At 61.8% G+C, this 54,006-nt stretch overlaps 4 protein-coding genes across 13 annotated transcripts; 1 reads left to right on the forward strand and 3 right to left on the reverse strand.

The window, feature by feature from the left end:
* Positions 1-642: 642 nt before the first annotated feature.
* TUBGCP6 (tubulin gamma complex component 6) lies at positions 643-32,860 on the forward strand. Of its 6 annotated transcripts, none has more exons than XM_058740915.1 (26): positions 646-1,806; positions 3,075-3,238; positions 7,237-7,447; positions 10,807-10,980; positions 11,985-12,106; positions 12,888-12,945; positions 13,062-13,171; positions 13,327-13,418; positions 13,516-13,655; positions 14,540-14,689; positions 15,338-15,419; positions 15,517-15,605; positions 15,688-15,803; positions 16,723-16,861; positions 17,183-17,251; positions 17,460-18,813; positions 18,985-19,043; positions 19,247-19,388; positions 19,476-19,644; positions 19,804-19,945; positions 20,046-20,240; positions 20,335-20,467; positions 20,560-20,773; positions 22,166-22,365; positions 22,478-22,582; positions 32,660-32,860. In XM_058740915.1, exons 1-25 carry the CDS (start codon positions 1,066-1,068, stop codon positions 22,567-22,569), a joined length of 5,157 nt encoding a protein of 1,718 aa, XP_058596898.1. In that variant the 5' UTR covers positions 646-1,065; the 3' UTR covers positions 22,570-22,582; positions 32,660-32,860. The 6 variants fall into 6 exon arrangements, 5 of the variants coding, with proteins under 5 accessions (XP_058596898.1, XP_058596896.1, XP_058596897.1 ...); XM_058740913.1 differs by lacking the exon at positions 32,660-32,860 and adding an exon at positions 23,432-23,573; XM_058740914.1 differs by lacking the exon at positions 32,660-32,860 and adding an exon at positions 23,435-23,551.
* SELENOO (selenoprotein O) lies at positions 22,662-37,462 on the reverse strand. Its single transcript, XM_058740917.1, has 9 exons — positions 36,853-37,462; positions 31,630-31,833; positions 30,114-30,294; positions 28,749-28,879; positions 28,090-28,370; positions 24,683-24,833; positions 23,574-23,759; positions 23,245-23,401; positions 22,662-23,142 (listed from the first exon to the last, which is right to left on the reverse strand). Exons 1-9 carry the CDS (start codon positions 37,431-37,433, stop codon positions 22,978-22,980), a joined length of 2,037 nt encoding a protein of 678 aa, XP_058596900.1. The 5' UTR covers positions 37,434-37,462; the 3' UTR covers positions 22,662-22,977.
* Positions 37,463-39,277: 1,815 nt separating this feature from the next.
* LOC131518659 (angiopoietin-related protein 5-like) lies at positions 39,278-42,329 on the reverse strand. Its single transcript, XM_058740934.1, has 6 exons — positions 41,876-42,329; positions 41,771-41,798; positions 41,150-41,241; positions 40,273-40,399; positions 39,940-40,125; positions 39,278-39,620 (listed from the first exon to the last, which is right to left on the reverse strand). Exons 1-6 carry the CDS (start codon positions 41,960-41,962, stop codon positions 39,319-39,321), a joined length of 822 nt encoding a protein of 273 aa, XP_058596917.1. The 5' UTR covers positions 41,963-42,329; the 3' UTR covers positions 39,278-39,318.
* Positions 42,330-42,473: 144 nt separating this feature from the next.
* On the reverse strand, positions 42,474-52,401 carry TRABD (TraB domain containing). Of its 5 annotated transcripts, none has more exons than XM_058740931.1 (10): positions 52,284-52,401; positions 46,801-46,869; positions 46,323-46,401; positions 45,727-45,893; positions 45,260-45,400; positions 44,749-44,859; positions 44,516-44,655; positions 44,098-44,363; positions 43,902-44,013; positions 42,474-43,771 (listed from the first exon to the last, which is right to left on the reverse strand). In XM_058740931.1, exons 2-10 carry the CDS (start codon positions 46,831-46,833, stop codon positions 43,594-43,596), a joined length of 1,227 nt encoding a protein of 408 aa, XP_058596914.1. In that variant the 5' UTR covers positions 46,834-46,869; positions 52,284-52,401; the 3' UTR covers positions 42,474-43,593. The 5 variants fall into 5 exon arrangements, with proteins under 5 accessions (XP_058596914.1, XP_058596916.1, XP_058596915.1 ...); XM_058740933.1 differs by lacking the exon at positions 52,284-52,401 and adding an exon at positions 48,422-48,477; XM_058740932.1 differs by lacking the exon at positions 52,284-52,401 and adding an exon at positions 47,982-48,415.
* Between the last annotated feature and the right edge of the window lie 1,605 nt (positions 52,402-54,006).

A 54,006-nucleotide genomic window follows, 5' to 3' on the forward strand; every position in this document is an offset into this window, starting at 1 on the left:
GCGCTCTGGCAGCTGCGAACCGGACAGGTTCTCGCCTGTCCGCTCGCCGGCTCCGAGCTAGTTGCCGGGTTTCCCGTCGGGACTCCAGGTCACCGAGCAACGTTAACCTTAAAAACGAAAGTTATTTTGCCAGCAAAAATGGGTTTCTTCGGGAAGAGTGGAGAGCGCAGTCCGGACCAAGCGGGCTACGGCAAACCCCAGGCGAGCCCACAGAGGAACGGGGCTTCGCGGGGGGCGGGGGCTGGGAAGCTGGGCGGGTCTGAGCCAAAGCGCACTGGAGGGAAGCGGGGCGCAGAGGCGTCTCGTCGGCCGGGCCGCAGGGCGGGGGGGGGGGGGGGTGTGTCCAACCAGACGCAAACCTCGCGGCGGGCCAGAGTCCCTCCCACGCGGAGCCCCCAGCGGGGTTCGGGGGACGCTCCCGTCCCAGCCTCCCCTCCGGCAGGGCCGAGCCCTCCCCCTGGCTCATTTTCACCTTCCCAACCTGACTCCGCCTCCTTTATCTAGCCCGCGGTGGGCCTCAGTTTCCCCACCTGGGCCGCCGGGCTCCCGGCCGGAAGTGCCCTGCCCGCCGCGACCTCCGGGTCTGCCCCGCCCCTCCCGGTGACGCAATTCCGGCGCGCCGGCTCCAGCGCGCTTGCGGGGTCGCGGGGCAGTGACGCCGCGCGGGGGGCGGCGGTGGCGGGAGCTGGAACCGCGGTCGGGTAGCGGGGTGAGCCCCGTGCGGGGACGCTGCCCGCCGCCAGCCCCACGCCCGCTCCGCCCCTCTGGGACGCCGGTAGGGCGTGCGAAGCCGGCCGCGTGCCCTGTGCCCGGCCCTGGCGCAGGCTCTTGGGCTTTGTCACGCTTCCGTGACCCCCCAAAGGTTGAAGGCTGCTGGACGGGAGCGCTGCCGAGCTGCGGGCGGCGGGGGGGCGGCGGGCCCGCGGAGCGCAGGAGCCTGGGAGTGCAAGTTGTGAGCCTCTGGGTGTGGGTTTAGGGGGCCGCCTGGCGTTCAGCCCCGTCTGAGCCTCTCCCGCGGCTGGGAGGCTTTCCCGCCCCAGGGCCTGGAGCTGCGACCCCGGGGCCATGGCCAGCGTCCCCCAGCTGTTCGACGACCTGTGCGAGGCCCTCCTGCCCGCGGCGAAGGCCCGTCTGGGCCAGCGCGGCGTGAGCCGCAAGAGGGCCAAGCAGGGCCTCAAGAGGGTGGCCTACAACGCTCTTTTCACAAATCTGTTTCAAGAGGAGACTCACAAGTTGCAGGCCGACCTCTCGAAACTCCCGGTGAAGAACAAGGTCCTCCTGCTGTCCTTCGACCTGAGAGCAGGCGGTCTCGGCCCCGAGGCTGACCGTTTGGAGGAGCTTGTGGAGGAGCTCCAAGCAGCCCCCGGCTGTCCGCTGACGGAGGTGGCGTCTGTTTTGGACCTCCTGGTCCGGCTGGCGGGCAGCGGGCCCCCTCAGGTTCTGCAGCGCAAGCGGGACTACTTCTTTAACAACAAGCATGTTGGGAGAAACGTGCCCTACAGCGGCTACGACTGCTACGACCTGAGTGTGTTTGAGATGGACGTTCAGTCTTTGATCTCCAGAGAGGAGTACTTATGTCAGGACATGGTCCGGAAAGCGCTTCAGGTGATGGAGGCGGCACCAGGCACTGGCCTGCCCACCGTTGGGCTCTTCTCATACGGTGACCCTTGCAGCGACAGGTTTGAGAGAGACACCCGGGTCTCGCTTTTCGGTGCCCTCGTGCACAGCCGCACACACGACATGGATGTCCGGCTGGACCTGCCCCCGATGCCTGACAGCGCAGACCTCTCTGGACTAGCCATTAAGGTAGAGTGTTTGCTGTCCTGCCTCCAGCTCCCAGGGCATTTGGAAATGCCTCTTTTGACCTTCCCTGGGTCATGGTAAAGGTAGGAGAGTTCTCCCGTCCCGGTCACTTGGTGGCTGAGCCGTGGTGAGGCGGGGCTGCTGGAGTGGGCTTCCGCTTTGCGCGCAAGGACACCTCTGCTCACCTGCGGACCTGAGCAGCAGGCTGTGAGTCCTCTGTTAGGAGGTGAGGCGGGAGGTCGCTTCCTCTGTTGTCCAGAGTTGCTAGTTACACTTAGGTTAATTACAAGAAAGTAACCAGGTCAGTCCCTCCTTGTGCCAGCCACATGGAGCACTCGGCAGCCACGTGGAACAAAATACTGGTTTGTACTACACGTGCAGCATTTTTCACCTACAATGTGGGATGTTTCCTACGTTATTAAATAAATCATTGTTGGCCTTTATGTTTTGTGGTTTTCGGTTGCTAGTGGATGTGCTGTCATTACTGTTATTCCCCTGATACAAGAAACTCTCACTATCATGAACATCTTGGCGTGCATACGTTCTCTTGTGTCCACTGTGATTTTTTTTTCCCTGGGTTCCCCAAAATGGAATTTCCAGATCAGAAGCATTTCATGAAAAATTCTATCGTAACTTATGTTGACACTTATATGTCTTATTAAATTGGAAATTGATACTGTTTTTTAAATGTTTACTTATTTTGGGGGCACCTGGGTGGCTCAGTCAGTTAAGCGTCCGACTTCAGCTCAGGTCATGATCTCACGGTTCGTGGGTTCGAGCCCCGCGTTGGGTTCTGTGCTGACAGCTCGGAGCCTGGAGCCTGCTTCGGATTCTGTCTCCCTCTCTCTTTGCCCCTCCCCTGCTCATGCTCTGTCTCTCTCCAACGTTTATTTATTTTTGAGAGAGCGCGAATAGGGGAGGAACAGAGGATCCAAAGTGGGCTCCACGCTGTCAGCACAGAGCCTGACGCGGGGCTCAAACTCCAGAACCATGAGACCATGACCTGAGCTAAAGTCAGATTCTTAACCGAATGAGCCACCCAGGCATCCCTGGAAATTGATAATCTGTTTAATTCCTTAAATGGTTCAGTGGTAGTGAAAATGTTGTGTAGTACCTACGTGCTTGGGAGAAATAGAGGAGATATTCCGCTAGGTATTTCTTGTAATTAGTAACTGGAAGTGTATGGAAAAGTCCTGGAATTCTGATCACACTTGGCTGAAATTTAGACCCAAAGGCATACGTGGTGTTTCCTTCTTCCCTGTGGTCTCCAGGTTCCTCAGAGTGTGGATCAGTCGGAAGATGAAGGGTTCCAGTCAGCATCTAACTTGACTCCTGACTCCCAGTCTGAACCAGGCATGACCCCGGACATCGACCTGTGGGATGCTGTGCTCACCTACGAGGCCAGCAAGCGGAGGTGCTGGGAACAAGTTGGATGGTACGTGTGCTTTTAACCGGGAAATGCACCCTCCCCGCAATGTGTGAGCATGGCTTTGTAGCCTGGCTCCAATGGGATTAGGAGCCTGGCAGTTTCAGTCAGGCTACTTTATAGAATTGCCCGAGTCACGGGAGGTGAGAAAGATGCCGAGGGGAAGGACCTGCCGGCCCCACAGAGGTTGCCCTGTGCCAGTGACTTCTCCAATTCAGACAGTCCGTTGGCAGCTGAGTTACATCCTTACCGTGAGGGCTCCCGGTCAGAGGTGTCAAGGGCAGCCTGGCGGGCTATGTGGTCAGGGTCAGGAAGAGGTGCTCCCTAGGCACAGGGTGCCGGTGAGGGGGCGTTCTTCGTGTGCACGGGTCTTCACATCTGGGGCTGACAGTGCTGCTGTCTGGCTGATAAGTTCCGGTCACACAGTGCTGCCTTGACTGGGGCCAGCATCTCCGTCCCTGGGTTCGACTGGTCCAGAGGCCTCTGCACTCAGGACCTCTCCCGAGTCCTCCCAGGATGGGGACAGAGGACACACATTTCCCAGTAGTTACTCTGGAACCTTGTTTTCCCATGTCATCTGCTGGCAGTTCTGTAGTCTGCCAGTTTGGGGAGCAGTGAGGGGAAGAGTCAGGGCTAGCAGGGCATCAAGTGCCTTCTGATGCGGCCCTGGGCTCTGGCGGGGTCTCCCGAGCATGGCCGCAGGCTTGCGTGCGGATGGGCACTTATGTGCTGGTTGTGCTCAGGCGTGGCTCCTGCTGGGCAGCCATCTGTCCCTCCGCAGGCAATTCCTCCAGGGATGGCCAGCTCCCTGCTTCCCTCAGCGCCACTGGTGTTAGTGGTCGTGTGGTCTTTCCTGTCCCGTAACCTCCTGTTAGGGCTTCAGGCCTGTCTTGTGCGCGCACAGCGAGTCTAAATGTTGCTGCTAACCCTTCACGTGTGTCAAGACTGGGCCGAGAAGCTAGCACTTTCTTTTGTAAACATTTGCTTGGTGGTATCTCATTTATCCTACTTTTCTAGGTCACCGTTTAGTAGGAGATCACTCTGTCGACGCCCCTGTTCTGAATGCACTTAATCTCCTTGGTGTCCCCCAAAGGCCGCTGACCACAGTGGTCTTCCCTGTGAGGATGACTGGCCGAGCCCCCAGGACAAGAGTCTGTCCTCTCAGCGCACCATGGGTGGCTTCTCCAGGGAGACCTTTAGGCCACGCTTCAGCTAGTTGTGGGCCCCACATTCACCTGTTCTGGTGGGAACCTGACCCCCCGACCTTCTGACCCTGGAGGTCTTCTGCTCAAACTCATTTGGTAAATCTCTGGTGCTTGTTTCAGTTTGGTTCCTGGGCACCAGCTAGTTTCCTACCCTGAGTTCAGACTAGTGGGCACTAGGGAAGGTGCTATCCCTCCAGAGGCAGAGCCGCCAGTCCCCCGACGGCCCTAGGACCGTGACCTCTGTCCCCCGACAGCCTTAGGACCGTGGCCTCTATCCCCTCCACAGCCCTAGGACCATGACGTCTGTCCCCCCACAGCCCTAGGACCGTAACGTCTGTCCCCCCACAACCCTAGGACTGTGACCTCTGTCCCCCCACAGCCCTAGGACTGTGACAGCTGTACCCCCACAGCCCTAGCCGTGGCCCCTATGCCCCCCACAGCCCTAGGACCGTGACCTCTGTCCCCCCACAGCCTTAGGACTGTGACCTCTGTCCCCCCACAGCCCTAGGACCGTGACCTCTGTCCCCCCACAGACTTAGGACTGTGACCTCTGTCCCCCCACAGCCCTAGGACCGTGACCTCTGTCCCCCCACAGCCTTAGGACTGTGACCTCTGTCCCCCCACAGCCTTAGGATGGTGCTCTCTGTCCCCTCCAAAGCCCTAGGACCGTGACCTCTGTCCCCCCACAGCCCTAGGACGGTGCTCTCTGTCCCCCGACAGCCCTAGGGCCGTGACCTGTCCACTGAGACCCCGGAGGACCTCTCCTCTGTGCCTCACCCTGCCACCAGCTCCGGCACCGGGCCGCCTTCCCTGCTGCTGGGCTTCTCTGCCATTCCTCTGTGGCCACCACCCGTTCTGGGCGCAACGGTTTCTTTATGTTAAGGGCTGAGTTCCCTGTGGGGATAGGTTTTCCTTCACGCGCTTTTCTCCCTCGGCTCTGAATCCCCAAAGGGGGCGCATGTGGCCACGGTGGTGCTGGGGTCGGCCCTGGAAGGGCGGGGGCAGAAGCAGCCGGGGGTGTGGGAGACGTGCACACACCTGCCCGGAGGGACTCCCTGGAGGAGCGTTTGGAAGGACTTCGAAACTTGAGAGGTTTTTCCTTTCTTCGGGCTTTTCTTTCCCCTGGGAGGTGAGGGCTGATGTCCTTGGTCTGGCCACACCCCACCTGCCCATCTGGACGCCTCAGGACTGGCCTCTCTGCTTCTTCCTGCCCCTCCCTCTCGCCTCCACGCAGCTCGTGCTACTGCCGGCACCTCGTTGCCCCGTCTGCCACGCCGGATGGCTGCCCCTGGTGTGGAGCGAGGGCCAGCCCTCCCGTGGAGTCCTCCCGGCCCCCGGCCCCACTCACGCTTTCCCCTTTTCTCTTCTCGCCGCTCCCAGGGCCTCTTGTTCCCTCCCTGGCCCTGGGTTCCGAGTCGGTGCTTCCTTGTTTCTTTTGCAGCACCGGCCCCTGAGGGCTTGTCCACCTGGCTCCTCCCCGATACTTGCTGAACGAGGGGAAAATCCGTTTATGGTGCGTTGTCGATTAAAAAGCATTTGTATTTTAACAGCTTCTAAGATGTGTTGTTCCTGACCTTGTATATCCCTCCTGACGGGATCAAAACGTGCTGGTGGTCAAACACGTGGCTGATGTGGGAATGTCCCGTAGCTTGGAGCTCTTCCCCCACAGGAAATGATTTTTGTCTTTGAAGAATAAATGATCCTCTTTCTGATATGTTTTTGATATGCTAGACCTAAAATTACTTTTTTTTTTTTTTTTTTTTTTTTTTTTGCAGAGGAGGAGAAAAGAGCTGGTTAGGTATTAAAAATGAGAAGAGTTTTAAAAGGGTCTGTATTCCCTGAGCTCCCTTTATTAAGAAATGCCTCTTTCGGTGGATCTTAAAAACCAGGCTTTCATGCTTTTCAGTAAGGGTTGAGAGTTTTCCAAGGAATATTTAAAAAGCAATACTGGGGTTTTTTTGGCTGCTTCTGAACGATATGGCTGTGCTGTGTAGACACCGTTTGTGAGTTCCTGGCGAAGGACCCTGTGGAGGCAGAGCTGCTGGTGCCCAGAGGCGCCCTCTGCGAGGCCCAACGTACCTGTTATGTCCTGAAAGTTTGTGAGACTTGCTCTGAGGAACAGAATAAAGGAAACCTCGATGACACGTTCTGGGGGCCGGCAGGGGGCTCTCGCTGTCTCCAGCTGCTCTGGGCTCTGCACCCTCCCAGGAGGAAGCCTGTGGGAAGCCTGGCCACACCTCCTGCCGGGGAGATGCTGCCCGGAGTCCCTGACCCGGAGTGGTGGGGACCATGAGCTCCCCCTGCCGGCCGCCTGGCGCGTTCAGCAAGCTCTCTTTCACTCCTTCCCCAGGGGGGGCAAAGTGTACATGACGTGAAATTTGCCATCTTAAGCATTTTAAGGATACAGTTTTGTACCTGGATCAGGCAACTTAACGGGGTGTCTTCAGGGTTCCTCCATGCTGTAGTGTCTGTCACAGTGTCCTTTCCAAGTCCGGATGGTCCCCATTTTATGGACAGGCCATGTTTTGTTAATCCATTCATCTGTCCGTGGACACTTGGGGTGTGAATAATGCTGCCGTGAACATTGTGCTTATTCTTAACATGCAGATACCTTGTGACTGTCACCCTGAGGGCCTCCGGGTGCCCCTTGGGCACTGGGCGGGTGGGGGCGTTTGCTGCTGCTTCGGTTTCACACCTGGTCTTACTGTTGGGAGTCCCCCTCTCTCCTGCCTTCTGTTCGTGCAGCTAAGGTGCGCGTGTCGCCTCGCCTGCTCAGTGCCCCCTCCTCCGTCTCCCCCACAGCCCCCCCGGCCACAAGGAGGAGCCCTACCTCACCGAGGCGGGAAGGGACACCTTCGACAGGTTCTGCAGGCTCCGCCAAGGGGAGCTACAGGTGCTGGGCGGGGGCCTCCTGCAGGCCCCGCAGCCCGTCCTGGTGAAGGAGTGCGAACTGGTGAAAGACGCACTGAATGTCCTGATCGGGGTCGTGTCTACCACATTCTCCCTCTGCCAGGTAAGGGCGCGCCGGCACGCCGCGACCGCACCAACATGGTGTCGACGGCCTGCCGTCCGCCTGGCACTCTACGGGGTAGAAGGGGGCCCCTGCAGGAAGCAGGCGGCCTCATGTGCGAACCTTTGGGTGCTGGGGGTGGCTGGAAGCCGGCTCCGTGGCCTGCCCGGAGATCATGGAGACCGTCTTCTCTTTTCAGTCCTAAACAGTGTTTCTTTATTAACATCCTTGTAAAACTGAACAAAAGTGAGACGTTTATTGCTAGTGGTGAAACAGTAGAAGTGTGCCCCCCATTTCCCTGCCTAGCCTTAAGAAGTGTCAAGGGGCCCTCTGAGCCTTCCCTGGGCTCAGACAGGTGCAGACTCAGCCTCCAGGAGCACCTGCCCGGCAGGAGGGGGCCATGCCGTTCGGAGACCTTGTCGCTGGCTTTACCCAGGGCTCTTGGCAGCTCCTTGCTGGTGGGCGGGGCCTAGGGCATCCTTTTTGCCTCTTGCCGAGCACTTGTAGAGTAAACAAACGTATTTACAAACATCAAGCCTTTTGTACACGTTATTCTGCAGACTTACGGTATCCAGCCTTTCTGTATCTTTTTTTTTTTTTTAATGTGTATTTATTTACTTACAGCAGGAGAGCAGGGGTGGGACAGAGAGAGAGGGAGAGAGAATCCCAAGCAGGCTCCATGCTGGCAGCACAGAGCCTGACACAGGGCTCAAACTCACCGCGAGGTCATGACCTGAGCCGAAATCAAGAGTCAGACGTTTAACCGACTGAGCCACCCAGACACCCCAGATGTTTCATTGCTAGTATATAGAAGTAACTGGTTTTGTAGACTGCCACTTTGCTGAATACGTTCATTAGTTCTGATGTGTTTTGCGTGTCAGGGTTGGAGTTCTTTAGGGTTCCCCGTATATGAGATCCCATCATTGGGGTGCCTGGGTGGCTCAGTTGGCTAAGTGTCTGACTTCAGCTCAGGTCATGATCTCACAGTTTGTGGGTTCAAGCCCCGCGACGGGCTCTGTGCCGACAGCTCAGACCCTGGAGCCTGCTTCGGGTTCTGTGTCTCCCTCTCTGTCTGGCCTGCCCCCACTTGCACTCTGTCTCTCTCCCTCTCAAAAAGAAACAAACATTAAAAAAGAATTTTTTTTTTTTAATTAAAAGAGTTTTTTTTAAAGGTCCTATTCTGTGCAAATAGATAACTTCTTCCTTTCCAGCTTGGATACCTTTTATTTCTTTCTCTTGCCTCATTGCTCTGGCTAGGACTTCCAGTGCTATTTTAAACAGAAGTGGCGAAAGCAGGCATCCTTGCCACTTGCCTTGTCCTGGGGGAAAAGACTTGCCATCGTTGAGTGTGCTGTCAGCTGTGGGTTTCTGTACGTGGGCTTTATTGTGTTGAGGAAGTTCCCTATATTTCCTAATTTACTGAGTGTGTTCATCATGAGAGTGTGTTGGATTTTGTCAAACACTTTTTTTTTTTTTTTTTTTTTTTTCAACGTTTTTTATTTATTTTTGGGACAGAGAGAGACAGAGCATGAACGGGGGAGGGGCAGAGAGAGAGGGAGACACAGAATCAGAAACAGGCTCCAGGCTCCGAGCCATCAGCCCAGAGCCCGACGCGGGGCTCGAACTCACGGACCGCGAGATCGTGACCTGGCTGAAGTCGGACGCTTAACCGACTGCGCCACCCAGGCGCCCCAATCAAACACTTTTTTTATATCAATTGAGATAATCGTATTTTTTTTTTTTCTTTTAATGCAGCCTATTGTATTGTTTTTGTTTTTTTTTTTCTTTTTCCACTTCACTTCTTTAACGAGTATCTGTTGTTACTTAAGCCATGATTCAGGATCCCAGGGTGGGAGTCACCACGTACACAGGTGCCCCTTCACCACCCTGGGAGGTAGATGGAGGAGAGGTGGGTGGTGCCAGTTCCAATCTTCCCAGGAAACATGCCTTCTGCCCAGTGATCGTCCTGGGCTGACACCCGGGACAGGGACAGAGAGACTTGTCACCATCTGACCACAGACATCACTTCCGCCAGCAGTCATGAAATCCAGATAGTTCTGCCCACGGTTCCTGGTCTGGTTCTGGTTGGGGAAAGCAGCTGTCAAAAAGGGCAGTCGGGAATGGGGGGGCACCTGGGTGGCTCAGTCGGTTAAGTGTCTGACTCCTGGTTTCAGCTCAGGTCATGATCTCACGGTTCTTGGGTGTGATCCCTGTATCGGGCTCTGTGCTGACAGCACGGAGCCTGCTTGAGATTCTGTCTCCCTCCATTCCCCCGCCCCCCGCCCCCCCCCCCCCCCCGCCCCCAATAAATAAACTTAAAAAGGTAGGGGCAGACTGGTAGTTCTTGATCTTGGGTCTTGATGTTTTCTGCCACGGGGCTGACTTCTAAAGATAGCTCTGAAGCAGCTCACAGCTCAGTGTGACCCTCAGCAAAGACCAAATTGATGTATTTTTATAGGTTGAACCACGTATTAATATGGTGCTGGATTTGATTTGTTAGTATTTTATCCAAGATGTTGGCATTTCTGCTCACAAGGGATGTTGGCCTGTAGTTTCCCTCCTTGTACTGTCTTTATCTTTCTTTGGAAGCAGGGTAGTACTGGCTGCCTAGAATTAGGAAGCATTCCCCTCTCTTCAGTTTTTGGAAGAGTTTGAGAATAGTTAGTGTCAGTTCTTTGTTTGGTAGAATCATCTGGTCCTGGGCTTTTCTGTAGTTGGGAGGGTGGTTTGTTGTCATTGTTTTCTTTAAACTGTGATAAGATACACAAAACATTTACCACCTTAACCTGCTGGGAGGTCCTGGGTTGGTGGGAATGATGCCTTCACTCGGGTGTGGGCCGCCGGCTTGCTTGTTGCCCTTCCGCTGCCTGCCAGGTGCCAGTGCTGAGGGGGGCTGGCCTCTGTGGCTCTCACTGTCATTGCAGGGCATAGCTCAGCAGCAACCATCCATCATTTCCTTGGGACACGTCCCTCGGAGTCAGTCATTAGATCGAACGGCAAGCACTGTTTTAAAGCTTCTGCCCCCGAGGACATTGTTGTGTGGGCCTCTCGGGGAGTGTGGGAGGTCACTCGTGTCCCCACACCCTTGTCCACGGTTGGCTTGACCTCCCGGACACGTCGTCTTTCTCAGTGTGGTTGGTGAGGAAGGATGCTGTTGTGTTTCTGCGTGTGTTCAGTACTCGGGGTGGGACAGAGGGCTGTGCTTTCTGACCGTCTGCTCTTGGCTTTCGGCTCTTACTTTTGGTGTGTTGGTTTGGGGCACCCGGTCCGGGGACGCCTGGCAGCGCTGTGGCTGGGTGCGTGGGTGCAAGGGGACGTGGTGCCCGACCTCAGTAGCCTCTCCTCTGCTCTGTCCTGTCCAGCCAGCTCAGACCTTCATGGTGAGGCGGGGTGTCCACGTGTCGGGAGCGTCCCCCGAGAGCATCAGCAGCCTGCTGTCAGAGGTGGCCGAGTGTGGGACACACTACGCACGCCTGAGCCAGTTCTCCCTGCAGCCTCTACTGGACTCTTCATGCAGCAAGGGCCTCGTGCTCCAGGTACAGGCCTGAGTCTCATGGCTGTCAGACCGTCCTGACAGCTATGACAAATTCTGGGAGAGAGCCTCACAAATTCTGCCCCGGGAGCACTGAGACCAAACCTCGTGCCTCCCTTGGTAATGCCTGAAACCCGGTAGTGACTCTTGAGGAACGGGGTCCCCAGTGACTATGTTTCAGCTCATCTGTCACTTAACTGTGGGCCACGGGCTAGAGGTATGGCCAGCATTTGGGGGGCCTGAGCTGTTTAGGGTGGGTACATGCTGCCTGGTCCCCACCGGTCCTCAAGGAGTCGCCCAATGACTGACACAGGGTCCTCCCTTGAGGCGAAGTTCCAGGAGCCGGGGCCGACCGGGCCGCCTCCAGGCTGGGCAGAGCTCCCCCCTGCCCGGGGACAGCAGGCATCCAGACGGAGCAGGGGAGCAGGGCGTCTGGGGAGAGCTGAGTGAAGAGCAACGGGGAGGCTGAGCCAAGGAGGCAGAGCGCTGGGGCCCACGGGGGCCGGGCCGCATGGGTTCCTTCACGTGGGGCCCTGCAGCAGTGTTATTGGGTGATGCGATGAGGCTCGGGTTTTAGACGGCGCAGGCTGGGCCCGTGGCAGTAAGAAGGAAACTGACGAAGACAGGAGGGACTGCATGGGGGTTGTGGGACGTGACGGGTGGGTGGACTGACTCTTGTTCCAGAGCGTTCCATGCAGACCTCCTGTGAAGACGGCTGCTGAGCTAGGGCCAGGGCCCAGGGCCCAGGACGCGTGTGCTGCCACCACCCTAGTGGTTTGAGCAGCCGGAAACCCTCTCGAGTTGGCACCTGCGTCCCCGTGGGGTTTCCTGGCGCGGCTGGGGTGTCTGGGCATGACCCATAGGTGCCTGTTCCTTGGAACATGGAGCTGCAGGCTTGGGGGATGGAAGGCAAGCCTTTCCCAGCCCCAGTGCGTCCTTTCACGTTCTGAGCTTGGCGGCCACGTCCAGGGGCCTGGCCACCCTCCTCCCAGCCTCCTTGCCCAACAGGCCTTCACCAGCGGCCTGAGGAGGTACCTACAGTATTACCGGGCTTGCGTTCTCTCCACTCCACCCACCCTGAGCCTCCTCACCATTGGCTTTCTCTTCAAGAAACTGGGCCGGCAGCTCAGGTGAGCCTCAGCACGGCGGCTGAGCGTGGGGGCAGGTGGGGGACTGGCTTTGCGAACAGCCCTCCCGGTCCGTGTCTGGACGGCCCTCGCCCAGATGAATGCACTGGGCACTGTGTCACCGGGTGCCACGTGCTGTGTATCTGTTGGTGGCTCGCCACGGCAGGCCCTGTCTAGGGCTGGGGGCTCCTGCCTGAAGGGCACACGGGGTTCCTGCAGACCTGGCTCCTGGCACTCGGGGGCCAGCTAGCAAGCACCAGGCAGTGTCAGTGGCAGGTGCCATCTGGAGAAGGGAACATAAGGGCCTAGGGGTGCTGAGGGGGAGGTTCGGTGGGAGAGGAAGCCTTCCAGGAAGCAGGGTTGGAGGTGGGGTGCAGTGAGGGAGGCAGGAGTCTGCGGACACCTGGAGGGTGTCATGTGGAGCACAGACTGCTGCAGGGCAGAGAGGGTGAGGGACCTGGGAGGGGTCCCGCCAGTCATCCAGGCTAGAGAGGTGGCCGCCTGGGCGAGGCAGTGGGGGTGCTGCAAGTGTAGGGGAGGAGTCGTGGAGCCCGGGCAGCTCTGAGTCTCCCCTGGGCCTGGCGAGGAGGTGGAGATGCACGGGGCGTCCAGGGAGGGGTCAGGCAGGAACCCTGAACCTGGGTCCTCGAAGTACAGGTGCTCTTCCAGCTGGAGCATGGAGGCCAGCGTAAGTGGGCCTGGGACACGTTTGCTGAGGTGTCACGGGCCTAGGGGCCTTGTGTGTCTCTTGCCTGGCCTCACTCGGGCCCGTCCGTGTGTCCAGGTACCTGGCCGAGCTCTGTGGTGTGGGCGGCGGGGGACCGAGGGCCGAGTTCCCGACCGTGAGTTGTGCACTCTTAACTGAGTGGTGGCCCTGTGGGATCCGGGACTGGGGAGGCGGCCGAAGGCAGGCCCCTTGGTGGGGCGTGCGCTGAGCCCCCTCCCCTGCTGTCCCCAGGGGGTGAGGCTGCTGTCCTACCTGTACCAGGAGGCCCTGGACAACTGCAGTAACGAACATTACCCGGTGCTGCTGTCCCTGCTGCAGACCAGCTGTGAGCCCTACACGAGGTGCGGCCCCGCTCTGTCCACGCACCTGTGTGACCGTGGCCTCTCGTCGGGCAGCTGCTCGGGGCGGGGGGGGGGGGGGGGGGGGGGGGGCGGTGTGAGGAGGGGATCGCAGCTCGCCGGGCAGACCGCCGCCTCACCGCCCCCCACCCCGGCAGGTTCATTCACGACTGGGTCTACAGCGGGCTCTTCCGCGATACTTATGGCGAGTTCATGATCCAGGTGAACCACGAGTACCTGGGCTTCAGAGGTAGGCGGCTGCAGGTTGCTGGGCTGGGCCTCTGCCGTCAGGTGGCTCAGGGCCGGTGCCTGACAGTGGCCAGCCGTGTGTCCTGTCCCACATCCAGATAAGTTTTACTGGACCCACGGCTACGTGCTCATTTCCAAAGAGGTGGAGGACTGTGTCCCCGTGTTCCTGAAGCACATCGCACACGACGTGTATGTCTGCGGGAAGACCATCAACCTGCTGAAGCTCTGCTGCCCCCGGGTGAGCCCCCCCACCCCCTCTTGTGCTCTTGCTCCCCGTCCCCTGAGACCTAGCCGTCTGTCCTTAGTTTGTGGTGACCGCTCCCTCAGTTTCCCCCGAGTGTCACCAGCAGCTCTGTTCAAAGGCAGGAGGGAAAGTCGAGGCATTCAGAGGCTCAGGGGCAGGGGGCTCCTCCCTCTCTGTGCACGGGGGTGGGGGGGTGCCGCCCCGGTGGGCAAGGGTTCCCTCTGTCCCTCTGCACAGGGAGCTGCCCCGGGCGGGCCAGGGCTGGGCCACATCCGCAGGGAGTCGTGTCCTGGCTGGGAGGGTGGGGAGGAAGGGGTTGCCAGGGTTGCCTCCTCCAAAGGGGAGGCCTGGACAGCAGCTTCCCCGTCGTCCGTGGGGCTGAGGCCCTGCGCCAGGGCTGCTGCTGCTGTCTGAGCAGGGAGGCAAGCGAGCTGCCTGTATGGGGCTGGGGAGGGGCCAGGCTCAGCCTGTGGCTAACGGGGCCCCTCCTGCGCTGGGCCAAGAGAAAATGGAACTGCCCGGACGTGGGGAGGGCCGGGCCTCGGGGGCGGCCAGCAGTGGCGTCTGGGCCGACCGCGGTGTGTGAGTGCCGTGTCCACGGCCCACGCTCCTCCCAGTGAGGGAGGCTGAGGGGATTGCAGTCTTCACAGCTTCCAGAGGGTGGTTCCTGGGAGGCAGGATGGCCTGTGCCGCAGGGCAGCCTTGGCCCGGGCAGAGACCCCCCCACAGCCCGTCTGTGATGGCCCTGGAGCTGTGCCCCTTGGTCGAGAGAGGGGTTTCTGAGAAAGCGAGCTGTCCCCACCAGTCACCGGAAACAGGAGGAGCCGGCTGTGGGTCTGTGTGTCGCTGGGCTCACCTCAGGTTCTCCCTCTTGGTAGCACTACCTCTGCTGGTCCGACGTCCCTGTCCCTCGGATCTCGGTGATTTTCTCCCCGGAGGAGCTGAAGGAGGTGGAGAGGGACTGTGCCATCTACGTGGGGCGCATGGAGAGGGTGGCGCGCCACAGCTCCATCAGCAAGGAGGAGAAGGTGCCGGCCTTTCCTTGCCCCTCCTTCCCTCTAAGGGCCTTGGGCTGATGGGGAGGGGCGTGGGACATGGTGAGGCTGGCCCTCGTGTTCTCTGTCCGGGTAGGGTACCTGGGTGGGGGGTGCACGGGGCAGGGGCTCTGTCCTGGCTGAGCAGTGACTGCAGGACAGCAGGACCCGAGGCTCCTGTACTCGGTGGCCTCTGTGAGCTCCTCCCCTGCTTGGAAGGGGTGGTGTACTGACCCGAACTTTTGAGTATTTTGTGTACCCGGGGAGGGGTCTGATGGAGAGCCCTTTCTGGCCTGGCGTCTGGTGGCCACAGGGAGATATGGGAGGGTGGTGGGGTGGGCAGACCCGAGAGAGCAAGGAGAGGTGGAGGGGGTAGAGCTGGAGGAGGGGAGGGGCCTGGGCCTCCTTCCCTGTCGGGGAGCCCCCCAGGGTGGGCACACACAGGCCTGGGGTCTCGGCCCCGGGTCTCGGCCCTGGATTGCTCTGAGGGTGCGTAGACTACCTCGCCTTGTTGCTGTGCAGGATGGGGCGCCTTCATAGCTGGAGGGGCCGGCCTGGGTGTGCGCAGCCCCCACCCCCAGGCCGGCCTGGAGGGAGGAGGTGGGGAGTTAGGATGTGGTGTTTACAGATGGCTCTTTTCAGGAATTACGAATGGAAATCGCCAAACAAGAATTGATCGTCCAGGCCCGGGAGGCAGCATCCAGGGTCCTGCGAGCGCTCAGTGGTGCGTGGGGTTCGGGGCCTCCCCCTGCGGTTCTGTCATCCCCCCCCCCCCCCTCCCTCCCCGCTGCAGGTAACACCGCCTCTCCCATCTCCACTAGACCGACAGACGTCTGAACGCATGGCCTTGGATGCCCGGAAGCGAGAGCGGTTCCAGCGGCTGAAGGAGCAGTTTGTGAGGGACCAGGAGGTAGGCCGGGGGGCCCAGCGTGGGTGTGGGCCCACAGAGTCTGGCTGTGACCAGCAAGACCGCGTGTGGGTCCTGTGTGCAGAGGCGCCGGGCGGCCAGGCAGGAGGACCCGGACGGCGACTTCGGCTATGCCCGAGAGCTCCGTGACAGGGAGAGGAGGCTGAGGGCCCTGGAGGAGCAGCTGGAGAGGAAGGCGAGGTAGGTGGCCGCCACGGGCTGATCCTCCCGGGGTGGTCTTGTGATGGTCTTCTCTTTCCTTCGAAGATCTCCCAGGTAGGGAGAGTAGGAGTCTGAACGCAGAATGTCCCCCTGAACTGACTGCTTATCTTGCTTTGGTGCCATTAACTTGTCCTGCCCTCCCCTGTGTCCCTGGTGTCTCCCGGTGGCACCTCTGTGGGGCACTGTCACTTGTTGCTTGTCGTCTGTCTCGGGTCCTGACCTGGGATACTGGTGATGGAGCACGCGTCTGTGTGTGTGCCTGGATCCTGGTGTGTGTGGGTGGGTGGATATTGTTGTCCTGTTTGTAGCAGAAAGGCTGTGCCCCTGGTCTGGGGCCGCCAGGTGGGAATGAGCCAGCCCAGGTCTGAACCCGGGTGCTTGTGGTGAGAGGGCCCAGATCACCAGGAGCGACGTGGGAGCTTTGGGCTTTGCTGCTGTGTACCTCTCGATTTGTCCCGAGTTCTCTGCATTTGGCACCGGCAGATTGGGAAGGCACCTTTTGTGCAGCTCAGGAAGAGAGGCCTGGCAGCCCAGGCCCCCTGCCTGTCCTTTCGCTTCGGGCCTCGTAGGGCTCATTTCCACCCCCCGGGCCCCCTGCCGGCCTTTTGCTTCCGGCTGCGGCTGCAAAGGGCTCATTCTGGCATTTGTTCAGCGGTCATCTGCTGAGCCCTGGCGGGGGCCTGCCCACCCAGGCTCCCAGTCTTCTGGGCAGAAAGACCTGCCCGGCGAGGCCCCCACGGGGGCCGTGGGGGTGCCGGAGGGAGCAGCTGCTGGCCCGGGAGGGTGCCAGCAGTGCAGACTGCCCGCCAAGGGCCTCTGCCGTGAGCCATCCTAGCCTCCCGGGCACCAGCTGGACAGCACCGGGTGACTGTGGCAACATCTCTGGGCGTGGCTTCAGGCAGGCGCTGGTGGACCATTACAGCAAGTTGTCTGCAGAAGCGGCTCGTCGAGAGCAGAAGGCGCTGTGGAAGATCCAGAGGCACAGACTGGCAGGCGCGCGGCTGCGTTTCCTCGTAGAAGATGAGAAGCGCACTCGGGTATCCCTGTGGTTTCCGATGGAGCCCCTCCCCCGGGCTTTGGGGGGCTCGGAGCCCCTGAGGTGGCACACGGGCCTGTGTTCTGGGGGAGGGGCGGTAACTCGCATCCTTTGCTCAGAGGTGCCAAGAGTGGAACGTGAGCGTCCTGCCCTCAGACGACACAGACGGGGCCGTGGCTCCCTTAGGCCCAGGCTGCGAGAGAGTGCGGCACGAGCCTCTTCTCGTCTCCGCGCCACGCGGGTGGTGGGCGGTGGGTGAGGGCGCTGAGGCTCAGGGTTAGCTTGAGTGGGCTGGGTGCCCACCCTGGTGGTTGAATTTCAGGAGATGCTGAAGGACGTGTCCGAGAAGTCCTTGCAGGCCCCAGCCGTCCTCCCTGGTGCACACTCCCAGGTGAGGGGCTGGGGGCAGGCGTCGGGGGTGCAGCAGGGGGCTCCGTGAGCTGGATGCCCTGGTGTGCGCTGCCCTGGGGGCACAGTGGGTGCTGGGCCTGGCTCGTCCCGACACCTCCCCACCTGGTGAGCTGTGGTGCTGCTTGCAGAACTGAGCTCGGGGGACGGAGCCGGATGGCTGGAGGGACCAACACCCACTTCTGTTTCAGGCTTCGTCTCCAGGCCCCGAGCACTTAGCCGGAGGCAGCACCTGTGACTCTGGGTGTGCAGGGCGGCACGTGGCTGCTTATGATTGCGCGAGCACCCAGACACCGCAGCTCCCCCGGCCTCTGGTGGCGGCGGTCTGTGGCCCGCAGCCAGAGCGGGTGGACAGGCCGGGGCCATTTTCCGAGGGCCTCGGTATCCAAGACTTCCTGCCCACAGCCCGGGAGGCTGGAGAGGCTGAGCACGTTGGTGTGGCCCCCATCCTGGAGGAGGTGCTGCAGACCATCGGCTCAGACCTGCCTCCCTCTGCTGTGTCTGAAGTGGCGGGCACAGAGCCCTCTGGGCCACAGGAGTATGATTTCAGAACTATCCTGAGGCCAGCTGTGGTCACCTTGGCTTCCCCAGCGTCTCTCCAGACTGTAGGAGGTGGCTCGAGTAATGAGGGGCAGCAGTTGTGGGAGGACAGTCTCACGCAGCTGGAGAACACATGTGTCCCAGATGGGCCAATGGCTGTGCCTCACTCACACACCCCTAGACTCAGATCCTCCCAGGAAGGGAGTAGCCAGGCCATGGGGCAGCTCCTTGGGCATGTGCCAGGGGGCAGCATTCCCGCAGGGGGTTATGCTTCTGGGATGGCTCCCTCGCGACCACAGTGGAACGTCCACGGACACGTGTCTGACGCCAGCATCAAGGTGGGAGAGAATGTGTGCGACGTGGCCCCCTCCCGACCACGATGGAACGTCCACGGACACGTGTCTGACGCCAGCATCAAGGTGGGAGAGAATGTGTGCGACGTGGCCCCCTCCCGACCACGATGGAACGTCCACGGACACGTGTCTGACGCCAGCATCAAGGTGGGAGAGAATGTGTGCGACGTGGCCCCCTCCCGACCACGATGGAACGTCCACGGACACGTGTCTGACGCCAGCATCAAGGTGGGAGAGAATGTGTGCGACGTGGCCCCCTCCCGACCACGATGGAACGTCCACGGACACGTGTCTGACGCCAGCATCAAGGTGGGAGAGAATGTGTGCGACGTGGCCCCCTCCCGACCACGATGGAATGTCCACGGACATGTGTCTCAGTCCCGTGTGGTGCTGGGTGCACTCTCTGGGGAAGACCAGCCCGATACACCCACGCCCTACCAGAGCCCCACTGACCATGAGTCCCAGTCAGGCCCCAGCCTGGGAGCACAGAGCCCTGTCGGGGGGCATGAGCCACGGCGGCCTGCAGACAGGGCCTCAGATGGTTCCTGTAGTCACGTGGTCAGCTCTGGCAGTGGGGAGGCGAGTGACCAGGCTTCGCTGTCTGCAGTGGCTGCATCTGGGGCTCTGGGAGACGGTATCCCTGAGGAGCCAGGTCAGTGGGGCCCCCACAGCTGTCCTATCATGGGTGGCACCTGTGGGCCCAAGAGGGGTTTGGGGCAAGGAGGAAGGGCAAGAAGTCTGCGGCCCTGGGGACTCGGGGGGAGCCACCTTGTAGGATGCACTTGACCCTGATATTCTCTCCTGCCCAACTTGTGTTGCTCAGGACCAGGGAGAAGTGGGGACACTGAGGACCTCTCTCCAAGCCACCCTTCAAGCTCACAGGTCAGGGCGGACATGGTTGGGGGTCAAGGGTCAGGGGAGTAAGCCGGGCCGCCTCTACCCGCCCCCACTCCCCCCATCCTGGCATGGGCAGTGAGGGCTTTGGCCTTCCAGGATGGGGCAGCATGTTGGGGGAAACCCCCTCCCCCTTTCTTTCCTCTTCCGTACAAGGAAGGGGCGGGTTCCTTGAGGCCTGGTCGTTCTAGGAAGGCGTGGCTACCGGGAGCAGCCCTGGCCTTGGTGAGGAGGAGGCTGCGGCCCAGCGCTGGGGCCGGGAGCAGGCCTACCTGACAGGCCTGGCGGAGCAGTACCGCCTGGAGCAATACCCGGACAGCTACGAGGCCATGTGTGAGTGGCCAACCACGTGGGCAGGTGGGTAGGCGGAAGCCCGGCCGGACTGGCCTCGCGGCTTGACAGCGGCGTGCCGTCCTGCAGCAGAGCCTCCTGTCGCCCACCTGCTACACCACGGGCTTCCGCGGGCCTTCTCCCTCCCCGAGGAACCCCGGGTCCGGTCCGATGCAGACGAGACAGCGGTGGAGCTCAGTGAGCTGCTGCCGCTGCCCGTGCTCATGAAGCACTCCATCACGGCCCCGCTGGCCGCGCAGTGAGTGCCCTCCCTGCGGAAGGCCTCGCCCCGCCCCTGAGCCGCGGCCCCGCCCCCGGCTGGCCCTGCCCCTAGGTACCCTGTCCCCAGATGGCCCCGCCCCCGGGTGGCCCCGCCCTGTACCTGACTCTAGGCCCCGCCCTCCCGCCCGCCCGCCAGCGTCTCCTTGGTGAACAAGGCCGCCGTGGACTACTACTTCGTGGAGCTCGGCCTGGAGGCGCACTTTGAGGCCCTGCGGCACTTCCTGCTCATGGAGGATGGAGAGTTTGCCCAGTCCCTCAGCGACCTGCTGTTTGAGAAGGTGACCCCTGGGCTAGGGGTGGGGGGGAGGGCGGTGGTGCCGGGACTCCCTCCGGACGGACGGACGGACGGACGGACGTGTGTGCCCTCTCTTGCCTCAGCTGGGGGCGGGGCAGACGCCCGGGGAGCTCCTCAACCCGCTGGTGCTCAACTCGGTGCTGAGCAAGGCCCTGCAGTACAGCCTGCACGGGGACACCCCGTATGCCGCCAACCTCTCCTTTGCCCTCAAGTTCCTGCCCGAGGCGTTTGCCCCCAACGCCCCGGACGTGCTGAACTGCCTGGAGCTCAGGTACAAGGTCAGCAAGGCGCCACCCGGCCGGCGGAGGGGGGGGGGGGGGGGGGCCGGGCCGCAGGCGCACCCTGAGCCACCCCCACCCCCCTCGCCCGCAGGTGGACTGGCCCCTCAACATCGTGGTCACCGAGAGCTGCCTGAGCAGGTACAGCGGCATCTTCTCCTTCTTGCTGCAGCTGAAGCTGATGATGTGGACGCTCAAGGACGTCTGCTTCCACCTCAAGCGTGCAGGTGAGGCCCGGCCGGGGCCCTGGCCCGCCCCTGGCCCCTGGCCCCTGGCCCCTGGCCCCGGGGCCCCGGCTGACCCCTCCGCCCTCCCGCAGCCCTGGTGAGCCGCGCGGCCGGCTCCGTGCAGTTCCGCCAGCTGCAGCTCTTCAAGCACGAGATGCAGCACTTCGTGAAGGTCACGCAGGGCTACATCGCCAACCAGATACTGCACGTCACCTGGTGTGAGTTCCGGGCCCGGCTGGCCGGGGTGGGCGACCTTGAGGAGATCCAGCGTGCGCACGCAGAGTACCTGCACAAGGCCGTCTTCAGGTGAGCTGCTCCTGGTGCCTCGAGCCGTGGTGGTGCTGCTGGTGGTAGGGTCCCCCCGCCCCCCAGCAGCCGCCTGTCTCCCCAGGGGACTGTCTCCCACTGGCTGCCCGTCTTCCCCGCCCCCCCCCCCCAGCAGCCGCCTGTCTCCCACTGGCTGCCCGTCTCCCCCCCCCCACCCCCCAGCAGGGGACTGTCTCCCACTGGCTGCCCGTCTCCCCCCACCACCCCAGCAGGGGACTGTCTCCCACTGGCTGCCCGTCTCCTCCCCCCCCACGCCAGCAGGGGACTGTCTCCCACTGGCTGCCCGTCTCCCCCCCCCCCACCCCAGCAGGGGACTGTCTCCCACTGGCTGCCCATCTTCCCCGCCCCCCCCCCCCAGCAGCCGCCTGTCTCCCACTGGCTGCCCGTCTCCCCCCCCCCCCCCCCAGCAGGGGACTGTCTCCCACTGGCTGCCCGTCTCCCCCCACCACCCCAGCAGGGGACTGTCTCCCACTGGCTGCCCGTCTCTCCCCCCCCCCCCCCACGCCAGCAGGGGACTGTCTCCCACTGGCTGCCCGTCTCCCCCCCCCGCCCCCCCACGCCAGCAGGGGACTGTCTCCCACTGGCTGCCCGTCTCCCCCCCCCGCCCCCCCACGCCAGCAGGGGACTGTCTCCCACTGGCTGCCCGTCTCCCCCCCCCCACCCCCCCCAGCAGGGGACTGTCTTCCACTGGCTGCCCGTCTCCCTCCACTCCCCCCCCCCAGCAGCTGCCTGTCTCCCCAGGGGACTGTCTCCCACTGGCTGCCCGTCTCCCCCCCCCCCACCCCAGCAGGGGACTGTCTCCCACTGGCTGCCCGTCTCCCCCCCCCCCCCCACCCCAGCAGCCGCCTGTCTCCCACTGGCTGCCCGTCTTCCCCGCCCCCCCCCCCCCAGCAGCCGCCTGTCTCCCACTGGCTGCCCGTCTCCCCCCCCCCCCCAGCAGGGGACTGTCTCCCACTGGCTGCCCGTCTCCCCCCACCACCCCAGCAGGGGACTGTCTCCCACTGGCTGCCCGTCTCCTCCCCCCCCACGCCAGCAGGGGACTGTCTCCCACTGGCTGCCCTTCTCCCCCCCCCCCCCCCCCACGCCAGCAGGGGACTGTCTCCCACTGGCTGCCCGTCTCCCCCCCCGCCCCCCCACGCCAGCAGGGGACTGTCTCCCACTGGCTGCCCGTCTCCCCCCCCCCGCCCCCCCACGCCAGCAGGGGACTGTCTCCCACTGGCTGCCCGTCTCCCCCCCCCACCCCCCCCAGCAGGGGACTGTCTTCCACTGGCTGCCCGTCTCCCTCCACTCCCCCCCCCCAGCAGCTGCCTGTCTCCCCAGGGGACTGTCTCCCACTGGCTGCCCACCCCCAAAAGCCACCTGTCTCCCCAGGGGCCTGCTGACCGAGAAGGCTGCGCCTGTCATGAATGTCATCCATAGCATCTTTAGCCTGGTCCTCAAGTTCCGCAGCCAGCTCATCTCCCAGCCCTGGGTCCCGGCTGGCGGCCCATGGGGTGCTGAGCACCCCAACTTTGCCCTCATGCAGCAGTCCTACAGCACCTTCAAGTACTACTCCCATTTCCTCTTCAAAGGTGACTGTCCCCTAGGGCCAGGTGGGCTTGGGGGCCGCAGGGCAGGAGCTACCGGGGGGGGGGGGGGGGGGGGGCCTGGCTGAGCCGTTTCCCCTGCTCCCTCCACCACCAGTGGTGACCAAGCTGGTGAACCGCGGCTACCAGCCCCACCTGGAGGACTTCCTGCTGCGCATCAACTTCAATAGCTACTACCAGGATGCCTGAGGCCACGACACAGGTGCCTCCCCCCCCCCCCCCCCCTCAGTACCTGGCCTTCCTGGGAGGGCGGGTCAGGGCGCAGTGACCACACAGAGACGGGCCAGGGAAGCTGCTGGTTTATTTGGGGACCGTGTCTGCCCGGTAGGTAGGGGGCCGGGGCCACTCTGCCCACCTGGGCCTGCTCCCCACTGCTGAGCTCCTGTCCTTGCACCAAGCGGCTTTTGTGGGGAGCGCACGGAGCGTGGGGCGGGGCTGCTGAGTCTGTGTCAGACAGAGACGGGTCAGGTCCTGACTGGACGTCTCAGCCGTCATGGAGAGACGGGGCGTGGGGTTGCCCGCTGGGTGCCCGCCGCCTCAAGGACTCAGTGGGGCTCGAGGCCTCGGGGGCTCCACGTGTGGAGGCCTCCAAGGCAGTTACGAGGATCACGTGACACACAGTTCTGCTGCCCACAGCGGGGGCTTGCTGCCGTAGGAGTGCCCCCCGCTGTGTGCCCCGCCGGCCCCCTCGGCCTCCAGGACCTCGGCGGCCTCCCCCTCCCTGTGGTAGGGGGTCTCCAGGAGCTTCAGCACCCGCCGCACCTGGAGAAGAGCAAGAAGAGGGGTTTTAGGGCCTGCCCGTCCCTCCTCACCCAGCCCCTGCTGCCGGACCCAGGGACGGAGGAGGGGCAGGTGTCTGCTCGCCTCTGAGAAGTCTCCGTTCTCGGCAGCCTCGATGGCATTCTGTGCGATGTAGTTCCGCAGGACGTACTTGGGGTTGTTAGCACGCATGACGCGCAGGCGCTCGGCCTGCCAGGTGTCACTGTCGCCGGCGCCCTCCCTATCCTTCTCCAGCCGGGCTCTGGAATCACATCCAAGTTCGTCTTTCCAGCAGATACCCCCTCCCACATCTCCCGGGCTTGGTTCCCTGCGTGGGGAGTCGTCCGCAGCCACGTCACGGGGAGATGGTGACGCGGGCGGTCAGCGCCCCGACCTGGAGCCTCACCGACCCCGGATGGCGGGGCCGGCCTCACCTGTACTCCTGGAGCCAGTCGGCCCAGTGGCTCCTGTTCCTGCTCAGAAGCTCAGCCGAGCTCAGCTGCTCTAGCCGCGACTGCTGCTCCACGCGCTCCAGCTCCTTGGTGACGTTGGCTCGGGTGCCGATGAGCGCGAAGAGCTGAGGGTTCGACTGCGCCAGCATCAGCATCATGGAGAGCTGCCTGTGCAGAGGGGCAGCGTGAGGCGCGTCCCGACCACCGGGCACCCGGAAGATGGCTGTCTGGGCACGGAGGAGGTGGCAATGGCTTCAGCGGCTCTGCTGTGCCACCGCCGACAGCCCCGGTGTGTGTGTGTGTGTGGGGGGGGGGGGGGGGGTGACCCGGGCCCGACAGGCGAGGCGGCCGTCCACCCCTGCTCTGCGGCAGCCCTTCCGTGTCGTGGAACGAGTGCACCCCGAGGGGCGGGTGCTGCAGGCTGACTTCTCCCTGCTGCTTGGCCCCTGCCTGTGTCCCGACCCCACAGTGACTTCCCCCAGGGGAAGGTCACTGCTGGCTGCTTCTCCACAGTGACCACAAGGCTGGGTCCTCCAGGGCCCGGCGAGCAGGGACAGCACTGACACCCCCTTCCCCAGTCACGCTGGCTTTGTGTTCCATAGGCCCTGCTAGCCGGTCCTCCCTGTGCGTCCTGGCAGCCGGCAGCCACTCACCGCAGCGCTGTACTAAATTCTCTCGAACCACAGTCTGTTGGCTTCTTTATCAAAACCCGGAAACCATGCTTCCCACGCCTTACTTGGAGCATGGGCTGCACCCTCAGGACACCGTGTGCTCCTCCAGGGGAGACGGTGCAGGAAAGCGTGGCCTGGCTGGTGATACCCGAGGGCCCGCGGAGTCCTTCCTGGGCAGACGAGAGCCATTCCGGGAAGCTGCCCCCCCCCCTCCCCCAGCCTGTGCCACTGGCCTCCCTGTGCGGTGGCAGCATTGCCGCCCTTCCCTCTGACCAGTGGGCCTCAGCGCCACAGATGTGGGGGCCCATCCACTTCCCCAGGTGCCCTAGCTAGCTCTCCCCAACATCCCAACATGCTCTGTTCTGAATGGTCCTCTCCTTCTGGAAGCCCATTCCAAGGAAGGGAGACCTGGGTACCCACCGGGGATCCATCTGGGGTCGGAAGGCGAGCTTCAGCTCCTCCAGGGAGGCACACTGTGCGGTCAGCGCATCCAGGAACTCGGGCATGCCCTGGGGCTCTGGCCCAACTGGGAAGGAGCTCAGCAAGTGGAAGGTGTTTGTGAAGTCGGCACCTGCAACACGCCAGCGCTCAGGGTGCAGGCGGAGGCCTGGCCCTCGCCTCCTGCACCAGCGCCCACGACGCCAGGCAGCCTCATCAGGGTCGGGTCCGAGGGCTCCCGACCCCCGCTCTCCAGACTCCTCCTCATCCCCACACACCTGCCACCCGGCTTGGCCACCACTCTGAGGTCAGTACGGCAAAGGCACCAAGGTCATCCCCTGGCCACTGTTGCTGTGCTCACAAGCCCCCCAGCCTACTAAAGGAGCCACGGGGCGTCAAGGAGAAGCCCCTGAAACACTTCAGAACAAACAGGGCTCAACACACAACAGATACTGAGAGTCCTCGGGCCGAGTTGTTGAAACACTAGGAAAACATCCTAAAAACACATACAGAAGGAAATGAGAAGGGAACCAGGACAATAAACGAAACACAGAAGCAGAAATGGAGGAAATGGACAGAAAACGATAAAGCGGCAGAAGTCCTCGTGGGTAATGACTTTAAAAGTAAATGGATCAGCAGACGGCCTCTCCTGTGCTGTCCTGCCCACGTCTCCACACTGGTGTCCTCCATGAACTGCTCTAGCTTAAAAAAAAAAAAAAGACTGGCAGGATGGATTTTTAAAAAGACAACTACAGGAGTGGCTGGGGGGCTCAGTGAAGTGTCTCTTGATTCGGACTCTGGTCACGATCTCACAGTTTGTGGGTGCGAGCCCCGTGTCGGGCTCTGTGCTGACGGCACTGAGCCGGCTTGGGATTCTGTCTCCCTCTCTTTGCTCCTCCCCTGCTGTCTCTCATGCAGACTCTCAAATTAAAACAAAACTACACACTGTCCATAAGATACTTTCAACTGGTTGAGTCAGACAAGTAGACTTTCAGTAGGAAATCGGTAAATGACCATGGTTTTCCTTATATACTGGTAAAACAGTTCATCAGAAAGATTTTTATAAGTGTATGTGCCAAACGAGCACCAAAACTTACAAAGCAAACCTCTGTAAAACGTAACAAGAAACAGAATGGTTCTCTAAGAGCTGGAGGCTTTAGCAGCCCACTTTGGATAATGGATGGGATGTCTGGACCGCAGACCAACAAGGACATTGGGAACTTGAATGCTTGTCACGCTACTGCATCAGACCTCAACAGAACTCCGTCCAATCTTCTCAGGTACACACGGGACAATCTCCAGGGCAGATCACATGTTCAGCCATACAACGTAAGTCTTAGTATGTTTAAAAAGACATATCTCTTCCAACCACAGTGGGATGAAAACACAAATCACTAACAGAAGGAAAGCTGGCAAATTCACAAATAATGTCAAAATTAACCAGTGGGTCCAAAAAATAAAAACAAATCACAAGGAAAATTAGGAAATACTCAGAGGCAGGAAAATAAAAACACAGCATACTGAAATTTACAGGATGCCACAAAAGCAGTGGCCAGAGGGAAATTCATGGTGCTAAATCCCTGTTAAAAGAACAGATCTCAATCGCAAGAAAAAAGTAAATTTGCAATTGTGTGGTGATGGATGTTAACTACACTTGTGGTAGTGATCATTTTGCAGTGTGTACGAAGAGTGAATCGTGTTGTACACCTGCAACTAACAGTGTTAACATGTCAGATCTCAAAAAAAAATCTCAATAACTTCATGTTTTACCCGAGGGATTAGAAGAACAACATAAGACCAAAGCTGGCAGAAAGAAAGAAAGGTTAGAGCAGAGATAAATGAAATAGAGAACAAAAACCAATGAAACCAAGAGCTGGTTCTTTGAAAGGATCAGCAAGACTGACAAACTTTTAGCTACTGACAAAAAGAGACACGTTCAGCTAAAACCAGAAATGAAAATGGGGCCAGGAGTGTTGATTACACAGAAATGAAAGACTCTGAGAAGAGTGAACAACTGCATGCTGATAAATTAGATGACGCAGAGGTAATCAGCAAATTCTCAGAAACACAATCCGCCACAACAGATTCCGAAGAAATGGAAAATCTGAGTAGTCTTGTAACAAGTAAGGAAACGGAATCAGGAATCAAAACTCTCACAACAAAGAAAACGTTAGGACGTCACTGGTAAGTTCTACCAAATATCAGGGAATTATCACCAGTCCTCCTTCAACTCTTCTGAAAAACAGGACAGGACAGAACATTTCCTAACTCATTTTATGAGAGCAGCATGCCTAGATATTGAAGCCAAAGCTACCACGGACCAACCTCCTGTACAAATGTCGACTGGGGCCCTCCTGATGGGGTCTGTGCCCTCAGGAGAAGAGCCACCAGCCCTCGCTGCCTCTCTGTTCTCTGCCCTGGAAGGAGCTCCACCCCAGCAACCTGGCCACGCTGCACCCCGATCTCCGACCTCCAGCCCCCAGAACTGTGACAGATTGAGGTCTGCTGGGTAAGCTGCCCAGTCTGTGTGGTTTATTACGGCGGTTTAACTTGACTAAGACGGGGTGTGAAGGGAGGAGCTTCCCCCATGTGTTCATCTCAACTGATGCAAAATGGTAAAAATACTCCAAACTAGGAATAGAAGGAAACCCTCAATTTCATAAAAGCCGTATGTAAAAAAGCCACAGACAGCCTCATACTTAACAGTGAAAGACAGAGAGCACTCCCCTGAGGGCAGGAACAAGGGAACACCCGCTGTACCACTTCGGGTCAACGTGGTACCAGAAGCTCCAGCCAGAGCAGTCTGGTTAGGTCCACACGGGATCCAGCAACTCTGCCTGGAGCCGCAGCCCCAGAACTGAGAACAGGGACTCACACGCCTACTGGTATGTGTGTTTCCACGGCAGCGTTTTCCTCAGCAGCCCCAGGGAGAAAACAAGTGTGCATCAGTCCATAACCGGGGAACAAAGCGTGGTCCCTGCACACCACGAGGTACCACTCAGCTTGCGAGGGAACAGAATCCCGGTACCCGCTGCCCCACCACAGATGAGCCTTGGGGACGCTGCTCGGTGGAGGAAGCCGGCACACGAGGACGGGTCCCGCGTGGACCCATTTCACATGGGGTCCCTGGAGGAGTCAGATCCACAGACAGAAGGCAGAACGGGGGCTCCAGGGGCTGGGGAGGCAGACGGGGGTGAGAGTGCAACGGGGACAGGGTGTCCGCCTCGCACACTGAAGAGTCTGGAGACACTGGCTGCGCCACAGTGAACGTGCTTGGTGCCCCGACCTGCTCACTTAATGGCTGACGCGGTACGTCTGACGCGCTGTATTATTTCACCCAAATGAAAAGGCCAGGCCCTCCCGTGGCGCACTCGCCTGGCCACACTCACCGGTCAGGTGCATGGTCTCCAGGAGCGTGGCCACCAGCACTCCATCGTCCTCCAGTTCGGCGCGCACGAGGCCCAGCTTCCTGCGCATCTTCTGCAGATAGCGCCGGCGGAACTCGGCGTCAAACTCCTCCGCCAGGATGGCCTCCCCCAGCTCGCGGGGCAGCTCGGGCTCCAGGGCCTCAGCCAGCTTCTGCAGGTTCCATTTGCACACTTCGGGCTGCTTGCTGTATGCGTAGCGCCCGGCGTTGTCCGAGGCGTTGCACACGTGGTCAGGGTCGTACCTGCCACACGGGGTGAGAGAGCCGTCAAGGGGGACGATGTGGAACCCCCGGGGGTGCCCAAAGGCCGTGCCTGTGTGGCCACCGCTCCCCTGCCCCTGCCCCGGCCGGACCCCTCTGGCCGGGTGCATCCCCCCTGCTCACCACCTGCTCCCGCCCTGGCCCCTTCAGCCCACTCCCGATCTGGGAGTGGAGGCGCCCTCTTAAAACGCTTCTCTGCTCAGAACCTTCCAGGGGACGTCTTCCTCTGGGAATGGCCAGCCAGGCATGTCCAACAACTAAATGCTGGACAGAACGTCCAGAGCAGATGCATATACCCGCAGGCCTCTCCCCAGCGGCCCCTGCACTGTCGGCGCCCGCTTGCTGCCCCGGGCCACTCACCTGTCCAGGAACCCGAAGGGACCGTAGTCGATGGTGAGCCCCACGATGCTCATGTTGTCCGTGTTGAGCACGCCGTGGCAGAAGCCCACACACTGCCACTCGGCCACCATCCGGGCCGTGCGACGGGTCACCTGCAGCACAACAGGCGCGGGTTGCCCCCTGCCCCCACCCCTTCTTTCCCACCCCAATTCCCGCGGGGCCTGTCCTCTGGCCTCCCCGCTGACACGTGCGGGGAGGACGGGACAGAATGCGTGCGGAGGAAAAGGCATCTGGGACGAGCAGGTGTGTGGAGGCTCCAACCCCACGTTCGCCTCCTCCCTCTTTCGCATACTCCCTGATCGTGGCTTTTACCCAAGAAACCAAAAATGTCAGGGAACCTCGATATCCCCGCGACTCGGGCCCAGGAGGACAATGGCGTGGACATGAGGAAGTCCGCACACGAGCAGACAAATGCTGCCCTTGGTCCAGGCTGCTGTGCCCAGGGCCCCATCTCGTCCTTCGAGCTGCCAGACAAGGAGGCCAGTGACCTACCTGCCGCGGCCCAGTGGGCTGCCAGCGGGCCATTCACGCGGCCACATCCACTGCCCATGCAGCCCCCCTGTGCCCTCGAGGGTGCCCGGCCAGCATCCGCAGGCACTGGCCCCAGACACACCTGCCCCGTCACCCATCACGGCTGCGAGCGGAACCCCGAGACACCTCCCGGCAGCCCACAGCCCAGGCGCTTGCCCACAGAAGAGGGCAAGAACCAGAGCGTGGCTAAAACAGGTCAAGAGAGTGGCCAGGGTCAGGCAGGACGAGGCCCCACAAACACCTGCTTGGCACTCCTTCTCATGGAAGCTGTGCTCAACCGTGCCCCTGCCTTCTCCTTCACCCCCTCGCTGACACTGCAGGCCCCGAGCTGAGTCAGCTGATGGAATGCCGTGGCCACACTGAGTGTCATGGGTGACCTCTGCACGGAAGCCACGCCTGATGGCCCTTGGGGGGAGGGGAGGCACAGACACAAGCCGCGGGGTCAGCACCTCCATCAAACCGAGGGACTGGGTCAGACAAGGTGTGCATGGCTGGGTACCCAGTGCATTGGGGTCATTCCCTTCACACTTGTCCTGCGGGGCTCGGTGGGGGCACATGGACACACGCCAGTGCCACTGAGACAAAATGATCCTTGGTTTGTCCCAGGACCCCTGACCTTGACGCAGGGTTTCCAAGAAGTCGGTCCTGCTCAAAGCCAACAAGTGGTGACTGGGTTTGGGACAGGGGAGTGACTGACAGGGGCAGGGACACCAAGTGAGAGCCTCTGTCTACCAGCCAAGTAGACCGGGTCGTCAGCAGCAGGTAGGGCCGGGGCCAGGGCACCGCCACACCTACCTCCCGGAAGAAGGCCGCATTCCTTTGCACGCCGTTGTCGGCGTGAGCGGCCTGGATCTCGGGATAAAACGTGCCGATCACATAGTCCAGCATCTGTACTCGAATGTCATTCCTCCCCACACTGGGGCCCTCGCGCCCTGTGTGCTCATCTGCAGACTTAAAAATCTCAAAGGATCCGAACCTGGAGGGAAGACCCAAGTTTTTAACAGGTTAAACGTGACTCTGCCCCGTCGTGGGAAGAAAAGTCTGGCTGCTAGATACCCACCTGGGAGCGTGGGAAGAACACGCTGATTAAAACAAAACCAACAAGAACAGAACTAATCTTTCAGTGACACAGAACCAGCCTGACTCTGGTCAAGTCCCACACAGCCCCGGGTGTGCATGCGGGACGCCCAGGAACACAGGGCTGACTCCGGGCACGAGTAGGGCTCTGTGCCCATCCCCCTGCGTCAAGGAGCACGTCAGTGACGGGCATCCTGTGGTGGGGTGACAAGCAGGGTCAGCAGTGGCTCTCCACTGGGTGTCACCCGGAGGGTGTGAGGCACCGTTCGGAGACATTTTTGGTTTTTAGGTCTGGCATCAGCCCCGGGAGGTGGTGGGTGGAGGCCAGGGATGCCGCCCGACCTCCTGCCAGGTACAGGGCGGCCGCGCAGCAAAGAGCAGTCTGGTGCTTCTGCAGGAAGAAGCCCTGGGTGTCCTGGGGTGAGGCCGATCACTGCCCTGGCTCCTCTGTCCCCCAGGGGATGAAAGGAAAAGCCAGGGACTCTGAGCTGTAGGCGTGGGTGGGGCCAGCAGGCACCAGGGGAATGGCCCCGTTGCCCCTGATACACACGGGGTCTGCCTGGCTCCAGGAGGGGGCCCCAAGATGCCACAGCCACTTGTGACAAGCGTGGGTTCAGGTAAGCAGAATGGAGCGTGTGACGCCAGACAGCGCGGTGACATCACGGAGAAACAGGCTTGCGTCAGGAACGGGAACCAGAGAGGGTTCCGGTTAATGAACTGAGTGGAGAATGGCCGCAGCCAACCAGAGCTCGTCAGGTGTGGAGCAGCCTGCGTTCACAGTGACACAAACGAGGCCATTTTCTTGGTGACTTTGATGCAGTTCCTTGTCACGAACTCCCAAGTAAACCGCTCTATACCGCCCCCCCCCGCCACCGCTGCCTGGGGGGGCCCGCCCACACCAGCCTCGCTCCAGCTACACAGGCTGTTGCCTGGTGGGAACGGGCCCGGTCGGGGAGTGTGGGCAGGCGGGGCACAGTGACCCGCACTCGGGACAGGGTTCCCGGCCCAGACACGCCCAGTGCCTTTTGCACCTGCGACTCCGTCCCCGCAGGTGCAGAGCATCTACCTCCTGGCCGGTGCGCTGGCGCTGTTCTAGGGACCCGCCGTGGGATGGGGTCCAAACGGCGTGTCACTGTGGGGCGCTTCATCTACCAGACTTCCCCGCTGTCTAAGCACAGACCTACAGCCTGACAACAGCAAGCGTTCAGACAGCCCGTGGGGACCCCGGCATTACCTTAGAAAAGTGGAAGCTATACGCAACACAACCGTGCACTTTTCATATTTTGGATTACCATCATAGAACACGTCGCGGACAACTGTGGACTGGGATGTGACGCAGGCCCCGGCCCGCGTGGTGGGGATGCCCAGGTGGAACATGGCCTCACTGCACAGGAACTCTCGGATGCTCGACCGCAGGACTTTGCGGCCGTCAGCCTGTCTGAAATCAAACACAGGTCATCGTGCCATCAGGCAGGCATCCACTCGACACCAAGGTTCAGGCGGCAGATAGGAGGGACTGAAAGCATTCTAAGGGCTTCCTAAAAATCACCCACCGGCAGCTCTAACGTGACTGCGCAAGAACCCCATCACACATGCTACCTGGCACTGATGAGGCCCGAACGTCGCCCCAGACCTGGCGGCCAAGGCACCGAGTGCCGGCCTGTAGCCGGAGGCCAGACCGACGTGGAGGACGGTGAGGGCCACCTCAGGCCTCCCCAGAGGGAAGCAGCCAAGCGCCACGCACTCACCCTGTCCATCTGCAACTTGGTTGTTACAAAGAATTTGTTTTACAAAAGCAGGACAGGACAGCATCGTTCGCATACGAAAGGGGGATCTCAGAGTCCCTCGGAGGACAGGACAGACAGACGGCCTTGGAGGGCTCGAACTGCTTTTTACCCCAAGCCTCTATTACGATTAAGACTTTATCAGAGCAGTTCCAGGCTCACGGCAACGACGACAGGCCCCCTGCTGCCTTCGTGGCCCTCGTGGCCTCTACCGTCAACGTCCCCACCAGGTGGGACATTTGTTGCCATTAGCAAGTGTACCTGGATGCGCCATCATCACTCAAGGTCCACGTTTAAACGGGGTCACGCCGAGCGCTACGTACCGTGGGGGTTTGGACAGATGGGTGGTGACGAGGACCCATCATTGTGGTACCACACACAGACCGCTGCCGTCCTAACCTCCTCGCGCTCCACCCGCTCACCCCTCCCCTGTAACTCATGATCTTTTCTTCCTCTCCGTACTTCCGCCTTCCTGGGAAGCTCGCAGCCAGAGTCGTAGCGCAGACTGGCTCCTTTCTCGTCGTCTTCCTCCAGGTCTTCTCACGGCCTGAGCGCTCGCTTCTCGTCTGTGCAGAGTCATAGTCCCTCGTCCGGAGGCGCCACGGTCCATTTGCCTCCTGAAGGACATGCTGCTTGCTTCCAGGTTTCGACAGGTCTGAATAAAACTGCTACAAACATCCACGTGCAGGGTTTTGTTGGACACAGGCTCTCAGTCTTTCGGGTAAACAGCAGGAGCACGACTGCTGGGCCATGAGGTAACAGCACCGCCTTGTAGCCACCGGCAAGTGGGTGGAGCACGTGCTCCCGCTGCCACACGGCCTCCCGGCGCCGGTGCTGTCGGTGCCCCGGGTCTGCCCCCCCCCCCCCCCCCGCAGGTGTGCGGCGGCATCTCGTCGCCGTGAGAATTTGCATTTCCCTGGTAACTCACGATGTGAAGCGTCTCTTCGAGGAGCTTGCTTTCCATCTGTGTCTCCTCTTTGGTGTCAGGTCTGTTCAGGTCTTTGGCCCATTTTAAGGGCCCAGGTTGTTTTGTTTTCTTATGATCGAATTTAAGAAGTTCTTTGTCTACTTCGGACAACACTCCTTTATTGGATGCATCTTTTGCAAATCTTTTCCCCCGTCTGTGGCTTTTCTTTTCACTCTCGATTTTGTCTGCTGCAGAGCACAAGGGGTGTTGTTTTGTTTGTTTTGTTTTTGCAGAGCAAAAAAGTTTTAACTTTAATGGAGTCCAGCTCATCAATGACTTCTTTCATGGATCTTGCGTTTGGTGTTAGATCTAAAAAGTCACGTCCAAACCCAAGGTCCTCCGGGCTTTCTATCTTCTAGGAGTTTTATACTTTTGCATTTAGGTTTATGATTGCTCTGAGTTTACTTTTGCGAAAGGTGGCAAGTTCGTGTCTAGATACCTTTTGTGTGTGTGTTCAGTTGTCCCAGTGCAATCTGTTGGCCTGACGATCTTTGCCCCTTTGTCAAGGATCAGCTGGCTGTACCGAGGGGGAGGTCTGTCCTTATTCCACTGAGCAATCCCTTCACCGACACTGCATTTACCTAATGCCTATGGTCTTGCAGTAAGACTCGACGTCAGTAGTGCCGGCTCTCTGGTTTTGCCATTCTTCATATCATGTCGGTCATTCTAGGTCTTTTGCCTCTCTGTGCAAACTTTCGAATCCTGTTACCAGCATCTACAGAATGACCTGAGATTCTGTTGGGATTGTACTGAAGTCAAATTGGGACCAAGTGACATCTTGACAATAGTGAGTCCTCCTGTCCGTGGACATGTAATGTCTTTCCATTTCTTTATTTTTGGCATCTTTTATCAATTTTATAATGTTCCTTATAAAGATCTTGTATATATTTTGTTAGATTAATACCTATTTCATTTTGAGGGGTGCTAGGGTAACTAGTATTGTTTTTAATTTCAAATTCAAATTGCTCATTGCTTATACGGTAAAAGGATTGACTTTTGTATAATTTCGGATCCTGCAACTTTGCTATAACTGCTTATTCATTTTGGTCACATCTTTGAGATTTTCTATGGATGTTTATCCCCAAACTGAGACAGTTTCATTTCTTCCATCTCCATCTGTATACCTTTAATTTCCTTTTCTTGTCTTACTGTGTTAGCTAGGACTTCCAGTATGATGCTGAAAGGCAATGGTGGGGGAAACAACTTTCCCTTGTTTCTGATCTTAGTGGGAGAGTTTCCAGGCCCTCACCAAGTAGATGGTAGCTCTGGTTTTCTGTAGAAATTCTTTATCAATTTGAGGAAGTTCCTCTCTTCCTAGTTTGTCGAATTTTTGTAACGAATGGGTGCTGGCTTTCGTCAAATGCTTATTCTGCATGTATTGTTACGATCGTGGTCCTCAAGCCTCCATTAGACACATCCAGGCCTCCTGCCTCACCTTGCCTATGGCTCATCCTCGTGTAAGCAACACCTCTAGAAACCAGACCTGGCAGTCACCCCAGAGCTCACTGTGTCGGCCTCTGGCCAGTGTGACCCTCGGTTCACAGCTGCACTCCACTCACCTCCTTCTAGTCTATGTGAGGACCTGTGACAAGGAAACCTGTCCTCAAATGTCATTCCACCCTTCCCTGGCCCTGGGAATTACTTCTCATCTGGTTAGATTTCACACTCAGTAGGAAGCTAGCACAGCGCAATTTAATCTTGAATCTGATAGAAATGGTCCTGAAAATATGCAGCCGTATTCTTGCTCGAGGTAGGGTTCTCAAAGCAAAAGCCAGAATTGAACGATTATACAGCAAGGGTAAAGGGCCTCGGAGAGCAGTCCTGCACCCACAGAGCCAGAGGACACATGACAACAGTCCCTTTTCCTGTACACCCATGTCAGTTCCCAGTGCAGCTGCTGGGATGCACCCAACTGAGGGAAAGCTCTTCTGTACCTGCCAGGAGAGGCATATCCTGAAATCCCAACCCCATGGCACGCAGGAGGCAGAGGCGAGAAGTCACCTGTCCACCCCCCAAAAGCCACACCTGGGTATCCAGCAGCAGCTGGCTTTAAGCCACTCGTAGCCACTTTGGACGTTAGCCTCAAGTCTTGCTGAAGTAGGGGACCACAGGACACAGGGAGGGGTGGGGTGGGGTAGGTGGGTGCCAACCTGAGTAAAGGGTAAATTATTGCTTTCTTTTAAAGAAAAAATATTCTAGGGGCACCTGAGTGACTCAGTTGGTTAAGTGTCTGACTTGATTTCAGCTCAGGTCACGATCTCACAGTTTGTGGGATCTGTCGCACAGATCATGTCAGGCTCTGTGCTGAGTGTGGAGTCTGCTTGGGATTCTGTCTCCCTGTCTCTCTCTGCCCCTCCCCCACTCGCTCGCTCTCTCTAAAAATAAACAAACGTTTAAAAAAATATGTCAGCAGACCTCAGGTCTGAAAACATGGGACTTAAAACTCAAGTCTTCAAATATAAAAAGCAACTTCCAACAGCAGATTACTCACAAAAAGGTTTGTCTTTATAACTGGCAAAAATAAATGACCAAAAAGGAATACATAAAGTTTAAAGGTGCTCAAAAGAATGAACAGGCCTTAGGGTGAGAAGCACCCATTCCAAGGAGCAGAAACTTCCGTTAGCCACTGGTGCAGACAACTCTGAGCAGGTGCGGGTTGTCTGCAGTGGGTGGCGCTAGGCTGAACTCAGACTTCACAGACAGAAAGGTCTGGAGACTGGGGGATGAGGAAAAACCAGTTATTCTGTGGGTCAGAGGTGGAGCCGCTGCGGGGAGACAGGGAGGGGCGTATTCAGTCCCTGGAGGGAGGGCAAAGGGAAGTGGCCAGAGGGGAGACATGCCCTTAGGATTTCCCTGAACCTAAAACGACGACTTGGGTATAACTTTTTCAGCCATTTAACAAACACGGACTAAATTCACGAACTGTCTGACGGAAAAGAGCAGAACAGACTGTCTGTACAGAAGAGGCAGGACGGCTACAAGGCTACAAGAGCACCCTGCTGGGTCAGGCTGCTGGGATCTGGAGCCAGGCTCTGGCCCACAAGTGCCTGGGAAGCCTGTGCTTGGGAGAATGTCCACTAGGGGAATGGGATCTGAGGAGGTCTTTCTTGCCCCTTCCAGGGCACTGGCCGCATCTGGGATGCCAGTGTTGGAGGGAAGCAGACTGCCCAAGTAGCTTTCAGACTGCTGACAAATCACCCCGCCTCCCCTGAGCACCGGTGGCCAGGCCGGGGGTGGGCGGGGAGGACGCGAGTGTCTCACACAGAACTGATTCCAAAGTCCTTGTGTCGTTTATGAGAACGGCACAAGAGCAACTGCCGGGGCTCTGCGATCAGAGGCGGCAGGATCCCCTCAGTATACCGGTCGGAGGGGACAAGGGCACTTGGAAGCAGCACTTCAGCAGGGGAGGAGGCCCAGCGGCCACTGCCCCTCCTCCTGTCCTCTCCTTTTGATCTCAGGGCCTTTGCACCAGCTGTTCCCGTCTCCAGGATGCCGGACCCCTCTCATGTCCTATGCCCCTAGGTGAAACTTCCAGTTACATCTCACCCCCAACTAGGGAGGAAAACGGTGGGGCTGCACACACCGGCCCCCGCCCCATCCCATCTGGAGAAGGGCGTGCGGGCCGCTTTCGGGGGTCAGCCCCCTCCGGGCCCCAGCCACCCGTCCCGGCCCACCTGGAGAAGGGCCCACCTGGAGAAGGGCCCACCTGGAGAAGGGCGTGGGGCCGGCGCCCTTGAGCTGCAGCTCCCAGCGCTCGCCGGCCGCCGTGCACACCTCGCCCAGGTACATGGCGGCGCCGTCGCCCAGCTGCCCCGCGAACTGGCCAAACTGGTGGCCGCAGTAGCAGTGCGCGGCGGGCTCGGCGCCCGGCAGCAGCGCGTTGCCGCTGAAGAAGAGCGCGACCTCGGCCTCGCGCGCCTCGCGGGCGGCGTCGTCGGCGGGCGGCGCGCCCAGGCCCAGCAGCGCCAGCGCGGGCTCCGACAGCGCCACGAGGCGCGGCTGGCGCAGCGGCGCGGGCCGCACGCGGCTGAAGCAGGCCCCCGGCACGGGCCGCGGCGCGGACGGGGCGCCCTCGGGGCCGGGCGGCGGCGTCTCCACGGGCAGCGCGCGCAGGGCGCGGTTGTCGAAGCGCAGCCCCGCCAGCCAACGGGGCGCCGGCTCCATGGCAGCGCCGCGTGCGGCGGCCGAGGCGGAGCAGGGCGCGCGCGGCGGGCGCTGGCCCAGGGGCGGCGACCGGACACGGGCTGCCGCGAGCAAAGCCCCGAGCGCTGCCCTGAGAGCGGCCATCCGCGGGGCCGCTGCGGCGGAAGTCTCTCTGCCCCGACAGGAAGTCCCGGCCCCGCGTGCCCCGCCACCCAATCACTGGGGGAGTAGTGTTTACTACTGCGCGTGCGCGGGCCGCGCCCGCGAAGGCCGGTCTCTGATTGGTTGCAGAGTACGCCTGTCCGCTCCTGCGGTTCCGCCCCGCGGCCGCGGAGTGGCGGGCGTGGGGATGGGCCGGGAAAAGGACTAGCGCGCCGGGGGCTGGTCCGCTAGAGCGGACGGGGGAGCGGGGGAACGGGGTCGTCTAAAATGGCTGCTCTGCGTGAGGAGCCGGCAGGTCCCTGGAGGTCCGACCCGGGAAACACCGGACAGTAGGGACTGAGTGCTCCGAGTGGGGTGACCGTGCTGAGCGACGTCCCTAGTAGACCGCCAGGGTGAAGCCAAGGTCAGCCCCGGCCCCGCTCTGTGCCGAGGGTCTGTCTCCGGATCGTCCTCTAGCTGCGCCGGGCACCGGGACAGGAGGGAAAGAGGATGTTTGTCCAGGAAGGTCGGTGGGGACCGCCCGGGAAGAGCCCCAGGGCAAAGCCAAAGCTGAGATTGGGCGAGACTCTGGCCTGGAGCCTCTCCGGTGCAGGAGCGCCTTTGCTCCCGCTCTTCCTCTGCTCGGAGCAGGATTCCTCACAGGAGTTCTGGATTCCATGCCCACCCGGCGCCACGCTGCTCCTAAGTGCCGCCTGGCACCCTGTGTTTTTCCTTGCATAGCACTTCCCTGAAACGACCTCAATCCCTTATTTTCCTGTTTCTTCTGTCTCCCTCCTCACCCGTGCCGCCGGAGGGCAGAGTCTTGATGACCTGGGTGCCAGTTCTCCCAGAACAGCGTCTATGGCTCCCAGAACAGGGGCCGTAGACGCCCGGGAGGCTAGGGAGAGCCAAGCCTGGCTTTGAAGGGTCTGCCCCCCACCCCCAAAGACCCCCCTCAGGGTCACTGTTGCTGAATAACTCAGGTGTTCAGTTCAGAGGAGCCTTGAAAAGACCCCTTGGTGCCTGCATGGAGTGGGTGGCCCTTGGAAGGGTTTGCCAGTGTCCCCCGCCCCACTCCCGGCCCCGTACTAGAACCGGAGACCAGAAGCTGGACAAACATACAAGCTCCCTCCTGGCTGGATTCTACACTTAAGTTCGAGGAGCCACCTCTGGAACTTTCTCCTGGGGCCACAATGTGGGTTTCCCAGACCTCGTGTGAACCGTCTCTGCCCCTGCCAGCTGAGTGGCATTGGGAGACCCCCTCAACCCCTCTCCAGCTGAGTCCTCATCCGTGTGGGGGACAGTGAGTTTAGGCCCTCATAGATGCTCAGTGCCCAGAGTCTCCTGCAGTCTGACACTTTCCTCCCCATCTGGGCCTGCTGGCACAGTGCCCCGTCCCCAGCCTCCTTCCTAACTGCCTAGGGAACCTGGCCCGAGCCCATCTCGTCTTCCCCAGGTCCCAGGCCCTTCTGACTCATCTCTTTGCCCCCTGACCCCACTGTCTTGCCCACGCTTTGGGATCTGGTGGGATCGGGTTCTTGACGGCTCAAGAGCACCAGGCTGTGTCCCGCTGGCTGCCCTCACAGAGGTCACAGCCAGTGGGGGTATCGGGTGGGTGCCAAGGGTTCCAGCAGGTCAGCAGGGACGGGCAGTGCCCTCCCAGACCTGGTGACCTTGCTTCTGGCCTCAAGGTTGGGCTTCGCGGCTTCGTGGATTTCCCCAGGTGCACGGACAGGTGTCCTGGGTGGGCAGCGCTGGGTCTGGGCAGCCGGTCTGGGCAGCCAGGCTGGGCAGGAGCTGAGCTCGGCCCCTCCCTCATCCCCATCCCGAGGAAGACACAGCAGACGGCAGGGCTTGAACGTTTAATGAGGCTCGGCCACCGAGGGGCCTAGGCCTTGTGGGAAGCAGTGGTGCGCACGCGCAGCACGCTGGCGCGCAGGGTGGGCCGATGGTTGCCGGTGGCCCAGCGCATGCCCGAGGCGGCCCCTCCGCGCTCCGGCCACGGCCCGTTGAGGTCAGCTTGGCCGCAGTCGCTGTACCACCAGCCGGCGCCCGAGCGATCGCGGCTGCAGCTGGTGAAGGGCTGGGTGCCGTCCGTGCAGGGTGAGCAGTGGTCGCGGTCGCGGTCCAGCGTGCTGAAGCCACAGCCCTCTTGGTCATCCGTGCGGCCCAAGCCCCGGAACGCGTCCCCTGCACAGCGTGGTGGCGTGGGTGGCGGGCCGGCTGCCCCTCTGGCCCGCGCTCCCGTCGTGGAAGCTGCTCTGGCTGCCTCGGCGTCTGAGACCCCAGGGCAGACGCTTGGGGAGCGACAGCCTCGCCCCGAGCGTTGAGGCTGACAGATGTGGGCCGGAAAGCCAGGGTCTCCAGGGACCCAACCTTCCCTACCCACCCTGGCCCCGTGGCAAGACTACCCCTCCCCCCAGCCTGGAGAGTCCAGTGGACAAAGCAGGACACTTGTGCGTGTGGGTGGGGGGCAGGCATGAGGCCCCCTTACCTCCCAAGCACTCACCTGCGTTCCCAGAGTACAGGCCAAGGGTCAATCGGTAAAACAGGTCCTCCCCGTCCACGTGGAAGTTGTCATAGTGGGCCTGAAGCGTGTGGTTGTCCGCATCCAGAAGGTCCACCGTGAGCTCTGAGCGCAGGCCCGGCTGGGAAGTCAGGTCAGAGATGTGCTGCAGCCCCAGCCAGTGGTCACCTGCAGGGGTGGGCACCCAGGCTGAGGCTGCCGCGTGACGGCCACCCCTAGCCTCCTCCTATCGTCTCTGCCCTGTGTGCCCGGTGACCCCCAAACACAAGCCTCGGGGTGCACGCCCCTGTGCCCACAGGCACACGGCCCTCCTACCTGTCAAGTCTCCGAAGCCCTGTTTGTACTCCTGCCAGCATCTCTCAAAGTCCAGACGCCTCCGCCTGCCCCAGTCCCGGCTCTGAATCACCGTCCAGCCACCGTCCTCTCGCATGTCGCACAAAGCCTGGGGAAGGACTTCACGTGGCAGGCAGCTCCTGGCTGGACCCACGTAGGCAGCCCCTGTCCTATCTGTGCCCCCCCAGACGCTTTCTGTTTGAAAACCGAAACTTTTCCTGCTTGTCCGTGTCATGTAAAATTGCATCGTAACGAATCCACATTCTCAGAAGCAGGGCGAGGATCCACGGTAGCGCCCCAGGCCTCGGGAGGGCCGCCCGCTTTCATGTCAGTTTGCACCTGCTTTGTGGCTTTGTTTTTTCACCGAACGTTGGATCCTGGAATCTCTCCTTGTTCGTACCTTTACGGGTGGAAGCTTGGGTTTCTCCCAACCTTTCCTGACTATAAAACAATGTCTGTGGGGCGCCTGGGTGGCTCAGTTAAGTGTCTGACTCTTGATCTTGGCTCAGGTCATGATCTCACAGTTTGAGAGTTCAAGCCCGGATCGGGCTCTGTGCTGACAGTGCCGACCCTGCTCCGGATTCTCTCCCTCTCCTGCTCCTCCCCACTCATGCGCATACATACTCTCAATCTCTGTCTCTCTCTCTCTCAAGATAAGCACTAAAAAATAAAATAAAATACCGCCCCCCCCCCCCGGCAAAGTCCGTGAACATCTCCGTGCCCAGCTGTGTCTGAGGACAGACTCCACCCGGTCCGGCCCGCCCTTCCCCGTTACTTGAACAAGTAACTTCTCTTGTTTTTGCCCAAGCAAGTCATACGGAGTATCTCCTGGACCCTCACCCCGCTGAGGGCTGCTCACCTGGAAGGGGGCGCTGGCTCCCTCTGGCTGGATGGTGTATACACCGCTGGGGGCTCTGGGCTTCTCCACCCAGATCTGAGAGCAGTCCCTCCCTGTGGGAGATGCGGCCAGGAAGGCTCAGGCCTGGGAGGGGGCCGTGGTCCCCCAGTGACCAGATCCGGAACCCTCCTCCTGCAGAGGCCCTGGGACAATCTGGCAGATGGGCAGCCAGTCCCCTGAGTTTGGGCCATGCTGCCTCAGGCCTCTTCTCTAGGAGTGGCTGTTCCTTGGGCTCTGCAAATTGGCCGGGCCGCAACCCTCAGCCAGACCCTCAATTCTTCCCGTGGCCCCCAGACAGAACCTCTCCCCTTCACCTGCTGCCCTGGGAAGGTCCCTCATGGCTCCCCCCCCCCCCCCTTCCTCCCCCTGGCCTGGCAGTGGCGGGAGGGCTGCCCTGAGCCCAGCGGGCCCCTCCTAACACAGGAACACAGTGGGGCCTGGTTCTTGTCTGCCCTCTTCCCAGGCCGTCTGGGGCAGGGACCCAGCCCGGTCCTCATGGGGAGTGAGGCCTGTCAGGGGAGGGCCCGTGGGTGACAGGCCAGAGGCCGCCCAGACCTGACGTCCCCCCCACCCCATCCCGACCTTGGGGTTCCAGCAGCACCACCTGGACCTGTGGAGAGAGAGGACATTGGTCAGGGGCGGTCTTGGTAGCCCGGTGAGACCCGCCGGCCCGATGACCACTCTTACCGGCCGTCGATGCCGCACCATGGAGCCGGCCTGGGGCACAGAGAGGCAGAGGATAGCAGCGAGACCCAGTACGGGGCGGGCAGCCATGCTTCCGGAGGGTGCAGCCCTGGTGGGGGAGAGCCCAGCCCGCAGCCCTACCAGCCTCCCTTCACGCCCACGGACGGCCCACACCACCCTGGGTGCTCACTGTGGTCCTTCCGGGCAGATCTGAGCCACTGGTCCCGGCACCTTTTGTTCGGGAGCTGGGCTCGCCCCGCCTCCCCCCCCCCCCCCCCCCGCCCCCTGCCCCCGTGCCCGGGTTGGGGGAGGTTTGAGTGGGGCGGGAAGCCTGAGGGTGTGGACCAGGGAGGTGAGGGGCAGGGACTACTGCCTGTCCCTGAGCACACTTCCCCTTGGCTGGTGTCCTCGCTGGGCCGGGGTCCGCACTTGGGACAGGCAGGTGCCGGGGGCCCCAGGGCCTAGATCTAGTGCTGAGAGGCAGGTGTTGGCAGCAGGAAGTTCTCCAGACCACTAGGCCCAGGCCAGTCATCCCTGCTGCCACCCGTCACCTCCTCCCTGCCGCTTGCGCTCATTTCTACACACTTCACAAAACAGGAGCTTCCAAAATTAGACTTTATTTCCATTTCTCAGGAATGAGTACACGTATGACAGGAAAACACGGTGCGGCCCCGTTCACGGCCGTGGGTTTCACCTGGTTTTGTCAGACATCGAGTCAACACAAACACAATCAAGCGTGGCCCCGGGGCCCGGGTGGGCTGCACAGAGGCCGTGTCACAGACACATGACCCGCGGAGCGTGGCCGCAGGGAGGTGCCCGGGGTGGGAGCCCCGCGTGGGCTCGGCCCAACCTCGGGTCTCCGTCTGTCCCGCCCCACAGCGGACACGCGCCCGCTGTCCACTGAGGTTGGGGCCGAGGAAGGCTCCTGTCCGAGGGCTGCAGCCCCAGAAGCCCCCAGCCAGAGGCGGGCCTGGCACCCCCCTGCGGAGGCTGACCTTTCCCACGGGCTCACCCTCTCGGGATCGAGGTCCCCCCACGCACACGTTCTCTTTGTCCCAACCAGGTTTAAGGCTAGTATTTTCTGACATTTGCTTCAGTTTTTCTCTTAAGTTAAAATTACCTGAGTAAAAAAACTTCAGACGTTTTTAAAAACCAAAACCACACACCGTCTGCAGGCAGAGCTGGTGTGCGCCCGCCGCGACCGAGCGTGGCCAAGCTGCCCAGGCGGGAGGGACGCTCCCAGGAGCCACGACAGAGCTGCGTGGGGTGACCTGGCCCTTCCCAAACATGCCGGCCAGGAACCCGGTGGCCCAGAACCCACTGGGACTCGCTCCCGGGCCAGGGCTCCTGCTGCCAGCGCGTGAGAAGGCACAGTGAGGTAGGGGATGGCTGGCCGTGCCCACCACGCCCCTTCACCTGGGGGCCGGGGATGGGGGGTGGGGCAGTGTGCACCTTTAGCCCCTCCCCCACCAGCGCGTCCTGATGCCCGTGAACCCCAAGAGCGGTCCCTGCAGGGCCGGGGATGAGGGTGGGGAGGGGGCTGCTGGGAAGCCTGAGCTCAGAGCAGTTAAATATTTCTTTATTTGGGCGGGTTGGGGGAGGAGAGGCATGGCCGGGCCTGGACCCCCACAGGGGGTGGCACCCAGCCGCTCCTCGTTGGGGGGGGGCCAGCCCCAGCGCCCCTCAGCGGTGACACGGGAGCAGCCACGTGTTGGTCCTTCCTATTTGCGCGGCCGGGCCGCGGGCGACCTCTGCAGACAGTACTGAGCGACAGGCAGTGACAGGACCAGGCTGGTGGCGCGGCGCCCCATCCAGTAAAGGCCGTAGCCCAGCAGGCCCAAGAAGGCGGCCTTCACGGCCAGCCGGGACACTCTGCCGGAGATGGACGGCGGGGGGACGCTGGGGAAGGGAGGGCGGGCTGGGCCTGGCTGGGGCGCGCACGCTGCCCCCCAGCCCCCAGCCCAGCCCGGCCGCGACCCCGCCGGGCTCTGTGCTCAGGGACTGCAGGGCGCACGCGGGCGGCACTCACGTCATGATCTCCTGGATGTTGAGGTCGGTGGTCCAGTTCTTCTCGATGCCCGGCACGTGGCCCATGCCCACGACACCCACCACCACCGAGGGGACACACTTCCTGGGCTCGGCTGTGGGGAAAGCGAAGCATCAGCCCCCGCCCGGCGGGCACGGTGCCTGGGGAGCCCCCGCCCGGGGCCGGCCGTCGCCGTCACCGTCAGAGGAGCGGGGCAGCTCCAGGCGCCGGGCGGCCTGCCGCAGCATGTAGGTCAGGTAAACGTCGCGCTCAGAGACGATGGTGCGGTGCAGGTCGGGGAACGCGCCGACCATCTCGGCCATCATCTGCTCCAGCAGGTCCTTCTGCTTGCAGCGCTCCACGTCGTCCTTGCTGGGGGCAGAGGGCACGCTGCCAGCCTCGCGGGCACGGGGTGGCCAGCGGGAGGCCGGTGCTGTTGACCCAGGGCAGGGACCTCGGTACCCTCTTTGTTTGGGATCACGGCGGAAGGAAGGCCCTTCCGGGGAAGGCCCTGTTTGAGGAGGCTCAGCCCGAGAACAAGGGGGAATGTGCCACGCGGCGGGGGCTGGGCCCCGCTTCCTGGGTGGGGCTGCCTGCCGGAGGCCGAGGGGCCCTACCTGATGGGGTCTGACAGGAAGCACAGGCCCCAGGCCAGCTTGACTTTCTGCCAGAAGGACAGTGCAGCGATGGCCCTCTTGAAGGTGACGGGGATGGGCCGGTCGCCCAGGTGGAACTTGCAGAAAGGCACCTTGCTGGCCTGGGGCAGGGGCTGGGTGTTGGTTGGGGAAGCCTGAGCCCCGGGGTGGCTCCCGTGCACTGAGCCCCCCCTCCCGGCCGGACCCCGGCCCACCTCCTTGAAGGCCTCCCTGAACTCGCCGCCAGGGGCCATGCCCAGCTGCTCGGTGATGTGGGCCGACACCTTCAGCAGCAGCATCTGCATGAGCCCAGACATGACCCCGTTCTGCAGGGGAGGGGACTGAGGGTCAACGGCCGCGTGGGCACAGAGCACAGGCCTAGCCTACGGCGTGGGGCTGAGCAAGGGCCTTGGGCAGGCGGCCACAGCCACGGCGGATGCTGAGGCCCCACTTCCCTCCAGCCGCCCCCGCCCGTGTCCCTGAGGGGCACACGTCAGTCCGCGTGAGGGAGCGGCACTTGGAGCCCGCAGGCAGGCCGGAGCACACTCCGCGGCCACCCCCCCCCCCGCCCCCCCGGGGTCCCCGCCCGGCCCTCGCCTCGGGGCCGAAGCGCCACCCGCCTGTCCCCCCTCGTCCGAAACCCAGCACAGGGGAGCCCCTCTCCCGCCACCGGCCAGGGCGGGCGGGGCACCGCCCTGCTGACCGGAAGGCCGCCCGGCGCCGCACCTGCCGCACGGCCTGCTGCAGCTTCTCCAGGCTGATCTCCTTGGCCTCCTGGAGCAGCGTGCTCTCGTCCATCTTGAGCATGGACACGCGGTACTGGCACAGCTCCACCACCACCACGTCAGGCTGCACCTCCCGGATGGTCTGCAACGGACATGCCGGCTCAGCCCCGGGGGCCCTGCTCCCGGCCCGGCCCCGGCCCTGCAGGCGGAGGCCGCCCTGGAACCGAGCGGGAGGCCCGGCCCCAGGGGCCGCCTCGGCTGCTGTGGCCACAACTCGTTTCTGGAAGCAACCGAGAAGCTACAAAAAGTTCGCCGGTCGCTAAACAGAAAAGTGCCGAGGCCGCGAGGCCTCCCCGGCACCAGAAACCTCCCTTCTGAGGGGCGCTGGCGTCGCGGAGGAGGAAGGAAGCGGGGGCTCACGGGAAGGGGCCGCTCGGCCCAAGGCCAGCCCAGTGTGGCGGGCCTCACCTTCACGACGTCCCTCTTGCTGTCATCGCTGAAGTGGGCTGTGCCCACCACGTACACCCTGCTCCCGTCCTCGGCCACCAGCTCGGTCACGGTGCGCGGCAGGCTGGGCCGTTCCCGCCGCCTCCTCAGCTTCATCTCCAGGAGCAGGGACAGAGCGTCGGCGTCGGCTGCAAGGACAGCAGGCCAGCTGGGGTGCCGTGCGCACTGGGGCCCGCCTTCCTGAGCAGCTCTCTCCACGGGGCTCCCCCGGCCTTGATGGGCCGCCACCCACACTCAGCACTGCTCACCACAGCGCACGCGACCGGCACGGTGCCGTCGGAGCAGACCTTCCCCGTGAAAAGGGGCCTGGGCCTTGGCGAGGTCTGCAGTCTCCACGATGAGAATCAGCCAGGCATCGAGGGAGCCAGGACGGGGACGGCCGTGACCATGCAGGGCCGAGGTCCCCAGGGCAGCTCTGAAGCACTTAGCCTCCCACCCAACAACCTGGGGCCGGCTGGGGCCCCCATTCACCACAAACTCAGCCCAAGCCCCGCCTGGCCAGGAGCTGCCCACCCCCACCGGCCCCCCAGCACTGAATGGTGTCAGGGAGCACGCACACAGGTTCTGGGGTTCTCCAGAAAGCACCCTGGGCACCACCTCGGAAGACCCCACTGGGACAACGGGCTCCGTGTCAGCCTGCAGAGGGAACAGGAGTGTCTGAGTCAGGGGACCACCCTCCCTGGGGGCTGCGGGACACTTGGCACCCACCTGTCCCCAGCGGGCCCATCAAGAACTCAGGGGCTGCTGCTCCGTGAACTCCATGTGCTCCCCGGGACGAAATCTCTGTGATCATTTCCCTGGATACGGCCCACCCCCAGGGCTCCCTGCCCCAGGGTCCCCCTGGCTGACCCAGAACCCACCCCCCGCCCTCCAAAAGCCACGTAATGCTCTTCTATGCACAGAAGCAGCCACGGTGACCCCAGGCGACCACACTGAGGGGGAACCCACACTCTGCTGAGCAGCTGGCCAGACCCCGAGCCCGAGGCCATTCAGGAAGCAGCCGCCCCCCGCCCAGCATCCAGCCCAGGCTCTGACCTCCTGAGGTGACCGCTCCTCCTCCCCCTCCATGGCTGGGAGGCAGCTCCCGACACTGACGAGTGACACCTGAGGAAATACAGGAAGCACGTTTTCAGCTGCGCACGGGGCTCAGGGCAGCACGGGGCTCAGTCTGATCTGAAAGATCCGCGGGTGGCATGACCGCCTCTGCCCTTCCAGATTGACACCTGTCAGTCACCAGCTGCGGACGGCCGGGGTCCAGGGTCCTTGTGGCCGGCACAGCAGGTGTGAGAGGCTGGCTGTGAGCGGCATACAAACCCTGCACCACGGGGCTAAGAACAGAGCTGGAGAGGCCTGGCTTTGCCCCCGCCAGTGAACTGGGGGTCCTCTGCCGAGCAGACCTGTCACCCCCATCTCCCGTTTACCCCACAGAGAACAAGGCATTGGAGCTCAGGGACCAGCCCTGAGGAGCAGTCAGGCAGACCGGGACGTTCCCTTTCCGGTTCTGGAACAAAACACACTGCGCCAAACTCCCGCAGGTGAGAAAACCCAGCAGAAGACGTGAGTCTGAGTATCAAGTTGGTGCTGAAGGCCTTCAGCGGAGTCATCCAGGCGTCTCTGGAACTCAGACTCAGCGCGATGGCCGCTGCCCCGTCGGGAGCCACAGTGTGAGCGTCAGCATCGCGGAAGCGGGAAGGAGCAAGGCTCTCCGGCCGCCCCCCTCAGAAGGAGCCAGGAGCTTGGGGGGGGGGGGGGGGACAGTCAAGTGGGCACAGCAGGTGCACTTCCTGGAAAGGTCTTTGTCACCAGGACAAAGGACAGCGGACCATCCGGACCTCCGGGGCCAAGGGGAGTGAGGGGCCCGAGGCCTGTACCGGGACGTGTGGTCCTGGACGCCAGGCGCGAGACAGCAGCATCGCCAACGCGGGCTTCACCCGTGCTTCCCCGAGACGCCGCGGAAACTCAAGCCAGGGTCGGCTGCTGCCTCCGGGGCCACCTCTGAGCGCAGCTCGAAACGACCAGGCCCCCCCGAGGAGCCTGACCAGCGACCTCGTGCAGACTGTGGGATTAGGGAACCACCCCGACCTGTCTGAAGTTGGGCCGCGGTACCGTGGCTGGGTTCTCAAGCCCACCCAGCCCATGAGTGTTACATGTGCCTCAGGGCAGTGCTGGGGGAACGGGGTGCGGCTGCCCCAGGGCGCCACGGACCCTCGCCTCACCCGTTTTCCTGTGGCTGCACACTTCTCTCAAACTTTCACAAGAAGGAAGGGCAAATGATAAGGTCAGTGGGACGCCAGGCCAGGTTCCTGTCCCTCAGGCCTGTGGTCACGCAGCAGCAGGGAGCAGACAGGGTTCACCCAGGCCATGACCACCGGTGGCTCACCGCGCACCCCTGTGCAGGCAGCCCCCCCCCCCCTCCCGTGCAGGCAGCCTGGGGCAGGGCAGGGCTCCCTCCCAGCTTAACCAACACTCCCACACGCCCTGGGGCTGACCAAGGGTGGGAGGGGGCGGCCCCTCTAAGGGATGGCCCAGTTTCTGGAAGAGGAACTGGCTTGGGGCCAGAGGACACCGTTGGGCCCCGGCCTCTCTGGGCCCAGCAGAAAGGGGCGGCTGCGGAGGGGAGGAGGGCTTGGCCTCCTAAGCACCCCTCCCCCAGTACCTCCTGTCCCGGAGCCCCAAAGCCCCTTCTTCCTGCTTCACAGAAGGAAAGCGCTCCACCGCGCAAGGTGCCAACTGAAGCGCAAACAGGAAGCGGAGCCTGGAGCTGGAGGGGTGGGGCTGAGCGGTCACTGGAGCTCCCGCCCCCCCCCCCCCCCCCCCCCCCCCCCCCCCCCGAGCCGGCCCAGTAGGGCAGCCGGGACGATGGCCCTTTGTCAGGCTCCATGCAGAAAAGCAAACAGTTCTCCCAAGCAGCGCGCGGCTGCCAAGGTACTAGAAAAACTCTTTAAGAAAACATCCTGTGCCCTGGCAGGAGGGCTCCTGTAAGAACACGCAAGCGGGAGGTCACCACGGAGGTCGCCGTGGTGCCTCAGCCCGCCCTCCCACGGCGTGGTGGCGGCTACAGGTCCAGGGCGCATCCTCCCTCCCTCCCCCTCCCTCTGGCCAGACGACCCTCTGTGCCCACAGGGGACAGGCAGGCCCCACTCTGTGCGGGCCAGGGGCACCTTTCTGGGGAGGCCCTTCCGGGTCCTGCATCCTACAGGCCGGGGGTGGCAGACAAGCCTGGAGTCGGCAATGGCTCGGCCCCCCACTGTGGCGCAGCACCCGGGTCCCCTCCTGCAGCTGCTCCCCAGAGGTGGGCACCTGGCCTAGTCAGGCAGGAAGGCCACCGAGGCTCCTTCAACACCAAGCGTCTGAGATTCTGAGAAGCCTCTTTGTCTGAGGCTGTTGCCTCCACACACCTTCCGATACCCTGGTTTCCCTCCGCTGCGGGGGCGGGGTCCCCTGGCAATAGCCTTATAGGATGTCATTTCAACGGCTTAACCGCCCCCCACCCCCATATGCAGTTTCAAGTATTTACAGCTGAGGCCTGAGCCTCTCCCGGCTGCCAGGAGGGCAGCAAAGTGCCTACCGCCTGCCGCAGGCCTCTGGGCTCAGCCTCCACTCCCTGCACCCGCCGGTAGCTGCTGTGGGGCGTCCACATGCCTCCTGGTTTCCCGCCACACGCTGTTCGGATCTACAGGTCCTAACAGCTCCCTGCACCACCGCACGCTGCGGGGACCCCGGGAGGCCCCTGGCTGACACCCTCCAGGGAGTGCCCCCTCCTGAATCCACGCTCCAGCACGTGGCCCTGCTACCTGGCCGGGCCACAGCCACCGATGCTGGGAGCCTGTGACCCTGGCACGAAGCAGGAAGAGCCTCCTCATCCCCCTCCAGCCGGCTGTCGCTGCCAAGCAGGACTGTCCACGGAGACGACCTGTGGCCAGATGCCAGCGACCAGGCTGCAGAGAGTAGCACGCTGGGCCGGACCTCAGACCAGCAGGGCCAGCGACGTGGTGCGGCGAGGCCCGGGCAGGACCCTTCAACCCGCGAGGACTCGGCTCCTGCCTCTAGGATCGAGGCGCTCAGAGCAGTCACCCAGCCGTCCCATCTGTCTGCACACACTAGGCCCTCTCCTGGCTGCGAGACAGGTACGACACTCAGTCTTCACTTCAGCCCGTGACCTCCAGACCTCTGTGCACTTACTCCTGTCGGGGCAGGAAAAGAGCCAGCGATCTGGTTCAGAAGACACTGAAACGTAAGTTTTCCCCAACTGTCTCCTTCTCTGGAAAGGGCCACACCACTATCTGGCTCTAGAAATTATAGTCCTGCACACACAGGACAGCAGCACAATCACCCGCACGCTTCCAGGAAGTCAGACTCCAAAGCAGCGGGAATCCCCAACAGCTTTGGGACCCATCTTGTCCCGGACTCCAGCGAAGGGCCTGCTCAAAGGACAGGAAAGCCCCGCCTCCGTCAGGGTCGCACCCGCGCTGTGAGCCCTGAGACACAAATCAGAGTAGCGGGTTAAGGGGTTCTGCATCGGACGAAGTGTCGGAAATTGTCCTGCCGGGTGTGCATTTCAGGATGGAAGCCGAGAACGTCGGACAGGTCAGTGTGAGTGACACAGGTTCCTGCCTGCCCGGCCCAGGCAGCCGACCTTCGCCTGGGTCCCACCTCTATGCACTGAACTGTGTCCCCCGGAGTTCAGTATTGAAGCCCTAATCCCCATGATGACAGTGTTTGGAGGTGGGACTTCTGGGAGGTGACTAAGGTTACACGAAGTCATGAGGGTGGGGCTCCACGATGGTACTAGGGCTCTTATGAGAAGAGACACCAGGCAGCTGGCCATGTGAGCACACAGGGAGAGGAAAGCCGTCTGCAAGCCAGGACGACAAAGCCCTCAGCAGCAACCAGGTCGCCGGCACCTTGATCTTAGACTCCCAGCCTCCAGAGCTGTGAGAAAACAGTCTGCTATTTAAGCCTCGTCTCTGCGGTTCTGTTATGGCTGCAGAGCAGACTGAGACACCATCACCGCCCCCTCCACGCTCTAAAAATTGAGAAGCCACAAACTGCCCCCCGGATCCCAGCCCGCTTCTCAGTGTGGCCAGGGCTGACTGGCACCAAACGGAGTTCCCAGAAAAGCCCGCATCTCCGAACCAACCCACTGGGCTTGCTCAGGAAGCCAAAGGTCCCAGACTGGACAGACCAGCGGGCTGCAGAAACAAATGACCAAGTGGGAGACAGCGGGACGTGGCCAAAGCCCCGAACTTCCCAACGCCCCCACTTCTTTTTTTTTTTTTTTTTTTTTTTTTTTTATTTATTTTTGGGACAGAGAGAGACAGAGCATGAACGGGGGAGGGGCAGAGAAAGAGGGAGACACAGAATCGGAAACAGGCTCCAGGCTCCGAGCCATCAGCCCAGAGCCCGACCCGGGGCTCGAACTCACAGACCGCGAGATCGTGACCTGGCTGAAGTCGGACGCTTAACCGACTGCGCCACCCAGGCGCCCCAACCCAACGCCCCCACTTCTTAAGCCTGGGCCCCCCTGGCAATGGACACCCCCGGGTCTGGCAGCACCTGCTTTATGGAAGTGTGGCAAAGTCTGGGATTGGGGTAGAGGCCACAGGTCAACTTGCATTTGGGCTGGAGGCCTGAATGGCTCCTTGTCCGCCACCCCTGGCTGGCCCTGCTGGAGCCTGCACCCCGCCCAACCTTGGGCCCCCGCCCTGATCACCACTGCAGGGCGCTGTGTAGGGAGCACCACCAGCCTGCAAGACTGCCCAGTGGTCCTAGGGTCAAGGCTCCCTTCCAGTCACACTGCAAGGGGGCGAGCAGGAGAGCAAAGGGGACAAGAGACCTAGGGAGAGGGGAGCCTGCCCAAGAAAGCAGTGAGCCTGGCGGCCTGCCCATCTTCCTCTCCAGGGAACCCCGAAGCCAGTAAGTAGGCTTCCACCTGGAAACCACCCATTCTAACGAGGCTGTCCTGATCCCCAAAGGTGGCAAGGACTTCCGAGCAGACTTCCTGGCTGTTTTTTGAGATGCCGAAGCCAAGGCAGCCTTGCCTGTGCTGGGACAGTTTTACGGAGACTCTCCTACGCGGTACTTCGTGGCACATAAGTTACAGCTCAGTAAAGCCGCTTCACGGAAACAGAGCGCAGACTGCTGCAGGCCTGCGGAGTTCGGCCGCGCCGTCCACCCCACCATATGGCAGCCCCGCTCGCTCAGCCTGACGGGCAGAGGCCACCGGCACTCGGGAAGAGCCCAGGGTCTCCACCCGCAGAGGTGCGGCCCCCGGTTCTCGCCCGCGGCCCCCGCGCCGGGAGCCCCACCCGAGCCCGCAAGCCTGCTCCGCCCGCCCCCTGTCCCCGCGAGCCCCGGCCGCCGGCCCGGCCCCGCGCGCACTCCTCACGGGCCAGGGCTGACCCTTCCGACCCCAGGCCCCACGCTGGGGGCTGACTGGGCCGGGCCCAGAGCGAGGGGGCCCCCGCCCCCGCCCCCGCCCCCGGCCCGTCAGCCGGGACCCTCGCCGCGCAGCGTACCGAGGCGGGGCGGCGCTCCTCAGCCGGCCTCCATGCGGCTCGTCGCCCCACCGGACGGGGCGGACCGGGGCCGGGACCGGGGGCGGGGCGGCCGGACGGCCCGGGGACGGGGGCGGGCGGCGCTCGGCATGCCGGGAAGCGCAGTTCCACGCGCCGCCCGTCCGCTCCGTCGGCGCGCCCGGTTCGCGCCGGTGGACTACACTTCCCAGGGGTCCGCGCGCAGCCACCCGCGGACTACACTTCCCAGGGGGCTGCGCGCGAGCGCCGGCGGACTACACTTCCCAGGGGGCCGCGCGCGAGAAGCCCCGCCCCACCCTGCCCCGCCCCCGGCGCCTCCGGTTCCCGGAGGAAGGAGGTGACGGTGGAGGCATGAGTTCGAGTCCCCGGGCTTGTGTCCGAGCACTCTTAAATTCTCTGACTGCAGCTCCCAGTCTGGAAAAGGGATAATGTTTCCACGGGTAATGTCCACGGAGAGGCTTGCAGCCCCTGGTGAGATGCGAGGAGCAGAAAACTCTGGTTGTGGAGCACGCCCGCGTGACTCGTCCTGGGTTGGGGGGTGCCGAGACTCCCGCCCGCAGGCGACCGGGCCATCCCTCGACTTAGTGGGTGGGGTCCCCTGGGAGGGTGGGACCGACCAGGCTGAGACCTGGACCCCAAACCCCGGAGGTCTGTACGGGGAGGGGGAGGGTCTCAGGACAGGCGGACCCTGGTGCGTCTGGAGCTCCCGTCCCACTGCCAGCGGAGGGGCTCCAACCGCCAAGTCTCCGGCCCCTCGTCGTCCCCATGTGGCCAAGTGGGCTGTGGGGCGTGGGAGGGGGACTCTCAATGCCCACGACCACCCGCAGTGGGGCGTCCTGAGCCGGCCCTCCCTCTTCTCCGCATGCGGAGCGCTCCCCACCCCTGATCCCCATTGCTGGGCGCTGGAGCGGCGGCGAGCGGGGGGCTGTGGGGGCCCCGGGGGCTGCTGCCCTCGCCGGGGCCCTCCGCCTCCGTCCTTGCAGCAGGGCTCTGGGGCTGGGTACCCTGCAGGCGGTGGATGTGGAGATGGCTTGCCTGTTCCCCCATCCTGGATAGTGGACCCCCATCCTGTCCCCCCTTCCTGTCCCCTCCCCTCATCCCCCCTTCCCCCCCCCCCCCCCCCCCAGCCAGCTCCACTGAGCTTGTGCCCACATCCTAGACCTGACTCAGGTGCCCTCACATTCTGGACCTGCCCTGGGGCCAGGACTCCAGTCTCCACAGAAAGCTGGTGAATAGCAGGGAGGGAAGCCCTTTAGAAAAGGAAGAGGGAGACATGTCTGCACTTCGGGGCCCTGGGACAGGCCGTTCTCTGGGGCCACTGGCTGGAGTGGGGGCCTCAGTAGTGCCTGCCTGGAGCAGGCTGTCCCGCCCCCAGCCTGGAGCCGCTTGGGAGTGAGGGGATAGTCCAGTCCAGACCGGCACCGGGATTCCCCTCAGGTTCCAGGAAGAGAGGCGGTGGCCGCAGTCCCCGGCTTCTGAGCGGCTCTGGCACTGGTGGCTTGTAGGGGTCACAGGCTCCCCCGTTCTTTGGCGGGGGTTTCTCCCGGGGTCCAGCTGATGTGGGAGGCAATCCCCCGGCCGCTCCTGGTGTGCGGCTGGGGCGCTGGCCGGCAGGCTGGGCTGTTTGCCGGCAGAGCTCTGTATACGAGAGACTGCATGTGGGGCCTCCGGGCTGACACTTCTCTCCTGCAGCTTCTTGGTACCC

This window comes from Neofelis nebulosa, chromosome 8, assembly GCF_028018385.1.
Source record: "Neofelis nebulosa isolate mNeoNeb1 chromosome 8, mNeoNeb1.pri, whole genome shotgun sequence".
In the NCBI taxonomy this organism is placed as follows: domain Eukaryota; kingdom Metazoa; phylum Chordata; class Mammalia; order Carnivora; family Felidae; genus Neofelis; species Neofelis nebulosa.

What these genes read in the sequence shown, in the direction of transcription:
- TUBGCP6 (XM_058740915.1), top strand. Translation starts at nt 1,066, where the DNA reads ATGGCCAGCGTCCCCCAGCTGTTCGACGACCTGTGCGAGGCCCTCCTG. An exon ending in TCTCTGGACTAGCCATTAAG is followed by an intron (nt 1,807 to 3,074) that starts GTAGAGTGTTTG and finishes TGTGGTCTCCAG; the next exon opens with GTTCCTCAGAGTGTGGATCA. An exon ending in TGCTGGGAACAAGTTGGATG is followed by an intron (nt 3,239 to 7,236) that starts GTACGTGTGCTT and finishes TCTCCCCCACAG; the next exon opens with CCCCCCCGGCCACAAGGAGG.
- LOC131518659 (XM_058740934.1), bottom strand. Translation starts at nt 41,962, where the DNA reads ATGGCTGCCCGCCCCGTACTGGGTCTCGCTGCTATCCTCTGCCTCTCT. An exon ending in TGGTGCGGCATCGACGGCCG is followed by an intron (nt 41,799 to 41,875) that starts GTAAGAGTGGTC and finishes CTCTCTCCACAG; the next exon opens with GTCCAGGTGGTGCTGCTGGA. An exon ending in GAGCCAGCGCCCCCTTCCAG is followed by an intron (nt 40,400 to 41,149) that starts GTGAGCAGCCCT and finishes GTCCTTCCCCAG; the next exon opens with GCTTTGTGCGACATGCGAGA.
- TRABD (XM_058740929.1), bottom strand. Translation starts at nt 47,903, where the DNA reads ATGGGCTGGGTGGGCTTGAGAACCCAGCCACGGTACCGCGGCCCAACT. An exon ending in TGGAGAACCCCAGAACCTGT is followed by an intron (nt 45,894 to 46,322) that starts GTGCGTGCTCCC and finishes CTGTCCTTGCAG; the next exon opens with CCGACGCCGACGCTCTGTCC. An exon ending in TTCCTGTCAGACCCCATCAG is followed by an intron (nt 44,364 to 44,515) that starts GTAGGGCCCCTC and finishes TCCCAAACAAAG; the next exon opens with AGGGTACCGAGGTCCCTGCC.